General features: G+C 33.7%; 4 protein-coding genes across 5 annotated transcripts in view; 3 read left to right on the top strand and 1 right to left on the bottom strand.

Moving 5' to 3' along the window:
* The first annotated feature begins 13,119 nt into the window (after positions 1-13,119).
* Positions 13,120-19,449, top strand: LOC113396033 (uncharacterized). The gene is made up of 6 exons (XM_064218790.1): positions 13,120-13,288; positions 13,810-14,169; positions 14,724-14,821; positions 15,306-15,514; positions 16,547-16,766; positions 19,142-19,449. Exons 1-6 carry the CDS (start codon positions 13,156-13,158, stop codon positions 19,343-19,345), a joined length of 1,224 nt encoding a protein of 407 aa, XP_064074860.1. The 5' UTR covers positions 13,120-13,155; the 3' UTR covers positions 19,346-19,449.
* Positions 19,450-23,956: 4,507 nt separating this feature from the next.
* On the bottom strand, positions 23,957-40,421 carry LOC113396034 (tetraspanin-33-like). 2 transcript variants are annotated; one of them, XM_026633805.2, is made up of 7 exons: positions 40,182-40,421; positions 36,403-36,477; positions 34,467-34,595; positions 33,056-33,229; positions 32,259-32,438; positions 31,160-31,335; positions 23,957-24,398 (listed from the first exon to the last, which is right to left on the bottom strand). In XM_026633805.2, exons 1-7 carry the CDS (start codon positions 40,263-40,265, stop codon positions 24,386-24,388), a joined length of 831 nt encoding a protein of 276 aa, XP_026489590.1. In that variant the 5' UTR covers positions 40,266-40,421; the 3' UTR covers positions 23,957-24,385. The 2 variants fall into 2 exon arrangements, with proteins under 2 accessions (XP_026489590.1, XP_026489589.1); XM_026633804.2 differs by lacking the exon at positions 23,957-24,398 and having other exon boundaries at positions 31,115-31,335.
* Positions 40,422-47,191: 6,770 nt separating this feature from the next.
* Positions 47,192-54,023, top strand: LOC113396019 (myrosinase 1-like). The gene is made up of 6 exons (XM_026633790.2): positions 47,192-47,292; positions 50,797-50,912; positions 51,565-52,235; positions 52,322-52,627; positions 52,704-52,948; positions 53,805-54,023. Exons 1-6 carry the CDS (start codon positions 47,270-47,272, stop codon positions 53,962-53,964), a joined length of 1,521 nt encoding a protein of 506 aa, XP_026489575.2. The 5' UTR covers positions 47,192-47,269; the 3' UTR covers positions 53,965-54,023.
* A 2,720-nt stretch (positions 54,024-56,743) lies between these two features.
* Positions 56,744-57,924, top strand: part of LOC113396018 (myrosinase 1-like) — an 11,645-nt gene continuing 10,464 nt past the window's right edge. Inside the window, exon 1 of the mRNA XM_026633789.2 lies at positions 56,744-56,873. Within this exon, the coding sequence (XP_026489574.2) occupies positions 56,845-56,873 (29 nt within the window). The 5' untranslated portion in view covers positions 56,744-56,844. The remainder of the gene's footprint in view (positions 56,874-57,924) is intronic.

A 57,924-nucleotide genomic window follows, 5' to 3' on the forward strand; every position in this document is an offset into this window, starting at 1 on the left:
ATAAAAAATAAAAAACACACTTATATTCAAGCAGGCTCATACAAGGACTATTCAGTTGTCATTTTGATATATTTTTTAAAGTTAATCAACCACCAGATCGGTGGTGGTGGTGATATGAATGCTACCAAATGACCACCTTGACCGAATACATCAGCACCGTCACCGCTAGATTCTATTGTCATCTGTAAAAAGAGAGCTTGCGTTTCATCTTGAGTGGTAGGCTTACCATTCTATTGCAATATTTAATTCACACATACTATAATAGTATTACATTTCCCTGTGCATATGGGAGTTTTCAAACATCGGGTTCCTAGGCCTCCAACGCATCAGCAACTCCCCTTACGTTACACGTGTCCATGGGCGACGTTGACCACTTACCATCAGGTGGACCTTCTTCTTTGCCACGTATAGTTAAAAAAAACATAATTATCATTGAAATTTAATATATGCGAGCGGCTACTATGCCTACCATCAGCATACCGTACAAATCAAATACGTTCGTTCTAAGAAAGATATCAGAAACAATTTTTAAAACATTTGAAATAAAGAATTAATACTGTAAATTAATAATAACTATTATTCTATCAAAATTAATTTATAAATAAAATATATTCCTGGCAAACTGCAAAAGTCCGTGCGTAAGCGCAGGCCGTATTCATCTACCGTCACTTTCTTCTCGCAAGACCAACGGCTTTTATTCGTTTTCGAAGGAAGTGAGGTTACACGGCATTCTTCCTAACTCCCGACTAATTTAGATATTCGGTCGCTTGTGACCTAATTCAAGAGGGTCTTAAGAGTCGCAAACGATTCATATATTTCAAAACATTATTTTGCTAAGCCTGAAAGCATAATTCACAGCTATGTGGATTTCGAAATCTACCTTATAAATTAGCCGGTACACTAAGGAGGTAGTCAATATGATATAATATACTTACATAAATAAACGTGCCAAATATTTCAGTTCCAAATATTCGAATAGTTTCCGTCAAAAATCATCAAAAGGCTTAAACGAAAAACGTAACATAGAACGCAGTTTCAATTTCAAATATTGGGGTGGAAATGAAAGAATCGGGCGGACATTGAATGCTTTTTAGCATTCAAAAGACTTTTTTAATCTGTACTAATAATAAAATGATTTAGCAAAGAGGTTTGGTTTAAAATTGCTTTTCTCAAATTTCATTAGAGATATTTTAACTTCTTAGTTGAATCTAAATTGATTTATTGCGTTAAATTGACTGAAGTTAAATCTCTTTGCGATGAATCATTTTTATATGAAATGTTTGAAGTTACAGAAACGTTTTTCTCGAACTCTACCAGTAGAGTTATCTTTTTAGAATAATCTCGAAACTCACCGCATAGCACATAGACTAAAACAATAATTAAACTTGTAAGACACACGTATCAAAATGGCGTATCACAGTGAGTCGGTTGTCAATATTTTACGAGTGAGATGCTAAGTGAGTTGTTATAGAAACACACTGCTCGAAAGATTCCTCTCATAATTTAGTATTCACTGTACTAAGATTTTCTTGCAAATTAAATAACTACACAAGCTTAACACGTATCTGTTTAAATATAATTTTTGATCATGCATCTATACTGTTACATGAAAATCTTCAGAATTATTAATAAGCTTTCGGATTGTAGCCTTTTGCAGAATGAGCTTTATAACTTGTGCAGTTATTGTAACGAAAAATCATTGAATATTAATATTAAAAAATGTTGTGTTATCACTTTTACACGAAAAACAAATCCAATAGTTTTTAATTATAAATTGAACAATGACAATATTACCAGAGTAACGCAGGTGAGAGACTTGGGGATATATCTGGACAGCAAATTGACGTTCAAATTTCATATAGATTATATAGTTGCAAAGGCATATCGAATGCTTGGTTTTGTCCTCAGGGTTAGTAAAGATTTTAAAAATGACACAACCTTTATTCTTTTTTATAAGATTTGTCCGTTCATTGTTGGAATATGGTTCTGTAGTCTGGAACCCACAGTATAAAATTTATATTGATACAATTGAAAAAATTCAACAAAAATTTGTTAAACATCTTAGCTCTAAATGTTTCACACTGAATCAAAATCCGCCTAAAATTACTTCTTTATTGGATCGTCGAATACTGCGAGATCAAAGTTTTTTTATTTAAAGTAATACATAACTTAAATGACAGTCCTTTTTTTTAATGCACAAGACTGAATACACGCAATAATGCCTTATTTAATTTACCCTTAACTAAAACAAAATATGCTCAGAATTAATTTATTTATCGCTCTTGTAAGAATTACAATAGGAAGTTTAATGACTTGGACATGTTTTCTTGTTCGCTCAAAAGAGAAAGTTAGTATGCATTTGTCAATTTAGTCATTGTTTTATATATTTGTCCTGTTTTTTTTTTATTTTGGTGTTTCATCTTTTTGAATTTGGATAATTAATATTTGTAATTCACTGAATTGCTTGTTTACTGCTATATATGAATTAGTTTTTAGTGGAAACTTGATTGGTTTGTGCGCGGGTTAATTGTTATATAGTGTATGTGTTGTTTACTGTATGTTTCCCAAATAAAATAAAAATAAAAAAAATAAAATATATATAAATATAATAGATTGAATTATTAGTAGGTACCCACACGGGTACCTACTAAAAGGTGGACTTAAAAAACATAGTAAGTAATTCCTTATGCTATATTTATATGTTATAACGCATTATATATTCCAGCACTGCTATCTTGAAATTGAATGAAATAATATTTATCATAAACAATTGTTTTATTGAAAATAATGTTCAAATCCAGCTAAATTTCTTTTGACTTATCATCTCTGGTCTGAAATGTTTCTTTCCGAACCAGTGGTATATCTATTTATTTATTTATTTTTATGATATCGGTAGGCGGACTAGCAAATAAGCCACCTGATGGTAAGTGGTCACTACTCCCCATAGACAATGGCACTGTAAGAAATATTAACCATTCCTTACATCACTAATGCGCCACCAACCTCGGGAACTAAGATGTTATGTCCCCTGTACCTGTAGTTACACTGGCTCACTCACCTTTCAAACCGGAACACAACAACACGGAACTGAGTTCTGCAGTTTGGCGGTAGAATATCTGATGAGTGCCTACCCAGACGGGCTTGCTCAAAGCCCTACCACCAAGAAAATCTTTGCCTATCATTATGTTATGACAGGACTGTTTTAATCCAACGCACAGGGTGCCCACACAGTGGGCGCCGCGCGTCGGCGTCTCATCGAAGACGGCCATTCTTAGACCATCGGAATTGGACTATTGAATTCTTTTGGGAGGAAGACGAGATCGCCATAACATTGCACTTGCGGCTCTTGTATATATAACAAGATATATATCATTTAATTTATACTGTGTTATATATTACCATTCATAATCGGTAAATCTTAGGGTTTACTGGTAAATCTTAAGATTTACCGTAGTTCGAGCTTTTACAGTAACAAGTATATAAGCATCTGCGCTTCACAATGTAACTCGCTTTTAATATAAGACTACTTATGTACAAGTACTAGCATTTAATGTTTTTGAATTACAGCACAATAACAATACTTTTAAATATAATAAAATACTAATTAAAAAAATTGTAATAATTATTACAATACGTTTTGTTTTGTTTTAAGAATTATTACTTGGTGGTGAAACTTTGTGGGTAGGTACCACCCGCTCAGCAGATATTTTACCACTGGTAGTAGGTACTTAGTATCGTAGTGTTAGGTTTGAAGGGTAAGTGAGCAAGTGTAATAGGCGCAAGAAACAAAACATCTGTGTTCTCAAGGTTGGTGGCCACTTACCACCATAACGACCACTTACCAGACTACCTAATATAATAAAAACAAAAGAGACAAAAGTTATTCACGATGACAATTATGAGAAATATTCACAATCAGATACTAAAACGACCTGCAAGTAAGTTTCAACTTAAAAAATGAAGAGGCTTTCGCCCACTTGTGGGATATGCACCGGGCTCTTATAGTAATTACTTTAAGCGTATCAAAATATTGAAGGGCGAATGTGAAAAGAAGGGGTGTGTGGAATACGTGAATATAACGATGTTATCACGTGGGGGGGGGGGTGTTGTGGGATGAGAGATCGCTTGGCGTGATGCTGATTGTATTACATTTATTGTTATATTTAGTATTATATGTCGCACGCGGCTTCGTCTGCGTTTTAAGGGTTAGTCGTCAGGTGTTAAACATAAAACGGCTATCCTATATCCTCCCTTGGAGTTCACACTTGCCTCATACCGAATTTCATCAAATTCGGTTCAGTAGTTTGGTGAAAGAGCAATAGACAGATAGACTGGTATAGTCACATAGAAATATGCATGTATGATTTAATTTATTAGCATTTTTCTATAGATTGGATGTACTAAAACATAGGATTAATCGCCCATTGCCGAAGAAAAAAAAATATAGTGCGACTCTACATTCTAAATCGAAGGTCCTTGATTTTCAGCCTGAATATTTTTTATCTGTGTGTTGACAAACAGACAGGACACAGGAACAATTGTAAGCAACATTTGTTTACAATTAATCTAACTAGTACATAGCCAAAACATTATGAACTGTTCTGGCTTGTAGGGTTCGATTGGAATAGGGTATAATACCCTAAGGGTGTAGAAGGAGTAACGATAAAGAAACCTTATGTCGGTGGCACTCGTCCCACAGTCCAACTGTTCAGCCAATACTCCAACAGTTTGTCTAATCATCCAAGTGTAGAGAGGTGGTTCGTGAATGTTTGACGATGTTGGATACTGTTGGCGCGACGCTCTGATGGCGTTAAATAATATCCAGATTAAAGGAGCTGGTTGACTTATACGAGCAACCCCTTCTCTTCAGCGTCAAGGTATATCGCAGAAGCACCTACCACTTCAACGTCCTCCATAGCAATTGTAGTTGGAACGTATGTGTGGAGTCTGTTTTGATTGATCGTAAGTTGGAATAGATTGGAACCATGTTGGATTGTTAGTTTAGAGCAATTGGCACCAACAGTTCCCGATTAATATATCTTTAGATAAAATATAAGACTAACGGCCTCCGTGGTCGAGTAGTGTGTACACCGGTTTTCATGGGTACGCCACTCCGAGGTCCCGGATTCGATTCCCGGCCGAGTCGATATAGAAAAAGTTCATTAGTTTTCTATGTTGTCTTGGGTCTGGGTGTTTGTGGTTCCGTCGTTACTTCTGATTTTCCATAACACAAGTGCTTTAGCTACTTACATTGGGATCAGAGTAATGTATGTGATGTTGTCCAATATTTAACACTAATCTACTATAAGTTTTACTTCCAAAGTACAGATGATTTCGCCGACATTCAAAACACAATTTTTTACAAATCCATAATAAATACCATCGATTATTCAAGATCTGGACCAATGATATCGCGTCAATTAAATGTCAAATATTGTTTATTTTGCTTTAGTACTGCCATGGAAGATAGACTACAGATTTTATATAGACTAACGACTACTATATACGTATGTCATAGTAAAGTTGCAACTATATATATGTATATATCATATATCAACATATAAGTAAGTATATATCAACTAGCAGAGGAATCCTTTAAAATATTATTATTTATTTTTTAATGAATATTAGAAACATACAGTACTATATGATGTTATAGAGATTAAAGGCGACATTAATATATAATTAACTAGTTTTCGCCTCCGGCTTTGCTCGGATTTAATGTTTTATGCACAAAAATCAGCCTATGTCTCTCCTTGGAGTTCAAGCTCACTGTGTAGTAGATATCATTATATTTGTAAAGATAATTTAAAATAAGGACTTTTGTACTTAGTCGTTGACGATAACAGGCGATTTCAATTTTGCGAGAAAGAGATGAAAGATACTTCGGAAAAAAATTACCATACAGCTTAAAAGATATAAAAGTGAAAGTACATTGGCAACTTCATTCGGTTATGTATAAATATCAAAATTCAACGAGACACAATCACACATAAGACCTTTATATAACACGACTGTCAAGATTCGAGGCACATTAATCAACGCGAAATATCCATCGCTTAAGTACACAAAAAAAAAATCGTCCACCCCTTAAGTAAGCCACCCTAAAACTATCGAAAAAAGGGTTCATTCACCTCACATATTGCGAATCGTCAAAATGATATTGTACATATTTGTGTGTGTTAACACGTTATACAAATGTATGAATATTGTATGGTGTCGTGAAAATTATACAAAAATTATACATTATACGTCCCGCACTAACCTACGTTAATGTTTGACGGCTTGTCCGTGTTGTGTGCGTATGTGCGTGTGTGTGCGTGCATTTCGTGAGTTCGTTCACCTCGGCAGTTGGGGAAGTTGGGAGCAAGTCGTGAAATGGAGTGGTCATTCCATTTTTTTTTATCTATTATTGTTACTTTAACATCTTTTTTTTAAATAATCTAATAAAATAAACATTATGTTATTCAAATTTACAACAAATAATAAATGTGTTAAAACTAACTTTGAAGAAGAATTAATTTGTAAAGTTTTATATCGGAAACATTAAAATAAATCAAGTTTTGTACTCATAAAAATCATGCAGCAATGATTACAAGAACAAATAAATTTACATTAAAAAAGTGTAACAATATCAAATAAATAAGTTTATAATATGAAATGAAAATTTGTACTTCAAGGTGACTCTATACATTTCCAACGCGTCCGATAGTTACCCAAGTCGCGAAGCATTTTTGCCACGCACGCACCGTCTCGTGTGCGTACACACACACTAACAACGGTATGCACATAACATAATAATGCGTGCGATAAACGATATTTCGTGTTCCTTGCGTCTAGAAATAAAAACATATTTTAAAATTATAAGAAGTTTCTGATTTTCGAAATTTGAAATTCGATTTTTGGCGCGAATCTTAATAAATGAAATGGTATGACGGTAACTATTTTTAATTTATAAAACCATTGTATTTTTTTTTATAAGTTTAATACATTCGATTTGAAATAATTTTCGTTCGAATTACGAATTATTTTGCGTTACATGCAGTTTTTCTGACTTAGTATTTATTTTATATTGCGATTTTTATACACATTATTTATTACCAAACACATTCCATCGACTCCAAATTCTAATTTCAAAACGAATTAAATCATTACGTTCTTAATATTATATCGTAATATATAATCTGTAATAAATTGAGTTAATGAGATCGACTATTAAATAGTTTGATAATATTTAATATGTCTTCCAAATTCAAAATCACAATTATAATATTCTTTATTCAAGTAGGCTTATAAAAGCACTTATTTCGAAGCGGTATGTTAATCAAATACAATAAAATTTTATATAAGACTTGCGTTAAAATCAAAACTGTACATTTTTTATAATCATTATACTTAAGTATATATTGTAATATTTAATATGAATTACTTAAAAAAAAACATGTGTTTACGTTAAGTACGTTAGCAAATGTTTAGAATTTTTTTTTTGTCTTCGCACTGATTTGTTTCAAACTTAACCCCTATCCCCTTTTATACATAGCGTATGTGTTTTTATCAACAATTAACACATGGAGATTAATTATTTTTTGCTATCCGAATTGCAATAGTAGCAAGCCTTGGTAAACATCAGGCCCCGTAGCTCGCGAGGTGGGCCCTCGAGCGGTGGGGGCGCGGGTTCAATACGACTGAGGAAACTATACAGGGCTGACAATTCATTTGTTTTTTAAGAAATAGTTTTTTTTTTTTAATTAAAATTCAAGTTGCCTCATTAGTCGAAATCGAAAGTTTAGAACGGTACGGATCTGAAACATATTTAAAATTAATTTGGCAAGCTTGGCGTAATGTAATGGAGTTAAGTTTGTGAAGGAAAACATCGTGAAGAATCGTACTTTACTTTACTTTATAGTTTTAGCTCACCACACAGATAAAATAAATTAATACAACATAGATTCTAGCCTTAATAAAAGACGCTACATCGCGATCTCTTGCAGGCAACCAACGGTGTAGGTTAGGATAGCTCATAGAATATGAGGTGGGTGATGCTGAAATGCATATATACATGCATATTCCACCAACCCGCAATGGAGCAGCGTGGTGGAATATGCTCCAAACCTTCTCCTCAAAAGGAGAGGAGGCCTTAGCCCAGCAGTGGGAAATTTACATGCTGCTAATGTATGTATGTATGATGCTGTAATGAATAAAATAACATGAATCTCTTACTAAAACTATTAAATAAATGTAATCATTGAATACACAAATTATATATCAATAAATAAATTAAGTATATTGTATTGACGACCTCCGTGGTCGAGTAGTGTGTACACCGGTTTTCATGGGTACGCCACTCCGAGGTCTCGGGTTCGATTCCCGGCCGAGTCGACATAGAAAAAGTTCATTAGTTGTCTATGTTGTCTTGGGTCTGGGTGTTTGTGGTGCCGTCGTTACTTCTGATTTTCCACAACACAAGTGCTTTAGCTACTTACATTGGGATCAGAGTAATGTATGTGATGTTGTCCAATTTGTATTTATTTATTATTTATATTATCAATACATATAAAATACAAGTATATAATCTAAATTCAGACTGTATATAAGTACGAATACTTTATACAATATGTCATCAAAAATAACGAGAAATAGAAATAAAAATGTGTCGAATGAATTAATAATAATTTATGTGTAATATAACTTTTGAATCGTAATTTCAAATCCTTATATAGATTCTACCTTAAAGAACTGACTGACTGACTGACAAGGATCTGAATAGTTACTCTTTTTTATTATTCAAAGTATCGATTTAAATTGTTATTAAATAAATTTAATTTATTTATTAACTATATCGGAAGTCACGCTCTCTTCGAATATTAAGCGTAGTAAGGTAATATGGTATATCTAATTATGTTTTATGTGCTATAACTATTATTCTAAGTGATAATATTATTTAAATAAGTTCCAAATTTAAATGTTGAAAAAATTATGTATTTTTTTTTTTTGAATATGGCGTATGAATTATTTTTTATTTTCGTAGTAATTTATTTACTGTCGTAACGATGTTGTATTACAAATAAACACATATCCATGACAAGTAAACTTATTTTTCATTAAATAAATTTCAAACAAAGAAATCTGTAAGTCGCCACAAAAAAACACACACAAAAAAATTAAACTAGCAACCCTGTTCAGATCTAGCCTAAAACTAGAGTGGAATAAACTAGGGGACTCCCTTCATTATATTTCGGAAGGGTCCAAAACTACTGCATATATTTAACTACGCATTAACTAGTTCTTGACGGCGGTTCTGTCGAAAAAATGGCGTAATTAAACTTTCGAGTGTGTATTGTTTGAATTTCATTGCTTTATTAATGAATTATGTTAACATTCCTTTTTTAAATTACACATCTTTAGTAAATGTTTCGATTAAAATCTACTTTTTTCTTCTGATTTATAAAAACGATTAAACACTGGATATTTTTCAATATTTAAACAATAATTATCGGTCCAAATTTAAAAATGCGAGACGGAAAACGTTATTATTTCAATATTTTTTTTATTTTTTTCCCTCAACTTTTTTTTTAATAAATTTTTGAAGTTGCAATTTTGACTTATTTTGAAAAAATCTAAAAAACGTTGTAACTCAAAAATGGTTCACTTTTGCATCATGAATATGGGTTCAAATTATCGCAAATAGTCACCCCTATAACCTCCTAATGGGAATACGTCGAATTACCAATAACCCTGTATTTAAGATCTTTGCATATTCTTTCAAACATTAAAACCTTCCTTATCAGATCTTCCGGATATATTAGCAATCTGAAAACGTGCATATGTTTTGTATTTCAATTAGAGATATTAAATTAGTATAAAATTTCTCGCTTATGACGTCATATGTCTAAATTTAAATTATTTTATGTACTAAAACTTTCTCCGAAACTCGATGTGTCTTCTATGAACGTTCTTGTATGTTTCAATACAAGATTATATAGTTCGTGGTTGATTTCTCTGCATGATATATAAAAAACATACTTAGTTGAAGGGTCGTTTGTTTTGTTTAAGGGTAATAAATTTCTTTCTAAATTAGCGGTTCTTCTGAAGATACATTCCGATTCGGTGATTGTTAAAAGTACTTGAATAAACACTTCAGTTTTTTTTTTGGTGTAATATCTTGAGACTGAAACCTGATGGTGAGTGTTCACCACTTAGACATTGGCACCGTACCATTAACCATTCCCCGCATCGCCTATATATAACTAATCTTGTGAACTAAGATGTGAAACGCCCCTTGTCTAGTTACGGTCTTGCACAAAGTTCAACCACGAATTATATATTTTTTAATTCCTTTATGTATTCATCTTTGTATCTTTATATATCTATCGAAGGGGTTAGGCATCAACTCATTATCAGGAATGTAAGACTGTTCGTTCACATTCGTAATATATCTCTTTTTCGATATCCCATCAACAGTGACACTTTTGGCTGTCACGTTTTCTCTTACAACATACTGACGTTGCCAGCATTTACGACAAAAAACAAATAAATCCCAATTAAACTTTTTGATGCTTAGACATATATTTAGTGTGTATTTGTGTAAGTTATCAATATTAATAGAAATATACTTTATTAAAAACGATAAGTTTTTTCCTTTGTCGCCTATTCTGCGACATTTTCCGGATCCGGTCGGATTCAGCCAGATCGGTTCAGATAAATACGATTTGATAAATCTGTCTAATGAGCGGCACAATTACCACAACAACGAGTTTGTATTATAATTTAAAAAAAAATAGTTTCAACAACTTACGGTAAAGAAATAATAATTAGGTTTTTAGCGGTAATCCAAAGTAAGGCGTTGTTCTTTACCTGTTTCGTCTGTCACATACGTTTGCAGTCACATATCGTTTTTAGTAGACAATCTTTTGAAAAGCTTTACCACTTTCCGCACTTATTGAAGAAACTCATTGTATCTAAGAATTACTTCTGCCTTAGAAGGATAAGGATGACGAGGATCAGTTATTGTAACTGTAACTCCTTGTTCCTCATCATTCGTTGTGTCTTCGTCATCCGTATCTGATTCATTTGATGTTGTTGGCGTTCTTGCAAGGCGGTCATCTGCCTTCTCTTCATTATTTTTATATAAAATATCGATCATAGCTAATCATAGCTAATGTGCGAAGCACAGCTGTTCATAACAATTCATAAGCTTACCTACTTTGACCATGACTCTTGCTCATGCCAATAATATCAGTTCAGTATCAAAACCGAAGTTTTTTAAGCAGTGCTGATAGTATGTTCTGCAGTACATAAACGATGTAATTTAATCAAGCCTAGATTAAAGAGTTTTTAACAATTAAGCGCATTTAAAGTGTCTACTCATGCAACAGTTCTATCATTTTGCCAAAATTGCTAGCACCGGATCCGGTCCCCGGATAACCGGATGTGCCGCGTCACGACTTCTTTATTATTATTATTATTAAATAGGCGAAGAAAATAAAATTTCAATACGATTTGTCCAGTATGTTCGAAGAAAATCGTTTTTTTTTTTTCTTTGTGTGTTTGTTATGTCATGCTAATTAGAAGTTCATTGTAAGTTGTTATAATTTAAATTTAGAAGCCGTTGATATTTTTTCTCGTGCAATGTCAGCGAGTATTTTTTTTTAAGCTGGCAAGCAAAAGACTGCGCTTTAAAATACAATATACCGATAACATGTTTCCATAAAACTAGTCTCCACTAACCACCCTCTCCCCCAAAACTATTGCATTCATCGGCCCATGACATTGAAATACATAAACTATGTCTGTCTTTTACTATATTTCGGTACCTAACCCCTCATAGGGCCCCATTTTTGGTTTTCCAATTAGTGTTCACTAATTGTCAAGTCAAATTAATGAAATCTCGGTTTTGTTTGATGTACTTGTTTATATTTGAATTTTTTTTTTTTACTTTTATATAGTATTTTGAACTTTATATATGTTGTTATAAGGACGAATTGTCGAATTGTAAATTACAATTTGTAATTCAAGATAGTGTAACGCGAAATTTGTGCGAAGTGGGATAAGCGAAACTATTAATGCAGGAATTAATTTAATTTGACGCGGGTTCTTGTATCGTATTTTCATTAAAACATTACACTAATTCATATACTAAGTAATTCGATCTGAAATTCTTTGTCACAATAATGTTATTAGTTAAAATTACATCGAAACTTTTTTGTGGGAACATAGAGAACCTTTTTAGACAAACCTTCATAAAGTCTTGACACTTAATAAATCTTCCGTCGGTAGTTTATTTAGTCTTTAGTGATTCTCTTGACAAATTTGGTAATTTTTTTAGAATTCTATTACTAAATATTGCATAGATTAAGAATAAATTTGATCGCTTGTTTTATAATATGTCTAGGCACTTTAGTACGGATATATTTTAGTAAATATTTAAAGTTTAATATAGACAATTCTTCAAATATATTTTAATAATATTTTTTCCTTCAATAATATTTTTTAAATTTAGTAAAAAGCTACACGTCTTGATGTCTGTCTGTTTAAGCAGTATGCGTTCCTAAGCCATAATGTACGCAGGTCCGAGAAAGGTCCTAACAGAAAAAATCGAGGTTTTTTTTTATATGTTTGTCCTTCAATGTAAACGTTCCACGTAAGCTTGAAACTCTGATTCTACCCGGTACGGGTAGTAATAAGATAAGTATTATAATCACTATCGATCGAAATTCTGTATCTCCTTATACCTACAGTGCGCTGTTCTGTACAAAGTGTCGTTGAACATTTATTATTTATTTGAACACGAATATATATATTCTTTATGTATTATATATTACTTATATTCAGGCCCCTCTCAATCCAGGCCAAAAAAATTGCGATTTGGTAGGCGCTTCGCCGATGAAATTTAAGTCTTGGATCATCGGTGTGGCGCCTCGAAAAGTCCCTTAAATATCTTTTCGGGGAGATCTCCGTATCACTGCTTGCACCGGGCCATTCTTGTACTTAAGACAGGGCTACTTAGATTACGTTTAAATCATCAATTTATTTAATAAAATGTGTTTATTTTATTATTTTAGATCATTGCAGGTGTCTTTGCAACTGATCGCCAACATTTTTCCGTCTACGCCACATAGGAAGTATAGTAACTAGTTAAGCAGAGTTGATTCGAAAATGTCATCTCGTAAAACAGAAGATGAACACAAGTTACTTCTGGATAAACTACTCTCAGACTCTGGTCTGGAGTGCGTGCGATCAGCGCCAGAAACATTGGTATCATCTTCAGAATCTGGGGAAGTTGAAGAAGGTTATAACAGGCAATGTTTATTAAAAAAAATTAGCCGCCCATATTTTTTATTAAAAAAAATAGCCTAGTGCCCGCGTTCCCCCTCATTCTCCATGTCGCAATAGTGACGATCTCCCCCGAGTCCGCCACTGGAGACAGGGCGTCAACGAAGCTGATGCCCTGCGGCAGATAAGATGGTTGGCTCCGCCGCTGACCGCCGGTGTAGAACACCTGGGAGGCTCGAGTAGTGAGCCCTCCCACTCCCTCCTAGCCAACGAGGCTACTCACATGGTCCGCCCTGCGCTACCAGAGACGTACCGGGAGCGGTCCCGCGGCATCCCTCCGCACCAGTCTTAGCCGTGGCCGACGAGCAAGCTCAAGCCGCCCCCGTCGCCCAGAGTACACCACGAGGAGGTGACTGACATGTACCCCGAGGTATCCTAACCTAACACCTAACAATAGTAAACTAGATAGTAATTAAACTGCAGCATCCAATTACATTGAGATTAATGTAAAAACGTTCGTTACAGTTCCTGTAATAGAGGAGGAAGAAGAAGTTAGAGAAGAATTAATTGAAGAAGAAACAACAGAATTATCAGTCGAAGAAGTCCAAGAAGAGCAAGCAGCTATATTTCCCACGCCGTCGTTAAGGAAAATCCTACCCGAAAGGGTTCGAGAAATAGAGGGTTATAACAGAATTCACGTTCTACCGAATGAGTTCAAAACTGATTTCGATCCAGCTGCTATACCTAAAATAGACATGACGACACAGCAAAAATGTATAGATATATTGGGAGCGATTACAGGCTGTACGCAGTATAAAAAAAGTTTAGCTGAGTTTTGGTTTTTGGATACATTGGCCAATTTACTGAGACGTGCTCAGGAAGACGAAATGGACAGATGTTTGTATAATTTACTATAATTTAAATATTTTAAAAGCTAAAAGTTGTTTCTAATATTTTAAAGATTTTTTTCAGTATTTAAAATCAAATTATATCTTTAAAGTCAATTCAAAGATTCAATCCTGAGCCCCGGACTAGTCCCTCTTCTAGTCATCCCCACTTCTAGTACAAGCTTTTCACGTCATTGGTCGAAAATAGTAATATTAGTAATTCCTTAGAATTAAGTGCTGGTCCTGCCCCTGGATTCGTTCCGGTTTGAAGGGTGAGTGAGCCAGTGTAACTACAGGGACAAGGGACGTAACATCTTAGTTCCCAAGGTTGGTGGCGCATTGGTGATGTAAGGAATGGTTAATATTTCTTACAACGCCATTGTCTATGGGCGGTGGTGACCACTTGCCATCAGGTGGCCCATATGCTCGTCCGCCTACCGATACCATAAAAAACACATGTGCATCATAATATGTCCTGCGTACTTGACTGGTTTCCCTTGGAATTGGCCGCCGTGTCCGCAATCGGTCAGCACACCATCCATTAAATGTCTGTGTAATTTGTAGCTTCACAAGCAGTCTTAATACTTTGGTTTTGCGAGTGGATGAAAGAGATACAAAACTTCGACGCAGCTAATCGTCAACGAACGTTGAGACGGTTTCGGGTGAATTGGTTTCTATTTTATCATATTTCATTCATTTGATAGTATTTGATTCACCTCGTCACGTAAGTCTTGTACTTGAAATATCAATTATTGATTCCGGTGTTATACGTTATGGCAAATTTATCTTAACATAACTTTAAACATTATTTGTGTTAAGGTATAGATAAAAATAATACAATGAGTTAGCTCCGTGTAGATCGATGAAAAAGTTCTAAAATATATTCTTGTAAACTAACAAACAAAACAGACCTCAGGACTGCATCTCGATGGGTACTATCCACTTAGTTAGCAATTGTTCCACTGACAAGTACGTAATTGGTGAATGAATAAATGTATTAACAGGAAGATAGGATATAACATCTTCGCTATTTTATTAAAGTGACAGTGTCTTTACCGTAGACGACCACCATCAGATCACCTACCCAGTATCCTGTCTTTCTAAAATTTAAACAAACTATAAATAAAAATATGTTTATAAATCTAGGAGAACATGCTATCAGCGGCGAGATTCATAGCACAAGAAGAACGTCTACCAACGCCGCAAGAGGCTGGGGTATTCTATAAAGCAGACACAGATGGGAGAACTACCGCCCAAGCATCACTGGAGCCAAAACAGTCGGTCACGTTCCAGGGAGCTGCATATGAATGTTCTTTGAGAGATCTCACGAACATAATACATTACATATTTGACTTGTAAGCAGAAATAATTGATACTCACAGTTTACTATTTTCAGCGCTATGTGTGACATACTTGCAAGCTGGTTGAAATTCGTACAGTACAATAACATTTTAATATTATTAATAGTATACCCTACCTCTCAGTATAATCATAGGTAGGGCAAGACCGAAATTTTATGAGGCCAAGCTAGAGATACTCATAGTTCATTCTGTGGCTCTAGTTTTGTCAATGCACTTGAAATACGAAATAAATATCGGCGATATTCTTTTCGATTTTTTTAAATTGTAAAATACTATATTAATGTTTATATTTATTTATTTCTTTATAATATTTACTTGGTGGTAGGGCTTTGCGTGCGTCTAGTTAGGTAATATCCAATGGATGACTGTATTACAAAATCATTCTATCCCCAAAAAGCAATACTATAGAGTGTTCCTATTTCGTATAAGGAGGGGGGGGGGTTGTAAGGGATGGTTTTCTTATAGCAAGAGGCCATTTAAAATCAGGTGGTCCAATTGCCAGTCTGCCTAACTATAATCTATATTACGTACTTATTGGAAATTTGAGTGCTGTTTGAATATTGAAATAACCGCTTTTCATGAAATGCATATGTTTGTGTATACATGGCACATATACCAAATTATAATTTTTCACAATTTTTTCTACCTGTCTGTCCTTCTGTTTGGTCTGACTAATCTCTGGAATGGCTAGACCGATTTTGACGGGACTTCCACTGGCAGATAGCTGATGCCATAAGGAGTAACTTAGGCTACTTTTATTTAGAATTATATATAAAATAATAATAAAGCCACGCTGCAAAGTCCAAATACTGTCCAGTACAGCAGGCAACCCTCGGGCAAACTACAACTGTCATCACGTCGGGTGCCTCCCACCAACGACTTAATATCACAAAAGCTGCCTAATACAGAATTAATAAGTTATAGTAAAAACTACGAACAGAGCAATAACTTTTTTGTTAAATTCAAACGCGTACGAAGTCGCAGGCACAGCTAGTAGACAATAAAACACACATTTCATGTTTACAGATTCAGCACAGACTACCAATACGATCTCGTCCGTTCTGTATTCACATTCACACCGGAATATAATATACTGGATGCCCCGTTCCAAATACAAAATCCTAAAAAACTCTTTGCCCCACTCAAGCCTAGACCGAAGAGAGAAAAATCTCCGAAAAAGGAGAAACCACCAGCGAAAGGAAAGAAAAAGGATGTCGACACGGAGGAATATTTGGCTCTACTAGAGGTGAGTCAGTCATCATAATTATGTCGTGAATACCTTCCAAAGCTTGACATGAAGGCTGTTTATGCTTTTCCGCATATAGTTAGACTATTCTAGCGGCAAGATACGATGGCCGTTTTGACACATTAAAAAAATGATGTGAAATGTAAATTTATTATCGATATAATATATTCAAATCTTTGTTTTTTTGCAAGTAATTTAATTGAAATTTTTGTTGCAAGATCTGATTAAAAAGGTTTAATAAAAAAATATAAAATAAGTTTAAGTAATATATTCGAACGATATCAATTTAAATCAAAAATTGGAATTAGAATGAATAACTTTATAAACACATTACATACAAGAAATAAATTGATACAAAAAAAGAAACCAAAAACATTTACTATCAAAATATAAAAAATAAAATATAAAATATTTACTGTCAACACAAATATAACACCGCTACGAGGTCGAGTGTGAGAGTGTGACGTACACGTTTACGCAAAAAAATAAATAAAAAAGTTATCTTCGCGGTACCCTAATATTTGTAGTTTAGAAATCACGTTCGATAAATTTTATGACTAACTGCACGTCACTATTGACAATAAAGAACAACAATTTGCTCCTTTGATGTAATTATTTATTAAATACGAAACTTCATGAGCGGGCAAACGTCAAAACGGCCATCATAGCGTGCCGCTACTATAGTACATTAATTTGTATCGCTGTATTTCGGTGTGGGTGAACCAGTATGTCTTAGATTCCAATGTTATCGACGCAGTTGTGCGAGGATTGACTTGTATTTCTTGAAGTGTCAAAGGTAACACATAAAAACAGATGATAGACAGATTTGCTGCTGTTCGTTAAATTCCTGAGAATTATGGTATCACCTTGTAAATATCTAGGGTTTGGAGCTTGTGGAACTCACGATCATCAGTTAAGAATAAATTGTTCTTGTTAAAAAAATAGACAATACATAAAATAGAAAAACATTAAATTTATATAAACAATTTTATTTTTAATCTGTGGTGCCTCCTTCGTCTTATGTGTAGAAAAGTAAAATACACACCTTAAGAAAATTGTAAGAGTACATATTAAAATTATAAAAACGTTCTTTAGATCAAATAAATACAAGTGTTTCTGTAGCAATCCACTTCCACTTTACGAGCACAGACATTCTGCTAACAGTTCTAACCACTGAGCTATTATGAATACACTCAGATAGAGATAGAGCTAAAATGTTGGTGTCTTAGTTTAAGGACTCGGTCAACATCAGCTAATAACGTATCGTTTCTAAACAATTGTAAACAGTCTTCTCAGTGAATGTGCTTGTACGCGATGCGATGTCTCATTGATATTCATTCAATTTGTTTTACGTGATATGGTTACCGAAGAATAATCTAGTTCAGTTGACGTTCATTTTTTGCACGTCTCGAAGCATCAGAAAATATCGAAACTATTTTTCGTCTTATTTCGGCAACTATACCTATTCATTGATATACTCTTTGGTTAGAGCACTGAATCAAGAGTTGTGTACCGTTGTAAAGATAATTTAATGAAAATAAATTCAAAAACTAATTCGATTTGATAGAAAAACATCAAAATAGTCCAAAAAAACTTTTTCAAATGTAAAACCTGATAACACACGAATCAATACATTCATCAATATTGTGATTCTCAGTTTTCTGTATTTAAAAAAAAAACAATAATACTTGTATTGCATGTCTGTATATGTATTTTAATTCCTCCAATTTGTTTTCGTTTCACTTTGGGTTTTGGCAATAAGTGGATTTTTCGATTCAATATTTGTTACGAGTCGTGCACTTTTGGATGTTCAATTTTTTTTTTTTTTTATGCGAAAGGCAAATGCTATTTTAACAATATATTTTAACAATAATAACAATATAATTTAATATTATTGTAACAATTGGAAGCCACTTTTTCTTTCTCATTTAGAGGTCGCATATAAGACCAACTCGTAAGATATTCTATCTCTTGCAATAATAAATAAATAAATAATCTCTTGCGCCTAGAAGTTTCAAGATATAGGTACTATCTCTTGCGCCTAGAAGTTTCACTGGTTAGTTGAACCGAAACAACGATACAAATTATTGCTGTTTGGCGGTAGAAAAAATATTGACTTGTAACTTAAGTAACCTACCCAGATATACAAGACCCTCCCACCAATAAAAATATTACACTTATAGTAAATACGGAGTTTCTTGACGGTGTTTCTCGGTAGTATCAACATACCGAACTGCTGATATCTTTACGTTAAAGTCAATACTGTAACATGACCATTAAAAGTCCTTAAACCTACTTGATTAAATAAAATTAAATTTTAAACATTATACATAAGTTTTCACAATAATACTGTGATAAGCTTCCTTGTTTATCAGCTCAAAGCTAAAGACGAACGCGAAGTCGAAGAGCTGGAAGACAAGGACCGTGAAGATTGGAATCGTCGCTCGCACATCCTACCGCTTGCTTTTGCGGCAGACGACGAGTTCTTCGACAAATACTGGCCACCACCACCGCCGGAACCGCAACCAGAACCAGAACCCGAGATGAAGGGAAAGGGGAAAGGAAAGGGGAAAAAGTAACCCAACATAAATTATCCGAGTCCTACTGGAGACCAGTATATATTTGTCGTACATTTAAGTATATAAATACAGAAACATAGAATTAGGTTATAACTACCTACACGAGGGATACGAAATCTCAGTTCCCTGTGTCGGTAGCGTTTTGGTCATGTAGGACATGATTCAAGTTACATACAGCGTCAATCTCTATGGAGGTATGTGGTATTGGTGACTACTTACCATCGGGTAAATTTTAACCAACTACCAATGCCATATATAAAAATAGGCTCCAAAAATATAGCCTTTTTTGTTCATATTTGAATTTCGAACAGGAATTAAAATAAATAAAATAAAAGTGATTACAAATTGTTTTATTGACTATCTTTTAAACGACACCATATACAATGTACAAGAATAGCATCTTCGTTTATACATGATAATGTAATTGTGCCGAACGCGTACGGTCAGTACAAACGCTACACTTTTTTTTTTCTTCTGACGTTACAAACTTATAAACGAGTAATTAAAATTTATTTCTAATAAACATAAAGATATTGGAATATTAATTTATCACATTAAATAAAATTTAATTTAAAAATTTTGTACGCGAATATACAATTAAAAAACTTGTGATATCATATAATTTAACCTATTAAAAAAAAACAAATACAGTCAGCAAAGAAATATTTTCAGTAAATTTTACAATAATCGAAATAAACAAATCTATTATTATTCTTGTTACAAAATTAAGTGCGAGCGAGACAAGAAATACATTTGTACGTCGTTTAAGTGAGTAATGAAACGAGACAAAACTATGATATCGCGTTTGATTTAAAATTGAATTCTGTTTGATAATCTTAAACATTATGAGGAGATATTATACTTAAACTAAATTACATTAATACTTATATTATTATTATGCCATGAGATTGAAAATTCACATATATTGAGAATTATTTACAATATTAAAAATATTAAATACATTTAGGACAACTAAATTAAATAATATATATAATTAATTCTTTATAATACCGAGTGGTCCAGTGGGTGGAACACATGATTTTTTACCGAAGATTTCGGGTTCGAATTGGGCAAGCTCTTAATTTCCATATGAATAATTCGCGTTTATAATTCATCTCGTACTCAGCGAAGAAAAACATCGCAAGTCTTAGGGAAATTAATTGAATCGATTGATGGAATGAGCTCTACGCGTCCTCAGAAACGAGACGAGACCTTTGCCCATAAGTGGGATATTTATGGACCATTAGCGCGCGCTCTCAGTAGTCGTATGATTTGTAACATCTGACATCTCACGTTGGTAATAAACCCTCTCGGTTAACGAGGTGTTGCCATTGGACGGGCAACTCTAGCACGGCGCTCTCGTTGGTCAAATCAAATAGCGCGCGCTTCCTTTGCTGTTACACACTTCCGTTCCAAATCAAGAAATCATTCCCACAAATACCAGGAAATCGAGAGGGAATGAAAATTATATTTACTACATAAATGCTGTATGCTGCCGTTACTGAACTTTACATTAATTATATTATAATGTTAATGGCATACAAAAAGTATTTATTACGATTTTTATCGAAATAAATTTCATAATATCTATAATTAAAATTCTTATAGTATGATATATTCGTTAACCTAATTCATTAATTTGAATAATAAAAGCATAATGTAAATATACTTAAACATCTATATACAAATTATTTGGTTGCGATCGAGTAACCAGTAACTACAATATATATAATAGAAATACAAACATTCGTAACCTTTATTGTAATTTAATTACATATTCCGGTAAATAAAGACAATATCAAATAAAACTACACTAATTTCATATAAATACTAACAATTACTAAAAATTGAATATCATATATAATAACTGTTTATTAACGGCGTTACAAACGTAGTTTAGCGTGTGTAACTAAACATACATTCATCTCTTTCTATCATTAGTGGTTTGACATTCGATAGAAGAATACAGCATTGTTTAGCTAATACAACTTGAACAACGTTTGTAACTAAATGTTTAATATTAAGTGTTGAAAATAAATGCATCGAAAATGCACCTTAAACTACTTGTAATACGATTCACATTTAACGAGCATAGTATTAAAATGTTTCATTACAATATTGCACCTGTTATTTTTATAAAATACATATTAATAATTCGAATAAAATAATTCGCGTTCGAAATTTTTTAAATTTAAAAATCGAATCGTACAAACATTGAGTAAATTTAATTCGAAATAAACAGTTTTAATTTTTTTATGTTTTAATTATAATAAAATTTTATTTGGTTAGCGTTTTAAGCATTTGTTTGTAAAGCTAGATTTAATTACGTGTGCTATAGTATTATAGGTCGTACTGAGATAGTGGCTACATTATATAAATTAAGGATAGAGTGAGTTCGAGTGAGAAATGAGAACGATAGGTGAGTGACTTTTATAGATTAGAGATATGAAGTTATATCAATCGATTAACGACTAAAATAATTAATTTTCTTTAAGCAAGTGCATTAATTTGAAATAATATTCATAATAATCGCAATGGAATTCATCATTTTTTTTCTTATATATCTAAGACTACTAAATCTAAGATAAATTTTCAGTATTATTTTCATCACTGGCAAGTTGTTGAAGGAATGTTATGAGATACTCTATGGTAGGCTATGTAGGACTTGTATCCAGAGCCGATATTAAAAAAAAAAAAGTTTTATTATAAATGCGTTTTAGTTAAGACCGTTATATAATAAATATCGAAATTAGTTGTAGTGTTATAAACTAAAAGTTAGTATATTTCAATGGTATTTTTCAACAAGTATTTTTCAATAATTATAAATTCTGTCTGTAATACTGTACGAATATATTCCTGAGATTTGATCAAACATTTAAACACGCAATCATTATATTTATCATGAATCCACCCATATTAGGTATGTACATACTAATATTTTTATACTAAATGGCAGTGGTCTTTGTAATAGTTATACACACCAAAAGGATCAAATATTATGAGTTTAACTATTGTTAATAAACGATAAGGGCTATCTACCGTTTTAATGGTACCACACCAATCATTCAATAGCCAGTCTGTCACTGGGGTTACTATACGTTCCCGATTGTATTCCTCACTAAAGTCAACTTCAGCTGAATAGTTACTGAGGGCAATTCTACTAATTTATTTTAGTTACTTTCCAAGTAATTTACGATACGGTGAAAATTCGTTTGTGGAATTGACCCATTTGATAAAACATTGCACACAATACATTCAGCATTGCTTAAAATGTATCGACGAAATTTTAACATATTGATTGGTCTGGCAACATGAGTCACTTATAGAATATCTGTATCTAGATAATGCAAGCAAGAGATTAAAAAAAAAACTTATGTATTCTTGGAATGTAATTATATTAATATTATCTATTTTCACTACTATTCAGTATGAATAAAATTTTAGTTTGATAATCTTTGAAGTTAACGCGAAAAGGCGGGAATCTTGTGAATTTTAGTTTTTTTTTTTTAAATTATTTTATAAAAAAGATAACATTTTATAAAAGTCTTACGGCAGTGGTCATTGAGAATAAACATTATATGATAAATTATTTATATTTATTGTGGAAGATAATGCAATTAAATTAAAAAAAATAAAACCGTCATAGATTAATTTTTTTTATAGTTTGTTGTTTATGTCACAAGATAGATATAATTTCAAAATCAAAGTAAGCCCAGTTACTACATTCAATATACCATACGTTTTTCTTACGCTTAGTAGACCACTAAGCATAATTCTGAAGGTACCATTGGCTTGCCATTTACAGTACAGAAGGTCACCCACCTCCTCATCAGATAAGCTACTGCCAGATACAATGATTGTGTTCCGGTTTGAAGGTTGTCTTCACAGGCCAAACTTTCAGATTATTATTAATGGACTGAATACTGCTCTACATAAACGTAACGTTTATGTAATGTAGTAACCGGGCTTGTGATGAACTATTCTGATGTAACATTTGTTTTGCAGAGATCATAAATATTTCTTGATTGAATCATTAGAAAATCTATACTGATATTATAAATGCGGTGAGTTACTTGAAATGAAGCAAGCTTGAAATCTAAGGCAGGAAATGCCTGAACGCGAGTGGAGACGCGAACGACAACTAGTACAATATATTATTTAATAGAGGAAGTTAAATTTTGGAAGTCCGCTAATATTTTATTGGGGCGTCTTGAATTCATTACATCTATCACGTCATGATATACCAATGAGAAACTTACATAATTAAATTTGAACCAACAAATGAACACACGGTATTCTCTGTGTGTGTGTTTATTATTCCATTTTCAAAAAAAATAAATAAAATCACTATTCATTAAAATTAATAAAACATTCAGATCATATAAATGCGACAAAGTTCCTCATTTGAACTCGTTAATATAAATTATAATAACTGATATATTTCTGGAACTATATCCAACTAAGGTCTATTTATCTAATAGACTAAAATCGCTTCAGTCTTAAATACAATGGCACAGGATCAATGCCGCTAAAATAAACACTATTTTAATCCTTATTACCGTGACTTAAGGTCCATTATTTATTAACAGATATTATAGATTAAACAGCGCACTAACCTTAGTGTTAATCAAGCTATTTTTTTATAATTAAAATTATAACAACACTTATATAACACCTTCACTTTCGCCAAAGTAACATTACTAATCAATTTCGTTAAGCGAGTGTTCAGTTAAATACATCTATCTCTCTCAATCATCAACGATATGACATTCAAGAGAAGAAGACAGAGAATCGTCTAACCGATCACCCCTTAAAGAATAAACGTTCGGATACAACTGTCAGTCGAGTAAAGCTCAAACAACACTGGTTATATCGACACTGAAATCACTGGATAGTTTTGGAATGGCACAGTCCGTCCGGCCTGTAACGAGTCTACATGTGCAGCGCAGCGGGCGCCGTACGCGGCGGTGCGGGTTCGAGTCCCGGCTACAGCAGCGCACGCCGGCACTCGTCCCTATAAGCGCCCGCTGCACCCCTATTTCATGTTTGCCACCTAGAAAAAGAAATTACCTATTTCGTTTTCCTTTTTGTTATGATTATATGACTTTTAGTATCTTTACTGAAATGACTCTACAGCAACGTCACAGTGACGTCATCTCAGTAAAAAAATATATATATACTCTACTCATAACCACGCCTAAAACTAACTTATCAATATTTGATCTCTATAAAATCATTAGAGCCGAATCAAAATCGGAACACGTCTAACGTCGTCGGATTTCTATTATATACATTGTAATTACATAACTCTCTTAATACATAACATTATGATCCAATTACATACGTAATTTATATATTCTACGGTTTTTATATGCTAAGTAAAATCAGTCATTGTATCGATAGTCATGAGTCGATATCGATAGAATATGAACAATTTCAAAGACAAAACTATCATAGACATTTTTTTTTTTTTTTAGTTCTTATATTCTGAGTTGTAACTAAGGACAGAGGGACACTCCCGACGGGACTGTACGCTGTTGATTTTCAGACTTTCTATTGCTAGTGAGAATTTCTTTCCATCTATTTGTTTTTGTGTTGCAAAAATGCAACCAAGCGCGCATGAAGGTAGTACTACGTGCAAACATGACACGCTAATACTTCAGTTTGTGTTCATGTTACCGTGCTCTTATAAACTGTAAAACATCTCCTAGGGTAGTAAATCCGATCAATGGAGGTATTACATAAAATCGGTAAGCAATTTGATTGCTCAAATAGCTGTAATTAATTTTAAAATCATTTATTATGTAGTTCAAGTACGGCTGACTGAAACCACCTTATTCATACGTATAAAAAGGCTCGGTTTTCTACCTACTTAACGAACATGCAGTAAAGAGCGTACTCTGAATCCGTCGTTAATTACAACTACATTTGAAATATAATATCTCTTTGCTTATATTTTGTAGCAATTCTATTGAAATGGACTTCATACTAGTTCATTACACTATTATGTAGATGGCATGACAAACGGTGACTACAATACACAATGACTTATGGTTACACATTCACTTAAAACTATTTGCTAATCTATAATGTTATATCATAATTATAAACTAGGATTAACCTAGGATTAAAGGTGAAACTGACAGCCACTGAACCACCAATTGCAATCATTTTTAATATCCGGCCACTGTTCCTGTGCGATTTTTGATCGAATGTTTTCCATACAAATAATATGATTTAAAAAAAGAAACCGGTCTTAGTTAACATTGATATATCTCTTTCTATCGATATTGTTTTGACATTTGCAAGAGGAAGAGAGCACTGTTTAACTAAACACCTCCTAAATGATGAACGCTTTTTATTATTGTGATGTTTTAGTAATGACAAAAATTTATAGATGTCAGAGAAACGTTACATCAGCGGCCGAACTTTACAATCCTTAAAAAAATACTTTGACCAGATGTGTCCATAAACGAGAAGAAACAAAACAAATTTAATTTTGAATTAAGAAACCATTTACAATTTCTTTTAATAAGACAAACAAATTTGTCAAGTGAAATTATAATTATATAACACTATTAATATAGGTTTTGTAAAATTTATTATGAAAATTTCAATTAAATTTAAAGAAAATACTTGAATTTATATCAAATATATGTATTCTATTCGAGTAAACTTTACAATAAAGCATTTTTTAACGTCAATACTCCAAGTCTTCCGACATTTTGAAAAGTTCCGTCTAGACCAAATGAGTAATATAAATTTTTAGTTATATACAGCTTTTAGTTTATGAACACTCGGTGTTTTATTCGTGTTATATTATAATGGAATTTTGGTATATTTTATATGTTTAGATATCAAACTATCTTTAATTAATTTTGGCTATTCAGTCTTAGCGATACATTTTATAGATACGTTCATTTTTTTTTCAAACAATGTCACGCAAATTTCCATATATGTCTCGTTTTAAAAATTGCACAAAGATGTTTTTACATAAATGGTCCTTCGAGCCGGACTTTATAAATTATATTAATTTTATATTATAGTTAGACATAATAGTGAAAGTTGTTAGTGGAAAAGCTGTTTTTATTAAATGCACACATTAAAAATAATATCGTAATTTAAAAGTATATAGATTGTCATGTTTCTTCTTAATAATTATTTTTTTTCCAAATATTTAATAGCTCTTGCTAACAATCCAAGTAAGCAGTTTGCAGATAAATTTTAGTATCAAATTTTACAAGGTTTTTACACATATATAAGTTAAAAAATAATCTTAAGTTATGACTTAGAATTAATTATGAATGAAATATACTTTATTGTACACCACAAACAACGCGAAACACACAGAAAAAAAAGTAAAACAAAATTAGTAAAATAAAAAAAACGAAAAATAAATGTTGTACAATGGGCGGACTTATGGCTAATTAGCCATCTCTTCCAGACAACCCAATCTGAGAGAGAATTTTTAAAACCATCGGCGTAGGCGGTGCCGTCATAAACTTACATACAAATATTTACACACTAATACTTATACTCACTACATATATTATACACTAATACATATATATGATACTAAAATGTTATATAAAGGAAATTAATTAAAGTCGTCTAAATTATTATTTAGGTAATAGTTTTTAACGGCCTTTTTAAAAGCTGAAATTGATAGAGCTTTTTTTATATGTACCGGAAGGGCATTCCATAACTTCATGGCCTGTACAGTAAACGAACCGTTTAGGAATTTTGTTTTGTGAACAGGCATTTTGAGTGTTAGGCACCGCTTAGATCTTAATAAAGAAGGATCCCCAAGAAATTAAAATTTTTCACTTAAATACGTAGGAAAACTATAGTTGCATAGCGCACAGTACAGAAGGGAAAGAATATGCAGGTTCCGGCGAAGACGTATAGGAAGCCACTTGAGTCTTGAACGATATTCGGAGACATGGTCATATTTCCGTAGGCAAAATATGAATGGAATAGCAATATTTTGAAGTCGCTCAAGTTTGTTCAGTTGGTCCTCGGTCAGATCAGGATAGCTTGCATCTGCGTAATCTAGAATTGATAAAAGGAGAGAGTTTGCTAGCATAATTTTGGTTGGAATTGGAAGTACAGATTGGAGTCGTTGTAATGAGCTCAACGCAGCGAATATTTTCCTACTGACTTCTTTTATTTGTACTGACCATGATAATGTCTAGTCTAAATACACACCAAGATCTTTAACGTTGGAGTAGTAGGGTATTGTAGTGCCTCTGTATTCAACGGCTGGTAAATTTAATAAATCTATCTTCGAGATCATGCCTGGACTACCAATTATGATTGCCTGCGATTTACTTGGGTTGATGTTAAGTCCGTATCGCTTACTCCACTCAGAGATTGAAACAAGATCGTCATTAATAGCATCAATTGCTGGAGGAAAATCATTAAGTGTTGCATGTCGATAAATCTGGATATCGTCTGCATACATATGGTAGAGAGAAGAAATGCATAAAGTGATACAATTAATGAAAATTGAAAAGAGTAAGGGAGATAAGACGCCACCTTGAGGAACCCCAGCCTGGACATCACACCATGAGGAGAAAGTCTCATTATGATGAATACGATGTCGTCGGCCCTTGAGGTAACTTTGAAACCAATCTACCACTGATGGAGATATGTTAATAGAACCTAACAAACTCAAAAGGATTTCATGATCAACACAGTTAAATGCCTTGCTAAAATCCAAAAGAATCAAAATTGAGAGTTCTTTATTATCCATGGCTGCACGAATGTCATCCGTAACCTTAACCAGAGCAGAGACCGTACTATGGTTATTGGTTTTTTGGGAAGTGGTATGATATGAGCATCTTTCCAAGCAACAGGGAATGTGCTACGGGTGATGGAGTAATTTAGGATGTGCACTAAAGTAGGAGCAATAATGTCTAGGATGGGAATGATCATTTTACGGCTTATGCAGTCAGTACCAACGGCATTTGAAGACGTCGATAATATGTTCTTCTTAACATCACACTCAGTGAGAGGAGAATGTAAACGGTGGAAATTTAGAAGTTGGATGCGAGGAATGAATTTTAAGCGCGCGATGTTTATCAACACTATCGAGTTAACAAGGGGAAGAGAAGTGCTTATTTAAAAGCTCAACGTCAATTTTAATAGGAGTTATGTGATGATTTACCAACTCCAAGTGTTTCTAGGAATTTCCAGATTTTTGAAGTGTCGCCATTTTCGACGGATTTGTGAATGTAGCGTCGTTGAGCGTCTCTACATGCTGTATTGCATCGATTCCGAGCTTTTCTATATTTATCGCGATTGAAGTCATTGTCATGCATCTTAAATTTGTTTTTAGCTAGGTTTTTTTTTTCAATCAGCTTTTTTAATTCGTCCGACAACCACGGTGCTGGAAGGTGTTTCATCTTTACCGGTTTCAAAGGGGCATGGGTATCGTATAACTGAGTAAGCAGCGTATTAAATATTTAAATTTTGTCATTAATTGACTCAGCAGCGAATACCGACGACCAATCCAGCTGGCGAGCTTCATCACAGAGTCGAATCTGATCCATTCCCGCAAAATTACGATACAGAAGAGTTCTAGATTTAGCTTTAGGAGGACGAATTTTGTACGAAAGAAATATCAGGTCATGATAGGAAAATGCATCAGCAGGGCATTGGCCATGTCTTGAAATAAAATCAGGAGATGAACGCATTATAAGATCCAGAAGGGATTAGATACAACCAGGAGAATGGTGTGTAGACTTAAGAGGTGAAACATGTAAATTGTAGGAATCAGTTATTTCTAATAATTTCTTACACCGAGAGTCATTTTTGAGTAAACAAGTGTTAAAATCACCCATTATAATGGATTGACTGTAGGTAGGGATAAAATTATGTAATACGTTTTCAAAAGTGGTAAAATAATTAGACTGAGAAGAAGGATTGTAGAATACACGTAGGAGAAGCTTAGAGCAGGACAGACTTACTTCGATAAGCAAATGTTCGACCGCATCGGGCGGAGGTGGTTGAGGTCTGCTCAACTGAACTGAGAACTGTGAAAGGGATATAGGAGCGTAAGTAGATCGCAACGCCACCACCCCTCCTCCCGCCACGATCGTTGCGAATCAGTTGAAAGCCGGGCAACGAGTAAGGTGTCGATGGTAAGGAGGGCTTTAACCATGATTCGGAGATGAGGATGGCATGAATATTGCGGGAGTCAAATGATGCAAGCATATCAGGGTAATGAGCCGGAACACTTTGGGCATTGATGTGAATGATATTAAAATCTTTCACACAGTCGGAAAAATATGATTCGAGAGTGACATTTAGTGAAGGAATAGATGTACTGTGAAAACTATCATCACTAGAGGATCCATCAGAGGATAGGGATAGGTAAACATCACTATGTATACTGCCATGAGACGACATATATATATATAAATAAATAAAATAAGATTAATAAATAATTAGTAATTATAAACAATATATAACTTATAATATTCTAAATAATATGACCTATTAAACTAAGTAACCAAAAAGCTAATATATCTGCCAGCCATAATAGTTGTTACACTTAAAACATAATTATAAATAGAACAATTTCAAAAATATGAAAGTAAACAATTGTAAAAAACGTAAAATACAATATCAGTACATGAAGTTGTATATAAAAAGAATATAAAATATCTAATGAAAAGGAGGAATTCTACAGATATCGAAAAACTATTGAGGAATACATTGTTATTACTTATAATATGGCATTACAAAGTAAACATAATATGGAAGAATTAAAAAATAAATATATATTATGTGGAAAAATCTCGAATAACGACTATTTCTTCGCAGTCCTCTTGTGCCTCGAGATTGTTATTTTGTTACGTTTAACAGCTTCAGCATCAGCATACACAACTTGTGCCTCAGAGTCTCCTGGAATCGTGCTTGAAACTGCATCCAACTCCAGCATAGTTGTTACGCGCTGTCTTGATCCTTCCGCATCTATGACCATGATAGTACCATCTAGGTCCAACTTTTCGTAACGCCAAAGCGTTGACGTGCTGTTAAGAAGACCTCGTGGCGCGTTTTTGTAAGGAACTCGGATACAGTAACACCGGAGCCCTCAAAACTGGTCTTGGATGACCAAACCTGGTTTCTCAGAGTGACATCCTTAAATCTAACTAATATCACTCGGGGCTTATCCTTATTAAGTCGACCTAATCTATGGCATACACTAAAGGAGCTGGGGATGATTTGTGGCAGTTTAAGTCGCTCATTCATTAATTTGGACACACAAGCAGCCGTATCTTCTTTATTTATCTCAGAAACACCATGCAAGAGAAGAACCTTCCTACGAGAGTGCATCTCCAAGTTATCTTGCTGTTTAGACAGGAATTCAACTTGTCGTTGTAGATTTTGAAGTGCAGGCAAGACAAAGGAACGAAACATATTGAATTGTGAGCTGATGTTCGACATGGCACTGGTGGCAGGAGTAGTACCTTTCAATTCCTTTTGAAAGTCATTCATTCTTGCACTGAAGACTAGTGTAAGCTCATCTATTGTGTGCTTAATTGACTCCATAATGTGGTGTTAATAATTATGTGTTGTATTTTACTCACAGGAAAGTTGTAATGTTCTATAAGGATATCAGTATCATAGCTGGCAGGCAATCGGTGATCACAGGTACATTAATACAATTTTAAACTAAGAATATGTAATTTTATTAAATATTAAAAGCAAAGTAAAAATTAACGACTTTCACTATATGAATACCCGCACGAAAAAAATGATCTATTTCGATGATGCTACGGGGTGCAGTTAGCTACGTTTTCGTACCTGGCTTTCTGCAATTCAATTTGACCCTCCAGAGTCTTGGCGAGGTATATGACGAAGAGTTGCGAGAGAGCGACTCCTAGTGCTGCTGAGGCGATCGTGTACAGGTTCCTCTCCGCCCAGGATCGGACGATTTCTATACATCCACTTGTCCAAACACGTTTGCTGGCTTCGGCGACCTGAAATGATCAAACATTAATTTTTTAAGTTCTATAAACTACAAGCTATCCGTCCCGTCTTCACACGGCTACAATAAGGGTAAACTATATACAAATTTTAGATTAAAAAAAAAGCATAAAAAAGAACAAGTCAATATTTTTCAGTTAATGGTTTTCTTCACTATAATATCTAATATACGTTACACTTAAAATCCGTTGCGTAGTTTTAATTATCTAACCGTATAGACGTCAGTAACTTCGTTTTATGCAATGTAAAATTAGAGATGGAGATAGAGAACCATGATCTTTAATACGAGTGTATTATTAAAAATCTATTACAATATTTCTACTACTAATTCTACTACCACTACCATTATACATCTACTAAATTAATATTACAATTTTGAAAATGTGGTTGTCCTTCCATGCAGCACTAAACAGATTTGATTTTTGACATTAAAAAATTGTTCCATTGAACTGAAACCTGCGCGTGCGATTAGAGTTCAGTTTAAACGATGATGACGTAGAACCGATGGTAGATTTACATTTAATCCTGTGAAATGGCGTATAAAAGTGCTCATAAAAACCTACTTAAAAAAATATTTTGTTTTTACTTAACGGAAAATCGTTTAACTTCTATCACGTGTAAGATTTATTTAGACATCACTTAAATACTTATGCCCCAGGGTATCGTTACGTGTTTGACTTTAGAACCTTTACTTAGACACATGTGACGTCATCAACTTAACTAATTTTCCACTCAAATATACTTTAGAACGAGATAGTATTTCGTGTTAGAATGAAATGGTGATTAATCAGTCAGCCAGTAGCTTGTAGGGGTTTGATTACATCGTTTGAACCATCAAAGGGTATCTGGTCCTCTTTAACCGGATATCATTAATTGAGTTGAACATATAATATATAGCTATCCTTTTTTAACTCACGGGAAAGTTCTGTACGCCATAGCCACACATAATGTTGACGAGACCCGAACTAATATCTGTAGCGTTGATGCAACAGGAAAACGGTACTCCACAACGTTCCACGGACGGTGATGAGCAGTTGAAGTACTCGTTCTTGGACCAGTCCATGTAGCCGTCAGATGTCAGTCCGCAGCAATGAAACTGAAAAATAATAAAGAAATTTAATAACGGATTTAAAATGATAATGATGATCTATATATGGATAGGCAGACGAAACATTTTAATACAATTTTTTCCTGTTTTTCAACTCGCTTGTTTTGGTTGGTATTAAAAGTATTGTTAATTAACAAAAATTGGTACTAGAAATATTCGAAAACTGGAAATTTTGCTTTCGATTTGGAATTTCAATACATGAGCGTACACTAGTCATTAAGCACAGTCATGGAGATCTTGGTGCACTTATAGCCGGTCGGCAATGGAACGAGACAGCTCCGTGCGCCTTTGTCGACCTCGACTCTGCCGAAGCACACCGCCCTCGCGACGTCTGACGTAACAGCTGGTGGCAGCCAACGTCCACTAGAGGCGCTTTCGTTTCAATTTTCTTCTGGACGCAATATATAAATCTTCTGTATATGTCTATGTAACTGAACTCCTAAGCGGTTGGACTGATTTCGGTGTTTTTTTTTAATATGAATAGATTGTTTAGTTTGCTACCGGTATGTGGCGAAGCGATCGAGTAGTAAATAAAATTATTATTCCAGACGAAGTCAAAGACGAAGGCTTGTTTATTTATAATACACAAATAAATATATACTTACGTCACTTTGAGCGAAATCAATAAAGTTCTGCAAATCTGGGTCATCTCTATACGCATGCACGACACGTTCAGTGAAGCTCAGTTCAAGGAGACCGTGCAACGAACGGGGGAAGACGAAACCGCAGACTGCCCCTCCCATTTCCACCAGGAATAGTATGAGCAGACAGAGGGAATACTGGAAAAACAAATGTATCCATTTTAAAGTCATTAAATTATATTTTAGATCCACCACGCTTCTCCAATGCGGGCGTCTCTAATAGACATGTGGCAGATTCAAGTAACACGTTCAGGTTTCCTCACGACGTTTTCCGTCACCACTGACCTCGAGATGAATAATAAACAGCCAATCATTACCTAATCTCTGATGGCTCATGTAGACACATGCAGGTTTCCTCACGATGTTTCCCTTCACCAGCTCGAGCTGATAAGCACAAAATAAATACAAGGAAATCCAGTGGCGCTGGCCTGGGTACCCACTGAAACCCTTAATCATCGGTTAAGATGCACGCATTCTGACCACTGGGCCATAACTTCGGTCACGGCACAGCTGCGTTTTATAGTTCCCGAGTGTATGGGCACTCTATAACGGTCACTCATATAATCCGACGTCCGGAGAGTTGCAACTGAACTTACTCTACTGACCTCTATCACTTCACGTGCTTCCCGAGGGACGGCAGTTTAAACACTATCAACTCGCAAAGATCAGGCTACTGGGAATTATTTATTGGCCCGACTCGGAGGCGGTTTAAACCCTAGCTCGGGCTTTGCATTCATTTGCAAATTACAATTTCATTTCGGGCGAGAAAGGGCGAGTACTCTTACTCACTCTTTAAAAGTAGCAACAGTGAGTACTCTTGAAAAGTATTTGTAAATTTATGATTCATGTCATCCATCCTGGTTGATTCATGACATTCTAGTTGCATATTATATTTGAAGTTTGCGACACCGGTAAATACGTGAGTTCGTATTTCCTGATTATTGTTATTTATTAAATTATTTCCTTTTAATAAATAAAAATTATACTACTTTCTTATGTTATAGGGGGCAAACGAGCAGGAGGCTCACCTGATGGAAAGTGACTACCACCGCCCATGGACATCTGCAACACCGGGGGGTTTGCAGGTGCGTTGCCGGCCTTTTTTTTTATTCCTTTGTATTATTAGCACCACATATTCTGTGTTCAACGAAGATTTAACCAGAAAAGATCGGCATGATGCTATTATGTCTAAGTTTGTGCAAATACACAAAAAATACGCTTACCTTCATATTTACATTACACGCAAATGTTCTCGAAAGAAAAACCTTTTTCTATAAACGAATCATACATCAGTGATCAAAGATATAGATCCGTTTATATATTTAAGAATAGAAAAGAACTAATACAATTTAATACGAACGAAATGTTAACCTACAAATTTCAAGAGGCACGTGTTCTCCCGCAACGCTCCAATGCAGCCAGCGAAGCTCACGATGAATACCACGCCACCGAGCAACGCGATCAGCAGGCTTATGTTCAGCATCACATCGTACACTGTGTCAAGCTGTAAAAACAATCATAAAAGTCATAAGAAAAGCGTAGAAGATCATAAATCAACAGAAAATTATAGTTTTAGTATGACAGACTTTATGTCATTCGTTTGGAGTTCGTGGCAACGTGTGACGTTAACGTTGAATTTGCTTAATCCTAACTTCGCGAGTTTGTTTTTTTACGCCCAATGTGAAGTGTTAGGTTCTCAACAAAAGCTTTATTAATGGGGGGGGGGGAGGGGAGTATACTATAAGTTGCTCTTAAACGTTTCGCAAGACAACCAGTTTATACGAATGTCTTTTCACCATATATCATTGTGTTTTAAATAAGAAGCGAAATGACATTTGAAAGTAAAAAAATAAAAAGTAAAAAAAGAATAAGATATTTCACGACAGTCATAAAATATTTCTTTTTAAGTATGAAAATACCTTTTTCACATATGATAGCAAAGGTTTATTGACGTCCAATATATTTCTACTCATTTAAAGCTAAAGGCTTAAATTTCATTTGTGGTCACACTGCCTGAAATGTAACGTAAAATAGGGAACCATGTTCAAAAATCGAACTCCAACTTCCGAAACCTTTGTCTCATTAATAATGTAAACCACTGATAACTCTTAAAAGGTAATGAGCCTTTACCTACTAATAACCTATCACAGATTTGGAATATATTTATTTAACTCTTTATTGCACACCAAATATACATAAAGATACAAAATATATTTTCTTTAAAAGAAAATTGGCCAAGCAAAAGGCGGTCTTATGGCTTATAAGCCATTTCTTCCAGACAACCTTTGGGTTAGAAGGATAATGTGTATGGAAGACGGCAATATGGTGGTGCAGTAAAAACTTACATTATGAAATATATTAGATATAAAAGGACATAAGCGACTGAAGTTGACGTCATGCACCAACTTCCTGCAGTACCATTATCAATCGTCAAAATAAATATATTTTTAGTAGGTAATTCCAAAGATAACCGTCACATTTTATTTTATCTGTCGGATGACCTCCACTCCACTGACATTTTTTGAACGAAGTTTCCGCGGCTTACAGTAGAGCGAACCGGCAGAAACGAGCACACACAACCTTTCCCTTCCCCACTCTTTCTACAACAAACTATTTTATGTTGTTGTTATTCACACGGGATTAATAACAACAATGTTATTTTTTTTCATTTAATTAATCTGTATCGTTATTAATTTACTAGCAGAACCTGCGGCTTTAACTTGTATCCTTAGCTGATGTGTACACCCTATAAAGAACCTACCTGCAAAGTTTCAAGTTTGCAGGTGTCATAGTTACTGAGTTATCGTGATTAATCCAGTGATTGGTATTTCGCTTTAATATATATATATTACATACATACATTATATTAAATTGTGTCTATTATATAATAAATACATAATACTCAGCAAAAGTGACTTCCAATCAATATCCCACGAGGTGTTGTTTAATTCAATTCTTAGTGTAATGTCTTTTAGTTGTGCCGAAAGAGCACAGATTATTTCGCAAATGTCAAGTTGGAGTCTTGTTTAAGGGGACTACGTGAGCTAAATGCAAGTTTTATAATGCAAAAAAGTATATGATCCAATGCAGTAAACCAAATGAAAAAATATTTAGTTCACGGGCTTGCCGTTTTTGTCGATTTTGTAAGTGTGTGCGTGCGATTCTCAAGGGCACTTAGCTCTTGTAGTCCTCTTAATGCGCCTTTATTTGTTTTTAAGGTAGGTCACAATAAAAGTTTTCGGGATTATTAATGACTGTCCATTGACCTCTAACGACGACTTATTTTTAATAAATTATTATTAAATGTTTACCTTTATGAGACCTGTCGCCTGCCATTTGTCGATAAACGCGTAAAGTCCAACGCCAATCAGTAAACCGCCGAACAGCTGAAAAATTATCATTCATTAAAAGTAAAACAATAAGGTCTTACCGGACAAATTTAGGCAATTTTCGCGAACCGCAATTATATTATAGTTACAATATCGTAATGCACAAGCGTGTGCTAGCACAGGTGCACTATTTGTTCCCTTAATCTCACAGTCAGATGGGCTAGCAGTCCTGGTCATCAAGATTTCTATTATTAACTTACTAACTCGCGAATTTTACAGAAAAATACATGGACTATTCGGTACCTGAATTGTACATGTTGTTTGAACATGTTACTAGAGATTTAACGGCCTTATAAGGGCGGTAGGGGTTCATTGGGGGGGGGGGGGAGGGGGGTGATTAACTTTAACCAATTTAACTGGTAGTGACATTTTATTCATTCAACAGTAATACTTTGCTTTACAGCAATATTTTGGTTACATGGGACATAGATGTTATATATCTTATATCCCATGGTCGATGTGGAATTAACATTTGTATTTCTTATTATCAATATCCATGGGAGGTTACCGCTATCGAATGGATAGGTTATATATAAAAAAAACGTATGGTTTTCATATCATGAACGTATTTTGAAAATCATATTAGTTTCTGATAAGACTGTTTATATTATTTCAAACATTGTTTGTGAGATATTTATGTAACAACTTCTGCCCTTGACATAGGAAAGAGTAAGCATTTAATCCAAACGGATTGCAATATAAGAGACAGATATATATTAATAGCTGGCTCAACCGTTGAGCTAATAGATTTAAACAAAGTAGTTTTTAATACGACCATGAATAAGTTACTTATATCATGAAAATAATAAGTAATTAATTTTATGTATATTTATAAATGAGGATTTCTACGGTATAATTGAAAAAAACTACTAATCCAATATATATAAAACCTATACATACAATAGATAGTCAGAAAAGCTAACTCCTGTCGATGGTTTCGTTTGAACTGAATAAATAATTTTAAACTTAAAGGCAAATTATCTAATGATTATTACAATAGCAATAGCATAATTATATAACAGTATAATCAGTGTTAACTGAGAGATTATTACTCTTTTTTTTATTAAAACAAAACATTGATAATATGAAATTTATCTCCATCAAAGCTTTGCCGTAATTCAAACAAGAATCTATGAATCTTCATATTATGGTTTTGCGTTAAAAAATCATATAAATAATTAATTAAATATATATTTATAAGTGAACAAACAAGTACCTCATGTCATGTACTAATTATATTTTATATATTTTTTACACTATTAGAAAATAAACAAATATTCCGAGTGACCTTTGTGTATCACAGTCGTCACAGTCACAATTACTTCAGTTTATAAAGGTTTATTGTTAAATATTAACCAAGTCGGAGCAATACAATACAATCAAATAAAATATTTATTATATGAATATAGTTTTATTTTCAGTATTTAATATAAAAGGAAAAAATCTAATATAATCTAGAAATTGAAAATATTTTTTTTTGTTTATATACATAAATAATATCTTGCAGATAATATACTGTGTAAAATAAATTTAAGAATGTTGATAGCTTTAATATTTATTATTTTATTACAAAAATTATCTATCTGTAGTGATTCTGTATTATATAAAATTTATAAACAAAACATATTTTCAAAAAAAAAAACAAATTGTGAGTAGCAATATTATATCTATTTAATTTATTCTGCATACATTTTAGGTTTAATTGGACACATTAATATCAAACTATGTATTACTGAGAATTACATACTTAAAGTTAAAATATTAACACAATGAAACAAGAAAATTAAATTTGAATACACAAATAGGGAAAACGCATTTGATAAATGTAGGTACCTAATTATTAAATTCACGTCATTTTAAACTGTATCTTTAAGCCTCATTTTAAGTGTAACATAATGGAACTAAATTGAACAATTTAGTAATTTCGTTAGCGGAAACGACTAGACAGATATCTACTTTTTTATATATATACAGCCTTGGCCAAAAGTATTAGGCACCCCATAAAAATGCACAATTCATATTTAACCAATTGAACAATGAATAAATGCTTATCTTAGATGGCATGCCGGGATTACAAATAACTTCCTAGAATGGCAAGCATCTATTTATTATGGTCATAAAACACCTGGTGACTGAAAACAAAACTGAAACAAAAGAATTGGGTTTTTTGCGTTATTAACAGTCAATGTTTGGTCACTTGTGTTCAGGACTCTAGCGAGTAAACAAGCTTTTATTTCTAGCATTGTGATTAAATTGGCGCATAATTTACTTAAAAATGCCGAAAGGAAGTGAAATTAGTTTGGAAAATCGAGTAAAAATACAACTTTTCCATGAACAAGGGTAGTCGCAAATATAAATTTCTAAATTAGTGAAATGTTCGCGTTGCACAGTGCAATCTGTCATCAAACGGTTTGCTCAGACTGGCAGTCACGATAATAAACCAAGAACAGGCAGAAAATTAATACGAGAATCTATGAAAGATCGGAAGAAAACATCATCAGAGCTTGCTGCTACTTTGTCCGAAGAAGCTGGAAAGCCAATAAGTGCTCGGACCACAAGAAGAAGACTTCAAGAAGCGGGCTTAAAAGGATGCAAAGCCAGGAAGAAGCCCTGGCTTTCAGAAGCTAACAAAAGAAAGCGGCTTGAATGGGCTCTACGGCACCAACATTTTACAGAGTAAGATTGGGCCAATGTGGTGTGGTCAGACAAATCTAACTTTGAGGTAAGTAAATTTGATTGCTTTTTCTATTAATTATCATACCCAGTTATTTATTTAACTAAAATAATAAAAGTTAAGGCAGTTTCAAAAAGTTTCTTTTTTTCTTTTTTCAACAGATATTTGGAACGCCAGATGTGACCTTCGTGAGGCGACGTTTGATTTTTTAGGTTAGATTGCTTAGTACCGACAGTAAAGCACGGAGGAGGCGGCGTAATGATCTGGGGTTGCATGGCTGCTCAAGGGGTTGGCGAAATCTTTGTTTGTGAAGGTCGTATGGATAGCGAAAAGTACATAAAAGTGCTTGAAACTGCTCTTATGCCTTCACTAACGAGTATTTTCGGCGATACCAATTTAGACGGACTCATATTCCAGCAAGGCAATGCACCTTGTCATAAGTCAGCGACTACGATGCGTTGGTTTACTGAAAACGACATTGTCTTGTTGGATTGGCCAGCACAGTCCCCAGATTTGAATCCAATTGAACATCTTTGGAGCATTTTGAAGCGCAAGATTAAAGAGCATAGTATAACATCAAAAACGGCATAAAAAATGCGTTATTACAAGAATGGCATGCCAATGCAAGGGAGGATTGTACTAAGCTTGTACGCAGCATGCCAGCTAGAATTAGTGCAGTAATTAAATCCAAAGGTGGATCGACTAGATTTTAAGTTTTTTTATTCTTTTGTTGTGTAATTTAATGGTAATAAATCAATTCAAAAAGTATAAGTTGTTTTTTTTAATTGTTTTAAGTAAAATGTAGGGTGCCTAATACTTTTGGCCAAGGCTATATATATATTGTTCATGAATGTAATCTTCTCACATTATCGCTTCAAACAATGATCGTGATTCACACACTGAGACTGAACAATAAATGAAAATTAAAACATGCACACAATAGAATCAAACTACAAATACAACAACGAGACTTTCATTCTTCTTCCATTTGGGAAACTAAGTAATATTAATGAAATATGGTGCTTACCCAAAAAATAAAATTCAAAACAAAAATCATATATTTCACACAGCCACTAACGTAGGTGAAATTTGGACCTCGTCGACGATGCATCCTGCCTTATATATACACAATAATAATAAATATTGATGTTTATTTTCTTTAACAATTCTTTTTGTAATTTTTGATATTTAAAAACACAGCCTTAATCAACGATGAGAAATATACAAAACTCGTCCTGGACCGATCGTCCGTCGTCCGTCAATTCAGTTTTAGAACATAGACAATATAGACATAGACTACAGAGCACAGAGTACATAATCACTATGTACTACATGTTTCTACAGAGTAAATATACTCAACATTAAAGGCAATGGTACACTTAAAGCTTACACTATAGTATAGACAATACATTCGTCATTTGTCTAGTAAAATATTGGTCACGAAAGATGGTTGTAAAATAGTACAATACGAGCTGCTAATCTACATGTTTAAAAGTTTTTTGACACGAAGTTCTACTGCGTGGCTTACAGTAGAGTGAACTAGGAAAAAGCATTAACCTCCTCAGTCAACAACCCCTTTTTTTCTTATTTTTTTCATATTGTTTTAATTTATATGGGATTTTTACTTAAAATTTTATTTCTTGTTAATTAATAATTCTCGACCTTTGTTAATTTATTCTATTGTTTCTGTTATTTTAATACAGATAGCAACTTCGTCACACAAGTCACGATACATTACTTTTTTTTTAAATTTATTATGTTTTTTTTATTACATTTTTTTTTTAGGATGGATCTAAGAAATTATATATATGAGTATGACCCCAAAAATTTTCAATCCTTTTTATATGTTGGCTAACCTGTTGGTAACTGAGTTGGTATTTCCACCATTGTAATATATTTTTAGAGCTAATCGAACTACTATCGTTGTTATTTAAGGTAATATACGTACCTAATATATAATACGTAAAGTATCATTCGGGAAAAACGGGGAAGACATATTTTCAATTAGTTTTGTACATTTTTTTAAGTTATATATATATAAGAATAAAATGTAATATGTTAGTAAATTTATAGAATAATGTAATGTGCCAAAATTGCACGTGGTAAAAAGCAATATTTTGTACATGCGTGTACAAAGTTGAAACGTGTTAGTAGGATAAAAGAGCCCTTCAAAAAAAAACTCGTCAAAAGCAACCAAAATGATATCAAATTATGTACGAGTATATGCATTAACATGATTGTGACAGCTAGATCCATTACAAATATCAATAAATAAACATTTATGTAATTATTAGTACTCTTGTGAAAGGGACCGATATTTTATCCCAAATGTAAAATTTTTGCCGGTTTATATTTTTTTTTATTTATGGCGCTTTGCAGATTGTGTCGGTTAGGTTAAGTTAGGCTGTTAGGTTTTTTTTATGTAATAGGTAGGCGGATCGGCAAATGAGCCACCTGATGGTAAGTAGTCACCACCGCCCATAGACATTGGCATTGCTAGAAATATTAACCATCCCTTACTTCGCCAATGCGCCACCAACCTTGGGAACTAAGGTGTTGTGTTCCTTGTGCCTGTAGTTACACTGGCTCACTCACCCTTCAAACCAGAACACAACAATACCAAGTATTGCTGCTTGGTGGTAGAATATCTGACGAATGGGTGGTACCTACCCAGACGGGCTTGCACAAAGCCCTACCACCAAGTATATGGTACCACCAAAGTATCAATGTCAATTAAAAAAAGCTGTTTTTTTGTATCTTGTCGACTATTGTTACGTCTTGAACCATGACCAAGCAGGAGAAACCAACTCTTCCATGAAAAAAATATTTAATACTGATGCTGTAGAAATATAAAATGTCGTGTCACATAAATGATGAATCAGACCATGGAAATTAAAAGTTAACTGAAAATGTTCTATATGTCGCTATTTTGATATTACCCGCGACATAAATATAACCATCTATTTCTCAATCAAATAAAATTCGCATATTAAAAAAAAAACAATATTGTAATTGTAGCGGAACATTATGAGATTTCCCTTCTAGAAAAATTTAAATTGGTATACCCATATCCAGTTTTCCTTGAAACCAATGTTCCATCCTTATAATTTTCTGCAAGCCCGCACAAGAGACATTTCAGTTCCCAAGGTTGGTGGCGCATTGGTGATGTAAGAAATGCTTAAAATTTGTTACGACGCCAGCGTATATGGACAGTGGTGACCACATACCATCAGATGCTCATTTTGCACGTCCGCCTTTCAATGCCATAAAAAACCATTTAACCACCAATAGACAGGCAATGGTGCAGAGATATTATTATTTATTGCTTATAACATACTGTTTTTTAAATCAATATAATTTGTTACGAGATTAGCGGGATCGGCAAGGAAAATAAGTATATTATACAAAACTTTAAGGATTCCATTTTTGTTTTCATCTTAATCAATCCCTAGAGACCTTGAACATCTTTAGATATCACTTGTAATCAGATCTGCCCACCCACGTATAAGCACTTGAAAATTCGCCTGTACTTATCTACATACTAGATATCAGTAAATTTATTCTATTAGAACAAACTCGAAACTCACCACAGAAAACGATCGTAAATTGATAGAAAGTGAATTGACGTCTATACTAATATTATAAATGCGAAAGTAACTCTGTCTGACTGTTTCTTACTACATCACAGCCAAACCACTGAATCTCAAGTTTGAACTCCAAGGTAAGACCTAGGCTACTTTTGTAGCCTAACGTCTGACAACCAAACCCTTTAACTGTAGCGAAGCCGCAGGCGACAACTAGTTCATTATAATACTTATAAAATTTAAGAACGGCGGCAGACTAGTACACGTATGTATATAAGTTCGTTTTTTGAAGTGCAAGTAGGTGTGGCGTTTTTCACACGCGCAACTCCTACGAGCGTTGAAGCGCTTATATGAGCTTATTACCACGAGAAACTACGCATTTCCTCAACACAGGGTCCATGATCTAGCCCTGATTTACGTATATTTAATAATTCATCAAAACTACTCATAGACACACATAAAATAATTGCTAAAACGCATTAAACTGGCCGGTCTTGATGAAACTGTCGGTGACATCCAATATATTTTTCGTCTTAGTCAACGGTGTAGTAACGAATTAGTAACAATGTCTCTTCGTCAGAAAACATTGATACTGACTCACCATTGATTCCACTCACCGGCTCGAGCGAACACACTGGAATATGCTCCTGTAAATGAGTCCAGATTGAAAGCGCCTAATGTACACGTAGCAGTGTAATGCATGTATTCTGAAACGACTGTATACGTGCATACAAAACGCTAATCTAGGAGTCCTAAAGGACAAACGGTATTAAAATAATGTATATTGTATGTTACGAATACGAACATACGAATTTAATTCTTGCATATATCTTCATCAACAATTTCCTTTGGAACGAAATCACTTTAACGTGTAATAAAATCCATGTTCAATAAAAATTATGTAAGATATTTGTTTGTTACAAAATACATAGATTATAATATATTTCAAGTATGTGATAAGGCTGATCGAAAGTATCTAAACATGTTATTGACATATTTGGAATGATCATAATATTGCGTAGCTTTAGACATTTGTACACAAATAAATGATAAATTATATTTGTAACCTTTCCACCCAAAATGTCTGTCAATACATTTTTATAATAAATTATTTATTGTTAAATAAATAAAGTATTGGCTGGGTTTGGAGTAAATCAGCTTGGATAGGTACTTCGATTTATTACGTTAGTATACATTTTTATAAACAAAAAATAGAAAAGGGCCTAATTTGAATCCTTGTACAACTCTCATTTTTAGCACAAACACAAAATACTGTTATCGATATTAGGCAAATGTTTGTTTTCTTAAATTCTCAAGGTTATTTTGACATATCTCTTCCTAGAAAATAAGTATCGGACGCAAAAGTCAAGAGTCACGAAGTCATAACCCCAATAACTCTGCTGGCTAGATATTTCCAGCTGGGGCTCGGGCTATGTAGTAGTGGCATGGGAATTGTACATAGTATTGGGGACATATTTTTCCCCCAACTACGATTAGTTCGAGATAACCTCGGTTCTTTCCGAGTTGCGGTTTTTTTGCATTCACCAAAATCGATAGTGGTTCTTGGAAACTTCAATGCGAAATCACGAACCTGAGGACACCCTACCATGAATTTATGAGCTGTCAATTCATTTCATTAATTCCATTCAAGTGCCGTCTAGGTATGGGCCGAACTCTCCAGTATGACCCCATTCAACAGGGGGAAGATTCACAAATGCGTGCTTTACTATGGAGTCCTGTAGTGAACCTATAATTCGGCGGAACCCTGGAGGGTACCTCTCACGGTCGATAAATATATACACGGTAGTGACAACTGCTGGGTAGTCAGCTGCCAACTCAAAACTCAAACTCAAAATTCCTTTATTCAACATAGAAGCATTACACTTACTTATTGATGGTCAAATTAAACACTACCGCCGGTTCAAAATATCTGCATATTATAATATATATTTTAAATGTTATAATATATGCAGTAATGTACATGCGCCATATTCTGCCAAAAAATAATGATTCCAAGCTTTTATAAAGTGACCACTCGATTCCAACCCAAAAGTAAACTAAACGAAAATCTATCACAATCAAATTGTTCGTAAAAAATCAAAACAGTATAGCAAACAATTCACGCCATATTTTTTTAAATTCTTACATAGTAACACACATAGTTAATACATAGTATTTAAGCATTGAGCGAATTTAAAGTTTAAGAAACAACAGAATAAAATCTTACGTCAATTTACGTTAGGGTGACCAATTGTATTAACTTTTCAGAACAAATCCTGGTTTTTAAACTAAGGTGACAACATTTGTGAAAAGTAAAGACCGACTGAGGGTCTTGAAGGATTTATTTATTAGGTTTACTTACAACCACTTGCACTTTTACATTTCCAGAATAATTAATAACAAACTTATTTTCTAAGTGTAGAGATCTTAACGTAAACACAGCCTAAAAGCAAAGCATTTGTTGGATTTAAGTGACATATTGCATGAGCTACAAGGCATTGAATTTTTGAGTTCGTTCTGTAACACAAATAGAGGATTTGAAGTCATCAGCATGAATAAAAACTAACGAATGATTAAGTCACGTCGAAATATCATAATTGCCTTGCCCTGAATACAGTAAATGGCACTAAATTAATAGTTATAGACTTAGATCTAACCAACCCGTTCTGTTCAGTGGCAAGATAACTATTAAAGTGATATGAATAAAAAGACAGACGACCCTTTTAAATACTTCGGCAAAGGTAAAAATAATTGAATACGTCTATGGTCACAAACTAGATTATCACTCTGTGATTTATTTACCGTGACAATTTTAGCAGACTTCCACTCCCTAGGAAAACAACCAGTGTGCAGAGACTTATACGAAGATAGTGGTATAGCAAGAGGTAAAACACAGGATGAAATAAAAATGGTTAAAATACCATCAGGTCCAGCTCCTATATTAGGATATAAGTTGAACACTTTTTATTAATATGATGTGTTATATACCGACCATATCTATACAGGGTTATTGGTAATTCGACGTATTCCCGTTAGGAGGTGATAGGGGTGACTATTTGCGATAATTTTAACTCCCATATGCAAAAGTGAACCATTTTTGAGTTATCGCGTTTTTTAGATTTTGTCAAAATAAGTCAAAAATGCAATTTCAAAAATGTATTAAAAAAAAAGTATCAATTAAAATCTATTTTTTTCTTCTGATTTATAAAAACGATTAAACACTGAATATTTTTCAATATTTAAACAATAATTATCGGTCCAAATTTAAAAATGCGAGACGGAAAACGATAATATTTCTATTTTTTTTCCCTCAAATATGCCTGAAAAACAAAAAAAATCATTATGAAACTTGTTCTGCAGATTATTTTAAAAACATAATCGTTTACTTAGCTTTCCGAAAATGTATAAAAACTAGGAATTTATTTCAAAGCAACCGAAATAAAATGATCAGAAAGGACGCTGGTGCAAATTCGTATTCGAACATGACCGAATTCGTACAAAAGGTCGCTCTTTAAAATTTCCACAAAATTGATTTAAAATAATATCCAATGTAAGAAAACTTACTTATTTACTTGACTTACTTACTTAATACAAATTTAAAATAAAATTTCGATACATACATAGTTCAGTAGCTAAGTTACAATTAAGATATTTATATATAAGATCACCATCTGTTACAACTCTATTTCTATAACTTAAACCGCTCGTACAGACCTGAACAACTACGTTTAATCCTTATGAAGATCCTAGTATTTTCAAATATTCCATGCTCAATGAGTGTTATTTAATTATTATATTTAGTTAAAGCTAGTCTAATACTACGCTTTTTTATTACATTAACCCTCTCAGGGCCGGACCGTAAATTTAGGGGGCCCTGGGCTAACACTACTTAGGGGCCCACCTAAGACATATCTGAACGTAGATTTGAATTAAATTAGTTGAATACCCATTCAATTTGATTGATTTTGATCAATTGCAGGACTCACAGGGCTGCAAACCATATAAAACCAAAATAAAGTTATGGATTATTTAGCATAATCGTCTATTTATGACTTTGACTTGACTTAGCTGGGTCCCCTTGAATCCACGGGGCCCTGGGCTGAAGCCCAAAAACGCTCTAAATTCCTTCGATCAGGTACGATATCAGAAGATTGACTTTAGCATCTTTTAGGCTATAATGACTTATCGTCCTGACCTTTATTTGTGTCACATTTAAAGCCCAATAAAGAACAATTCGTTGCAGCATAGACCATAGAATAAAATAATAAATTAAAAAAAATAAAAGAATTTAACTACATACATGGAAAAACAATATTAAATATTTTGTGTAATTGTGTTCTAAACATACCACTTATCCTGGTCTTTAATATTTAATGGACACACTATTATACATAATATGAGGACATCAGCCATGAAAATTATCTGATTACAAGATTAGTCCGTTGGAGTGGCTCGTTCAAAACGGCCGCTATATAAACTAATACAACGACCGTCAAATTTGTATATGTCATAAAACAGTACAGACATCATAATGAGATGCTTATTATATATAGGGTAAGTATTTTATTATATATTTAAATTTAATACAAGTATTAAATATGTAAAAACGATTGTTATAAAACAATTGCAAGGTAACATTTAAATACTGGTTTGTATATTTTAATGTTCGTATTTAATTACGATAAAATTAAAATAGATTTGTTTTTGTTTGTTTGTTAGTATTTTTGGGTTATTTGTTTTATTATATATGAATTTATTCATTTGAGTGAAATTTTCGTGGTGAAATATCAATGTAATGTAGGGGTAACATTTGAGGGAAGCGTTCACATTTATGATACAAGTTTCTCGTGTTTTCTTCAATATAAATAGTACCTATATTAGAGAAAGTTTAAACTTTATATATTGTTGTATTAAGAGATAATTTGTTAATGCTTCGATTAATTCTACTTCATACCTCTTCATTGGTTTTCTTCAATTATAAATTTGTTTTACATTTGCTACGAATTCCGTGATTTTTTAAATTTCCCGCTGACCCTGATAGGCCGCTTGTTTTGACATTTCATCATAGTTTCTGATTTGACAACTTCAAGTTAGTACGACCTGGAAGAAAATGGTTTTAATGGGTAAGAATCTCATATATCCTGGATTACACCTGACCCCCTTGTCTGCCTTGTCTGCCCCCTGTGCCCTTTGAAGTTTTCCTGCGTACTAACAAAAGGGATAGACTACGATTACTGATGTAATTATAATTTTTATGTTCTTACTTATTAACTTTAAAACTAATATAAATATTATGCATTACGAACTTTTCAGACGATTTCACGGGCATTCAATTTAAATTAAGTATACATATCTGTTTCTTAGTTTCTCTCGTTGATTGACTTCTGTCATTCCTACTTGATTTCTTCTTAAAATCGAAGTGTGAAGTTATATACTCAACCTAGAACTTCTTTAATTAGCGGGCTGCAATATTAAACAGATTTTTTTCAATCGAATTTATTTTTTCTGAGATTAGCGATTTATATCGACGATTCACGATTGAAACCGCGCGGAGCTGTAAGTTTATACGTATAGCTCTTGCTTGCTTGCAGCTTATGGTTTTATATCGTTTGCAGCTCAAAAAAAATAAATTCGATTGAAAAAAAACTGTTTAACATTATTTTTCCGTTTCCATGGGATATATACGTCGCGAGATGCTCAATAAATAGGCTATTCAATGCAAATATTTTCAAATCAGCGCGTTCAACCACACAAACTTAATAGCTTGATATTATTAATATAAGTATCCATTAACTTTACCCTTTTCAAAGAAAAAGTAATTAAAATTTTACGCAACAAAACTGAAGTATTTTGCATTGAAGCCTGTATTTTATTAAGACTACATCAATTATGATGTTATTGTATATAAATGAGTTTGTTAATGAGTTAATTTATAAGTTATCCTTTTATAGCTATATTCCAATAGCATCTAGATTGAAGGTAAACAATTAACCTTAGATTTACATAATCCATGCGATTTGCTAATAGTTCTCTTATATTATGCATTTAAAATAATTTGTAATGAATATATATATATTAATTTTCTTCCAAAGTTTCGATAAAATCACCGCTTGAATATCGGCGTTTTTATTTACCCATATAAACGCTATTTTGAGCAATCCACGACGGATCCCTTGAATCCTTTACGAATGGGTACCGCAGATTATTTTCAAATTTCAACCGAGAATATCATGTCAATTCAATGTCATAATTATATCTTTATCTGAACTCGTTTTGCCGTTGGAATTATGTATTACTTGTCTTAAGTACCAGGAAAAACCTTGCGTATATAGTATTGGATTTGTTTTCATCCATTGAAATTTTATTATGTCACCTCGTAAAAGTGTTATAATGTTTTTGATTTCACCTGACATCTTAGTATTTTCTTCTAAAAATGACAAAAATGTCACCGGCAACAATATTACCTGTTAGTAATTGATTAGGTAAAATCGGTCCCTCAGTATACGTACCTTCTCAAGAAACATCAATTTAGCCAGAGTTTCATTGTATAGTAGCCAAATACGTAGTATATACTTGGATGTATGGCTTTGTGTGAGCCCATCTGTTAATGTATCACCCACTCAATATTTTTTATTGTCGTGTTCCGGTCTGAAGAGTGAATAAGCACGAGGGATGTAATATCTTAGTTCAAAATATTCGTGACGTATTTGCGACATAGTCTTTCTCGTAAGATATTTTACATCTCTAATGGCTTTGGTTTGTGTGACCGTTAACCTATGACATATAGAAAAAAATACCCTAAGGCGACACTAAGGACACCTAGATGTCCGAAAGTCCACAACAGCGCGATTTTTAAGACATTTTCTGCCTCGCACAACCACTCTGTGGAACCAGCTTTCGCCGGCGGTTTTTCCGAACCGATACGACTTGGGAACCTTCAAGAAAAGAGCGTACTCTTTCCTGAAAGGCCGGCAACGCACCTGCAAGCCCCCCGGTGTTGCAGATGTCCATGGGCGGTGGTAGTCACTTTCCATCAGATGAGCCTCCTGCTCGTTTGCCAACTAAGACATAAAAAAAAAAAAAAAAAAACGATCGTTGAATCAACAATCCACTTGGTATTAATCTTGTGAGGAATTTGAAGGCCATATATCCAGAGGTCTTGGGTTCAACCAGAACGATTGATAATATTGGGTTTTTCTATCCAGTAATTCTCAGTAACACCGAGTTTGGAATTTGGACGTGTGTATACGTGCAAGTATGACGTAAAGCCGTTGGTCCCGTGATTGAACTCTTTCCGGTCGTTTCGGATTATGAGATTAACGGGATAGAAGGTGTTTGCGCACCATAGACAATGGCGCTGTAAGAAATATTAACCATTCTTTACATCGCCAATGCTCATCCTTGAGAACTAAGATGTTATGTCTCTAGTGCCTGTAGTTACAAAAGCTCACTCACCCTTCAAACCGGAAGACAACAATATTGAGTACTGTTTTTTGGCGGTAGAATATACGATGAGTGGGTGGTACCTACCCAGGCGGGCTTGCACAAAGCCCTACCGCCGAGTGAATTGGCTGGAGATTGAAAACCGTCGCCGAAGTCGGTCATGACATCACATCATCATAATTATCGTGGTCAACATCGTATATCACATTTTGACATTTCTCGCTGGTGTTTGGTTTTCGATTTTTTTTATTTTTATAATAGCTCAACTGACGTAAGATTATTTTTTATGCCTAGTTATATCGGTGCATACACTCCTCGTTTACGAGATAACTATATCTGAAAACAATATACTTACGACGGTGACACGCCTGATATATACATATATAGAAATAGCTAGTCTGATCCTCTACCAATCAAATATTAGGGTAACGCCGTTTAAAGAAACCGCTTTAAACGGCATTACCTACATACGGCGGTGACCGAGTACGCAAAAGTTTGTTCAAACATTTGGCGTATCGAGTAGGACTCTTATTTGGTCAATTTGTAAATTATAAGCTTACAGAGTCATTCTCATCATGACTCCTATATTAATAGTCGCCTGTTTATATTTTACAGTTTAATAATAGCAGGCTGTAATGCTCAGCAGAAGCAAGAAAGGCGTTTCCCGGATGACTTCATCTTTGGAACAGCAACAGCGTCTTACCAAATTGAAGGAGGATGGAACGCTGACGGTATTTACTCAATTATAACACATCTGGTAAAATTTTATGTTTTTCCAACACTGATATTGCTTAATGGCAATACAACTTTAATACAATTTTAATAAAAACAACTAGAACTTGTTGTTCTTAACCATAGCAATATATTAGAGCAAGTATCACTAATTCTTCAAGTGATTAAAACGTATTTAATTAATATTTCATCTCATGCTCTCGCGAAGGAAGCTATGAATAAAATGCTGACCAAATGTATCCACTAAACGGCACCGAAACCTCGTGGTGGTGGTGGAAAAATCTCCAAGACTTCTTAAGAGGAGATAAGGCTTTTTATCTCGTGGTACATTTTTTTACTGGTACTAATCTACGATACTATACCTAGCTCCAAGTTCGATTCCTATTTAAATGTAATGTAATCCCATTTAAATATAATCTTACTAACTTATTTTGAATTTATCTATCTACGCATTTAATTGAAGTCATGCAAAAATACATCACATTTAAGAACTCTTATCATACAATCACAAAAATATACGTCATTGACGTAATAATTAATTATTATAGCGTGATATCTTTGAACTGTGACCCAGATGCGGAAGAGTTGATAGCTGATATTACAAATATTTGTTTAAACAATATTAATCAAGGTCATGGTGATCTATTACAGGTAAAGGTGAAAATATTTGGGATCACATGACTCACACTAAACCTCACGTCATCAAAGACAGTAGTAATGGAGACATGGCTGCAGATTCGTACAACAACTACGAACGCGATGTCGAGATGATGAGAGAGTTGGGTCTGGATGCCTACCGATTCTCCTTGTCCTGGTCAAGAATCCTACCAAATGGCTTTTCCAACCATGTTAACGAAGCTGGAGTCACTTTCTACGACAATTACATTAACGAAATGATTAAATATAACATCACGCCAATGGTTACGCTCTACCACTGGGATTTACCGCAGAAATTGCAAGATTTAGGAGGATTTCTTAATCCACTCTTCCCTGAATGGTTCGAGGATTACGCTCGCGTGGTTTTCGAGAAGTTTGGCGATAGAGTCAAACACTGGATCACGTTTAACGAGCCAAGGGAAATTTGCTACGAAGGTTATGGGTGGAGTACTAAAGCTCCTATCGTAAACGCTACCGATATCGGTACGTACTACTGTGCCAAATATCTTGTTCTAGCGCATGCAAATGCATACAAAGCTTATGTAAATGACTTTAAGGCCACCCAAAATGGCGAGTGTGGTATCACTATCAGTGTCAACTGGTTTGGACCATTGACTGATAGCGCGGACGATGAATATGCAGCTGAATTAAAAAGACAAGCTGAAGTAAGTACTGAATAGTACATTTATCATAAAAGTACTTTTTAATTTTTAATATTTATAATAATGAAACTTATACATTTTCTTTTAAGTGGGAAATATACGCGAATCCAATATTTTCCGAAGAAGGAGGCTTCCCCAAAGAGTTGTCAGAGATCGTTGCAAAGAAAAGTCTCGAGCAGGGCTACAAGAAATCACGTTTGCCAGAATTCACCGACGAAGAAAAAAAATACATTCAAGGAACTTCTGACTTCTTTGGAGTGAATCATTACACTGGCGTTTACGTATCAGCTGAAGAATATAAGTCCAATCACATTACTCCATCCTTGCTTTCTGACATAGATGTTGGTACTTACACACCACCAGATTGGCTCGCTTCCGCTTCTTCTTGGTTGAAAGTAAGTGAAGATTTTTTATTTTAAGTTTCAAATCTAATGACTATTAATTAAAAATCATTTATAATTTTTTTTCTAGCTGTCACCCAATAGTATATACAACAGCCTTACACATCTACACAACAAATATAAAAATACCAAGTTCTATATTACTGAGAATGGTTGGTCTTCACCACCGGATAGTGAATTAGTAGACGATGATAGAATTTTATACTACAGAACGGCTTTGAACAGTCTCTTAGATGCAATTGAAGCTGGTGTTGATGTGAAAGGCTACATGGCGTGGAGTTTGATGGACAATTTCGAATGGATGGAAGGATACACGTAAGTATCAAATATAATCCATCTAATTTAAAAGGCTTAAGTAATTGTAGAGATTATACCAGAGGCATTTACCATTTGGGGGGGTCAAGTTGCAGGACCACCTATGTATCAGATTTTCTACCGCCAATCATTATAATCATGTATTGTTACGATTATATTTAATATGAAAGTATAAAAAACATAATTGTTTTTGCATGGTAGGGCATTGTGCAAGGTTGGGTAGATACCACGTACTCTTACGTTCAAGCAACAAGCGTTGTTAGCCAATATTTAGTGTTGTTGTGTTATAGCATGAAGGGCGAATGAGCCAGTGTAACTACAGACACAAGGGACGTAATATTTCAGTTCCTAAGGTTGGTGCACATTGGTTATGTAAGAAATGGTAAAAAAAAACACCGTAGGTACAAAAATTCGACCGTAATCCATTCCTAATAAAATATTAGATGCGTTGTTTCAAAAGGTACGTAGGTGAAATGAGACTCAACTGGACGATACCTTGTCGCTTCTGCGGTAATAAATCAAATAAAAAAAATGTCATTGATTTTCATCTTTGACATGACGTGTGTTGTCATTGGCAGTATGATCGTAAACTATGAATATTTCATATTATATGTATGTATATTATGTCGATGAACGTGTGTGTTAAACGTATTATTTTTTATCATATTCATTTATTTCTAACGCGTGTTTTATAAAAATACTAGATACTTGATTGTGCCAAATTTTATATACTTATATATATTTGTCCGCGTCGTTTTGGTAAAAAAGTGGTGCAAAGTTATCACTTCACGTATTGATATTAAGCTAAGAGTATCTTTATTTCTAAAACAATATTAAATTTTATCAAAAATTACAGAGAACGATTTGGTTTATACCATGTGAACTTCGATCACCCGGACAGGACGCGAACCCCAAGAAAATCAGCATTTGTTTACAAGGAGATCCTGAAGACGCGTGTTATCGACCCGAACTATGAACCTGATACTCTCACCATGTGGATCGATGAAGGACATTAAGACTGAATATATTTATGCCAACGATCAACGATGTAAATAAATTATTATAAGCACAAAAATGTTTTATTTTTGAAACGTTGCTGTGTTGCAATAGAGAGACTGTGTTCGAGAGAGAGTCAATATTACATCATTATACTGAATACATTAACACGTTCCTGTATTTCTGTACTAATATTATAAATGTGTAAATATCTGTCTGTCCGTTACGCTTTTCGTAGCTAAATTACTGAATCAACTTTGATGAAATTTGTTACGAGAAAGCTTGAACCCAATTTTTTTTATCCTTTTGAGGGTGTTATTTAGGGTATAAATGTTTGTGGATAAGATCTTGAAGCATTTTCGTCACAATGTGAATTCCAAGCGGACCAAGCCGCGGGTTTAGCTTGTACCATAAATGATGACGGTGACGTCCTTCAGACTGCGTGGGAAATACACAATTGCACTTTAAACGTCGTAGGCAGTGGAAGGTGTCAGAATATTCTACAAACGGAATAATATGTATTGGTTGATCTCATTCAGGTCGCTGTTTGAAGGGCACCGCTTATCAAAACAATTAGGCTATTAATTTAAAGGCAGATTTAACTATTTGGCTGCGACATATCACTTCACTCTCATAATCCAATAGGGCACAATAACTACACGATCGGAAAGTACAGTGCAAGTACAATAGCCATGTCAATAGCCCATTTCGGGACTTAATCATCAAACCTCTGCCTAAAGCCACACACATAAGATTAAGAAGTGATGAAGCAGTTAATAGAAGATCATATAAATATATCGGTTTGACAAATTTTGGGTGTTCCACGGTTATCATAACTTAGGACGTTCGTGATCGTCGAGCATTCGTCAAATAATAATGTTCGAAGTACAGGAATAATTGATCATATAATTATCAATTCACTAAGTCATCGCGGCTCTAACTCGGCGCCATGACATAATTGGTATAAAATTATGCAAATGACGTAATGAGCCAAGATGGACTTTGAATTGAATTGCTATCATTGTATGCATTGTAATATTATTAGTAACGGTTTCATTATTGCGATAAAATAACAATTTTATACGGATACGATAAAATATACATTTAATTTCTACACCATAATGAGAGTGTAAAAATAAAACCCATTTTGAAAAATTTTGGAAACTATAATTTACCATAAACCTACTTGGCGCCCACGGCTGGGAAGCGGTGTGTAGTACGTGCGATAAGAACCCTGAACGTATGCAACTGTTTATCATGATCGGTTGTAAATAATATATAATATACATATATTGCATTAATTTTCCATTAGGGATTGGGCTAATTATCGTTAACACAGGTTATGTAAATAACCCATAAAGGATAAAAAGATTCACTCTTTTTAAAGTGCCAAACCACATGTAAATAGAGTGCTTAGCTAATAGTAATATTTAACAATAGTCATACTTATTTTGTAAACTCATATATATATAAGCATATTTTTGTAATATTTACTTTTGCACCAATAAATAATAATAATTATTATTAAAAAAAAGTGATTAGTTAAGCGCCTTCTGTATCCAAATGTTTCCTAATGTGCTATTTACCTTGGTGCGTAATTGCTATTTTGCTATAACAGGCCAATTACGAGGTCAGTATCATATTATAACGTCTTTGATATTGTTTAGGATTTCACTATTTGATTATAGTACACCGATGGTATGAGTAACTCAGCCATATATTGCTGTGGTCCTGTCTGAAGGGTTAGTGACTCAGTTATCACTCGTACAAATACTTTATACCCTAGAGCATTTATTAGAGATATTGTCTATTATTGAAAGTGGACTCTTACAACGAGAAAGCCATTATGGTTTTCGAGTAAAATTTCGGTGGCGTTCCGTCAATGTCAGAAATCTTCTATGATCTTCGTTTAAAAACGACGTCTATATTCCATTTTTCTATATTGCATTATCTACAGCACGTATGTTATGGATATGTACCTAATTTCGGATCTGGATATGGATATTTGAATAATATTTTATTGGTGTCAGATACGGTAACATTCCACGGATACGAAATCGCTTCGGATAGTTTTAGATGCGAATATTAGATTATTTAGAAACTGTAAAAGAGAAAATATAAAAGGTACTAATTTGACTTTATTTGTTGGCTTTTATTTGCTATTAGGTATAGTCACAAAAAAATAGCCTTAAAATAACAATTTTTGATTTTTTTTTCTTTAAGTATAAACATGATACAAAAAAAACCAAAACAAAATAATAATAAATATATTTTTTTATTAGATTCAGTTACGGTTTCGGATACATTTTTATTTCGGATATCTGTAAGTTTCGGTTACGGTAACGGACTATGGCCTTTACCATTGGACAAAAGCCAATTAAAATTACACGTGACATCAAACTGACGTTATATCATTGGTCGAGAGTTTGAATAATCATTAATATTCATTATGGATTTGCGAAAAATGTTTAAAAAAGTTGAACAGTGTTGTATATTAAATAAAGATATATACATTACCGTCTTTACCATAGGGCACATGGGTCACGTGCCCCGGGCTCCCATCCTGAGAGGGCCCCGAAGAACCAACAATTTACCAAATATCTAGCAAAAGGGCCCCAAATTCATGGGTACCCATAGGTACCTACATATAGTAGTGTAAAATATAGCAGAGTTATTAGTAAATTATGGAAAACCTAGATTTAAGGCTTGTTTTTTTTAATCTTACTTTCATTGGAATAGACTGATAGGCTGTTTTGCTGCTGAACGCAGCTGTAAATATAACATACGTGTACATGCCTTTATAGATACAACACTAAACACTTGTGTCGCCAACATTATCAGTTAATTATAATCTTTATCGCCTGTTTCTTCATTCAAAGTTTTATTATTGACGCGATATAATGTATACAGTGATTTTAGTTTTAATCACGTGAGTTATTTGATTTAATTGTACATGTCGGAGATATTGACGGGTTTCCTGGTACAGATTCCATCACAGAGAAACACGATCGATTTAGAAAAGTTCTATTTATTATATTAACAATTTATTGTTTTTAAAAAGTGTCAAAGCAATATGGCGTTGCTATGTCAATGCCGGTTTCTAAAGCGTCCTTTTCGAATGAATCAAACGTATATTCATATCTACTACAACATTTATAATAAACTAATGCAATTACTGCAAATTCGCAGCTTAAACTAAAACATTACAGCATTGAGAAAAACGATAGAAATTACGGAAGCACTAAAAAAAAAGATATATTTAAAACTAAAACAATCATACATTAATAATAGTCAGTAATTAACAGCATGCAAATATCCCACTGCTGGGCATCCAATCCTTTATGAGGAATAAGTAGTTTAAAGTGTACTCCACCACGCCGCACCGACGCGGGTTGGATACACGTGGTAGATTTTTATCTAACACTAGCAACTATCAATAACATGAAAAAGTTTAATTACATAGTTGCTATATAAAACATAGTACAAATATATAACAGGATAGTATTCGCCTTATATCCGTTCTTCGATCATAATCGTTTTTTGAAAATAATAATATAAAACACATCAAGTAACATATATTTGTTTTTGTACTCACAGTTTCTTTATTGGTAATGCTAAACGTCATCAATCGCCACAAAACAAAAAAAAAACGTTCGACAAACAGGCGAGAAAAGGGAGTTCTTTTGTAAGAAAAAACTCGAAATTATATGATACACGGATTAAAATGGCGAAAGTCGTAAGCCACTTGTCAACATTTCACTACTGATATGCGAAGGAAGAATTCTTACGATAGGATTTGTCTCAATTTTCTTCCGCCTCCATCCACACAATTCGATAAATGTCTGGTATTTGCTTGATTTTAAACTAGACTTTCGAGTAATGAGCTCACGTTTCGTATTCACTTCGCTTTCTCGATCACCTAAATTTTCATTCATCCGAATAAAATTGATGATAGGGTTTCGTGTTAGCCTTGGGTAGTT

This window comes from Vanessa tameamea, chromosome 24, assembly GCF_037043105.1.
Source record: "Vanessa tameamea isolate UH-Manoa-2023 chromosome 24, ilVanTame1 primary haplotype, whole genome shotgun sequence".
Classification (NCBI taxonomy): Eukaryota; Metazoa; Arthropoda; class Insecta; order Lepidoptera; family Nymphalidae; genus Vanessa; species Vanessa tameamea.

Bases quoted from the DNA above. Each gene is read 5' to 3' on its own strand.
- LOC113396034 (XM_026633804.2), bottom strand. From the start codon at position 40,265: ATGCATCGTCGACGAGGTCCAAATTTCACCTACGTTAGTGGCTGTGTG. The intron at 36,478-40,181 runs GTAAGCACCATA...ATAATTTTTCAG, and splicing joins TTTTGAATTTTATTTTTTGG to CTGTTCGGCGGTTTACTGAT. The intron at 31,336-32,258 runs GTGAGTTAAAAA...TGATCATTTCAG, and splicing joins ATGGCGTACAGAACTTTCCC to GTCGCCGAAGCCAGCAAACG.
- LOC113396033 (XM_064218790.1), top strand. From the start codon at position 13,156: ATGTCATCTCGTAAAACAGAAGATGAACACAAGTTACTTCTGGATAAA. The intron at 13,289-13,809 runs GTTATAACAGGC...TTCCTGTAATAG, and splicing joins ATCTGGGGAAGTTGAAGAAG to AGGAGGAAGAAGAAGTTAGA. The intron at 14,170-14,723 runs GTTTGTATAATT...TGTAATTTGTAG, and splicing joins GGAAGACGAAATGGACAGAT to CTTCACAAGCAGTCTTAATA.
- LOC113396019 (XM_026633790.2), top strand. From the start codon at position 47,270: ATGAGATGCTTATTATATATAGG. The intron at 47,293-50,796 runs GTAAGTATTTTA...TATATTTTACAG, and splicing joins AGATGCTTATTATATATAGG to TTTAATAATAGCAGGCTGTA. The intron at 52,236-52,321 runs GTAAGTACTGAA...TTTTCTTTTAAG, and splicing joins AATTAAAAAGACAAGCTGAA to TGGGAAATATACGCGAATCC.